This window comes from Megascapheus bottae, chromosome 16 (assembly GCF_031878675.1).
Source record: "Megascapheus bottae isolate mThoBot1 chromosome 16, mThoBot2.hap1, whole genome shotgun sequence".
In the NCBI taxonomy this organism is placed as follows: Eukaryota; Metazoa; Chordata; class Mammalia; order Rodentia; family Geomyidae; genus Megascapheus; species Megascapheus bottae.
The window spans coordinates 43596884-43657831 of record NC_143524.1 but is presented as its reverse complement, the minus strand read 5'-3'; the positions used below and the strand labels follow the sequence as shown (position 1 = coordinate 43657831).

At 50.2% G+C, this 60948-nt stretch overlaps 2 protein-coding genes and 1 long non-coding RNA gene across 5 annotated transcripts; 2 read left to right on the top strand and 1 right to left on the bottom strand.

The window, feature by feature from the left end:
* Window positions 1–281: 281 nt before the first annotated feature.
* Window positions 282–14044, bottom strand: Atg16l2 (autophagy related 16 like 2). Of its 3 annotated transcripts, XM_090348378.1 has the most exons (18): window positions 13908–14044; window positions 12087–12186; window positions 10521–10635; window positions 8067–8140; window positions 7547–7798; window positions 7320–7385; window positions 6956–7063; window positions 5667–5729; window positions 5020–5128; window positions 4525–4630; window positions 3775–3845; window positions 3430–3501; window positions 3215–3335; window positions 2948–3053; window positions 1571–1720; window positions 1358–1405; window positions 1161–1262; window positions 284–934 (listed from the first exon to the last, which is right to left on the bottom strand). In XM_090348378.1, the coding sequence occupies exons 1-18, from the start codon at window positions 14023–14025 to the stop codon at window positions 847–849; spliced, it is 1869 nt and encodes a 622-aa protein (XP_090204504.1). In that variant the 5' UTR covers window positions 14026–14044; the 3' UTR covers window positions 284–846. The 3 variants fall into 3 exon arrangements, with proteins under 3 accessions (XP_090204505.1, XP_090204504.1, XP_090204506.1); XM_090348379.1 differs by lacking the exon at window positions 5667–5729 and having other exon boundaries at window positions 282–934; XM_090348380.1 differs by lacking the exon at window positions 284–934 and having other exon boundaries at window positions 1223–1262; window positions 1612–1720.
* Window positions 14045–21335: 7291 nt separating this feature from the next.
* Window positions 21336–22744, top strand: LOC150053464 (uncharacterized). Its single transcript, XR_016538088.1, has 2 exons — window positions 21336–21419; window positions 22414–22744. It is a non-coding gene; the product is annotated as an uncharacterized LOC150053464 (long non-coding RNA).
* A 4586-nt stretch (window positions 22745–27330) lies between these two features.
* Window positions 27331–52929, top strand: Stard10 (StAR related lipid transfer domain containing 10). The gene is made up of 8 exons (XM_090348377.1): window positions 27331–27435; window positions 31240–31348; window positions 31733–32055; window positions 49081–49228; window positions 49750–49853; window positions 50442–50559; window positions 52246–52298; window positions 52506–52929. The coding sequence occupies exons 1-8, from the start codon at window positions 27433–27435 to the stop codon at window positions 52749–52751; spliced, it is 1104 nt and encodes a 367-aa protein (XP_090204503.1). The 5' UTR covers window positions 27331–27432; the 3' UTR covers window positions 52752–52929.
* The last annotated feature ends 8019 nt before the right edge of the window (window positions 52930–60948 follow it).

The window sequence follows — 60948 nt, the reverse complement described above, 5'->3', positions numbered from 1 at the left end:
GATAGTGGGGATGGAAAGGAACATCTGGCACAGCAGCCCCAAGAGTCTGATATCATGAAGGGCACAGACCACAGAGACATGACAGCCAGAGCTCAGGAGACTGCCGGACCTGGGAACCAACACTTACCTCCACAGGCTCGTGCCAGCTAGAGGAGTACTGAGCACCTGGCTCTTTTGGCTCTACCTCTTACCCAAAGGCTCATTGTGTGGATTAAATTTGATGCCGATGTGAAAGAAGCCACAGGCTCAGGCCTGGCCCTGCCTCTGGAGGAAGAATGGGCCCCAACCTCCAGGCAGGTCTGCTATAACAAGTCCTTGGATGTCCCTCTGGTTTGTTAGGGACCCTGCTCCCCACACACACCTGTCCCAGCTGCCTCTGCTCCCTCCTCAATCTCAGTGTATCCTGGCTGCCTCAGCAGGAGGGCCCACTGTGTTGGTTTGGTCTCAGGACCAAATTGGTCCAAGGGTACATTCCTGTGGCCCCAACAGCTGTTGACTTTTGTTGCCTCTGTGCCTTCATACTGGCCCATGGTTAGAATGGAACAGCTTTTCTCCCTGGTTAAAGGCTGCTGGGCCCCAGCTCTGTGTAGAAGGAAGGAACCAAGTCCCAGCCCAAAGGTCTCTCTATGCCTCCAAATGCTACAAAGAATCAACAGACACCCTTACAATACAACCTTTAACCAAACATGCCAGGACCTGCCAGGCCTAATTTCATTAAATCTGGAAGTTGTCCTCCCTGGCTCCTATCCCACCCCTTCTGGCTCTGGAGCCCTGCTGAGCAGAGAAAAATTGTTCCGTGTCTTCAGGCTTTGTACCAGAGCTCCAGTTCAAATGGAAGTCATGGCCCTAGTGCCAGAGCACAATCTTCCTGGCTTGGTCCACGCTCACCACGTGGCTCCCAGAGAAGCACCAGGCCACAGCATTAACAGCAGCGCTGAGGAGAGGGAGGGCAGGCTTCAGTAGGGCAGGCAGCAGAAGCGGGCTCCACTGTTGGCTGAGTCAGCCTCAGTGCCTCATCTTAAATGAGCCTCCCGGATTAGTTGGGGCAGATCTGAGTGTAAGTGGAAAGTCTGGAGACAAGTGCTGGGGACATGTCAGAACGGGCACATTAGCCGGGCTGGGGCATGGTAGGCAGGTAGATGGGTACTAGCCATACCCACCAATGAGGCCCCTGAAGGCTGCTCTCCAGTTTCCCTGTATCAACGTTCCAGATGTAGAGGGTGCCGTCCCAGGAACCGGCTAGTGCATAGCTTCTATCAGGACTGCAGTGGCCACAACAGCAAGAGAAAGGAGCTCAGATGCCAGAACACACACATGCCAGGGCCAGACTGGCAAAGGCATGGGCTCCAGAACACACCTGAACACAGCTTTGGTCCAGTCAGAACCACATTTGAAGCCATCAGCCCTGAGGACAGACAGGGCAGGAGTTAGAATGGAAGTCACTGCCAGTCCTGCCCCCGCCAGGAGGCTTTAAGAGCCTCCTAGCTCTGCCAGAGATTTGGGTCTAGAGAACCATCAAGGATGGGCCCAGTCTTGCCCAGGATTAGAGGCCAGCTGCCTCAGCTGATACCTGAACACCTGTCGGATATTGCTAACACGCAGGTCGATCACCTTGAGTGTATCATCTCGGGAACAGCTGAGCAGATGCATTTGGTCGTGGCTGAGGCTCAGGGAAGTGACTCGGCCCTGCACAGGGATGACCTGGGTACAGCTGGGTAACCTGAGGAGGAGTAGGGAAGGGACAGTAAGAAGCAGCTTGCCTGTATCCCAGGCCACCCCCTGACAAGAAGGAGCTGGGCATAGCTGCTCTCCTAGCTGACCAAGTCCAGAGGCACCCAGGGCCCTAGATTGCTAGGGTAGAGGCTGAAAATGTTCTCCCTTCACACTGCAGCCACGCCAGTCCTTGAGGAACTTCACAGACTGATAGGGAGCCCTGGAAACCCTTGGGTCACTAAAATAAGCACTGAAAAAGAAATAGGGAAGCTGGGCGCCAGTGACTCACACCTGTAATCCTAGCTACTCAGGAGGCTGAGATCTGAGGAAAGTGGTTCAAAGCCAGGTGAGGCAAGAAAGTCCATAAGACTTTTATATCTAGTTAACTGTCAAAAAACAAAGTGACACTGTGGCTCAAGTGGTAGAGTGTTAGGTAGCCTTGAGCTGAAGAGCTTAGGGACAATGCCCAGGCCCAGAGTTCAAGCCCCACAACCTACCTAAAAAGAGAGAGGGAGGAGGAGAGAGGGAGCATGGCCTAGTGGTAGTGTGCTCACCTAGCATGCACAAAGCCCACATACACAGAAAAAGCGGGAAGTGGCTCAAGTGGCAGAATGCTAGCCTTGAGCATATAGTGTCCAAGGACAGCCTGAGTTCAAGCCCCAGGACTGGCAAGCAAAAAAAAAAAAAAAGAATCTCAAGGGGACTTTTCTATCTGGGATGACTTCGAACCATGATCCTCAGATCTTAGCCTGCTGCATAGCTATGAGTATAAGCATAAGCCACTGGTACCCAGCTTGAGCTATGAGACTCTTACCTCCAATTAACTACCAAAAAAAAAAAAAAAGAACTGTCACTCAAGTGGTAGAATGCTACCCTTGAGCAAAAAAGCTCAGGAACAGCAACCAGGCCAAGTTCAAGTGCCATGACTGGTACGTGTGTGTGTATGTGCGCGCGCGCACACACACACACAGAGATCCTGAAATGGCAGCAGGTGCTTGTCCATCATGGCTTTAAGGGTCAGGCCAAGTCCAGAGCTGAATGAGAGCCACTAAGGAGGTGACACAGCTCCTCAGCAGTGCTGAGCTCTCAAGGGACTAGGCCCAGCAGAGGTCACAGCTGACACTGCCAGACCCTTCCCAAACCCTTCCCCATGATCTTTCCTGCCTCCACCAGAGAAAGGAAAAAGAGCTCCAGGGTCCTGACCCCCGGTTTCCACCCACAGCACGCCTGTCACCTGCTATCCCAGAACCGGATCTTCTGGTCATTGTGACCACTAATGATGATGTGGTCCCCGCATACCACGTCATTACAGTAGGAAATGACATTGATGGTTCTTGAACCTGGGGACCAAGGGGCAGTGTCAGCAATGAGACCACTGGACATATGGAGACACTGAGGCAAAACCCCTGGGCACCAGGAGACTGAGAAGAGCACCAGTGGGGAACAGAGAAAGAGTCTCAAAACGAGGGGTGGGGGGAGAGCAGGGCAGGCTGGGTCTCACAGTAGGCACGGCCAAGGTCCCACTCCTTCACTGTTCGGTCGCGGCTCCCAGTCACTGCCTGGTGCTTTGTGAGCTTGAATTTGGCAGCTGTCACCTTGTCCTTGTGTCCAGATAGTGTCTCCTGCCCCATCCCATCCCAAATCCGGATCAAGGGCAGGCCCCAAGCCTAAGGCATGACCCTTGACCCCTAGTGAGCCTCCCCAGTCAGTCCTCACCTTGGACTGTGCCTCTCCCACCTTCCAGAGCTGGGCAGCCTGGTTGTAAGTAGCTGCCAAAACCTGGGAGCCCTGGAGAGACAGGAGTAGTGATGGGAAAGGACCAGGGCCTGAGCCTTAACTGCTCTAGGCCTGCAATATGCAATGTCCCTAGACCAACAATCTGGGGTGCAGGCTGCCTCAGAGCGCCAAGGTAGACAGGGGAGCGTCAGGCCCAGGGAAGGGGAGGCAGCAACCCAAGGGCCAGTTCTAAGGTATTACAATGCCCGCTCAGGCCCCAGAGCCCTATCCAAGTATAGACATTGTGAAGGGTTATGCCATGCTACTGGGGCAAAGTCTCCTCACTGAGGGGTCGAAGTCCACACTGGTGATGCTGCCACCAGCTCCCTCAAGCGTCTGGTTGGCCTCTAGGCGACCTGGGGAGAACAGGAGAAGGAAAGGATGAAATGAAGTCACTAGCCTGACCAAACGAAAAAAAAAAAATAGAGCCAGAATGGGTAGGGAAGTCTCTCCTGAGTTAAAAGACAGAATGGCTGGATCTACCCCAGTGCCTGGGGGGAAGCAAAACCTCCCCTAGCTTTTAGCAGAGGAGGTACTGTCCCCAGATCACACAGGCAAGAGAGGCCAGCCTAGATGAGTATCTAACTTACCACCTACAAGGCAGAGCTGGGCCAAAGTACAACAGGACTGTGTGTGTGTGTGTGTGTGTGTGTGTGTTGTATGGACATGGCGGGGATGGGGAGTGGGGGGAGGGGTGGCCCACACACAGGCTAAAACAAGTGATCCAACACTAAGGCCACTCCCACGACCTCAACTCACTGAGCTCTGGGAGTTCAAGTGACACTAGAAAAGGAGGGGCCTGGTGGGCCCAGGGACATGCTCCTCAAAAGCCTGATACTACATTAACTCCTGCTACAGGGATTACGACAGCGACTATCCATGCAATCCTGACCCAGGAACTGAGAGACTCAATGTTCAATGCTTCTTTGGAGTCACAAGCCAAGTCTCAGTGCCCTTGCTCATTGCTCATCCATAGCAAGCTAAAGATGGGGTCTGCAGAGAACACAGCGGGTGGACCTATGGAAAAGGTCCTACCTGCCACAACATTCCAGAGGTGGATAAGACGGTCAGCCCCGCCAGTGGCCAGGAGGCCACGGTTGGGGCCAAACTGAACAGCATTGATCTCAGAGAGGTGGGCATCCTGTGGGGAAAGGCAGCATTAGTGTCCCTCGTTCTCTCCATGTTGGCCTCTTTTTCCCTTCTCACAGCCCAAGCCTTTGCTGGCTTGGATATCCCCACCCCAAGTCTCTGTCCTAACCTTGAATTTCAACCCTGGCCCCAGCAAGTCTCCTAGATCCCAGCAGCAGTTTCCTAATGAGCCAAATCCACGGCTAAGCAACTCTCCTCTCTCCTCCCAGCCGCACTGCAAACATTGTAAATGATGTGAGCAGTTCACAAGCTGTAAAGGCAAAGTCTTGCTCCCGCTGAGGCCCAGCCTTGCTTCCCTGGCCTGCCCCTGGCGTCTGGGTTCTTCTGTTAAAACCCCAAGTACTTGGCCCAGCTGTTCCCTTACCAGGACATCTCCCTTACCAGGACATCGTGCACCTGGGTAGGCAGTCGGGCAGCCACACACACAGGGATGCTTTGGTACAGCTGCTCAGGGGCACCTCCCACTGAGTGACCTCTCCTCTTCTTAAAGCTGTAGTGGTATGAAAGGGGGACTCAGAAAGGTATTCTGCAAGATCTTCTGCCACAGGGCTCCAAGCTACCCTGAGGTAGCAACAATGGGAAGCAGATATGGCAGCTGACAGAACTTTAGCCCTAGGGTACAATAAGTGTGACCCCTGCACTCATAGCCTGGCACAGGAGTAGGAAAGGGTTAGTGGAGGCACAGGAATCTCAAGGCTGGGGTTTTAGTCTTGGCCTCACCACTGGCTCTGTGATACAGAACAAATCTTAGCTATGCTGAGTACCAGTTTCCCAACTGAGTGACTATTTTCATTCAGCTCAAGTCTGGAGCTCTTAGTTCCCTGAGAGGACCTTGAATAAGGACAGAGCCTTGTGAGCTTAGAAAACACTGGGCAGGAGTTGGTCCTACCTAAAGGACCTAACAGAGACTTACACAGACAACAGGCACCAGCTGATGGACAGACAGAGGTACATACAGACCAAGCCTGGGCTCAGGAAGCCTGACATACCCAAACCCTTCACACACATGTGCACACACACACACTTACTCCAGCAGCCCCTTCACCACATCCACACAGCGGGAGAGTGTCAGGGAGGTGGCCGAGGCAGACCTGAGGCAGAATGAGAGGCTGCTAAGGGCCTGGCCAGTGGATACGCAAACAGCAGTCATTCATCCCTAGGCTTTGCTGGAGACCTGGAGGCTAAGACTTCTTGAGCCTGGAACAGAACTTGATCCCTTGAAAACCAGGAGAAGAGAGGTGAGACCTGGACCAACCCAACAAGGTAGAAGGACTTAGAAATGGGTAACTCCCCAAGTTTCCACCATGATGACAGGAAGTGCCTCACCCCAAATGAGAAATGAACACCAACAGAAACTCTTAAGTAGCTGCTTGCCAGTGGCTCACACCTATAATCCTAGCTACTCAGGAAGTTGACATGTGAAGATCCCAGACAAGTAGCCTGTGCAGGAAAGTCCTTGAAACTCGAATCTCCAATTAATCACAGAAAAAGGTCACAAGTAAGCCAGGTACTAGTGGCTCATGCCTGTAATCCTAGCTACTCAGAAGGCTGAGATCTGAGTTCAAAGCCAGCCCAGGCACTAAAGTCTATCAGACTCTTACCTCCAATTAACCATGACAAAAACCAGAAGTGGCACTGTGGCTTAAGGAGTACAGTGCAAAAATAAAAGCAAAAGTTGCTCAGGGATAGTGCCCAAACTCAGAGTTCAAGCCCCAGGACTAGGAAAAAAAAAAAAAAAAAACACCTCTTAAGAAACTGGGCAAACCACTAAGGCTGAGTCAATAGATAGCAGAAGCTCCAGTTTTTCAAGCAGCTCCAGAAATGCCCAAGTAAGGTTTTTGATGGCCAAAAGAGTTTGGAAACCATATCTCATGACCCTGTTGCCTAAGCTCCTTCAGCATCCTAGGCCTGGACACTGGAACCTAAAAGAGACTTCAGGTTGGGGAATGGGGCCAAAAAGAGCAACTTTAATGACAGACAAATCAGGACATGGGGGACTGAATGGTGGGGTATTAGGATTCAGAAGTGTGAGCACACAGCTACACATTCTCCTATGTTCATGCACACCTGTGCTTACACACACACATGTCTGGGACCCTGACAGCAATTCGCCAGCCTTATGCCCCACCTTAGAGCTCAGGTCCTGGGAAGAAAAAGGGGGAAGGCTCAATGACATTGACCCCAATTGGCTCCAGGCCCTGGAGGCCACACCAGTCAACCTCTCCCCACCACTTCCCCAACCCAATAGCGGGCCCCAAGCACCTAGAGGAAGATTGTGGCAGTTTCAGAGCTCGAGGACAGCCACGTGGGTCCTCACCTGAAGGGCCTCTTCCATTTTTCACAAGCCTCTCTCTCCAGGAACTCAGGCCCACCCACCTGAGTCTCAGTCTCCTCTCTGATCCCATGGTCTAGGGTGTCCGGGATCCTGAGAAAGGGAGTGAAGCTCAGAAGGACAACGCATCCAGCCAACTCTCCTCCTCATCCTGGCATGGATCAGGGAAGATGTGAATTTCCAATAAGGGGGTGCCCAGGCCAGGCAAGCACATCTCCGACAGTATCCTACAGGGACTGCAGGTGTGCACCCAGGTACACAGATAGCAAGGGCAAAGGGAGCAAGGGAATGGCGTTTGGATAGCATGGCTTCGCATACAAAGGCCAGATGGGCTCCTCCCCATTCATACTTGCTGATGCTCACAGCCCTCTTGGCAGCCTTCTTCAGCTCCTGGGACAGCCGAGCCTGGTGAGCCCTGGAAAGGAAAAAACCAACCCAAAGGCAGAAAGTGGCGCCTGGCAATGAAGTAGGCAAGAGATGCGCACGCCCCCGCCTCTTTTTGACCGGGAGAAGCTAGATTCTGCCCTCAGCGGGGCAGGCCCGCTGATATGAGGGCGCGGCCCCCAGCTCCCTCACCGCTCCCGGCTTTCCAGGCGCAGATTGCGCTCGGCGGCCGCGCGCGCCTTGCTCTGCACAAGCCTCTCCAGCAGGTCCCGCGCCTCCTCCTGGAGCCTGCGCAGTGCCGCCTCCTGGTGCTCCGAGTGCGCGCGCAGCGCCTCGTAGGCCGACCGCAGCGCCGCGTTCCGCGCTCGCTGACCCTCCACCTGCTGGGCGTGTTGCGCCCGCGCCTCCTGCAGCTGCGCCACGCGGGCCTCCAGAGCCGCCAGGCTGGGGACAGGGGGGGACAGGGGAGTGTCGAGAGAACAGCGATGAACCCCGACGGCCTCCTCCGTCCCGACCTGCACGTGGTCTCACGGCCAGCCACGCCTTCACCCACGAGGCCCGGCCCTGCCCGTTGGCCTCCTCTGACTTTACACACATGCCTGGGGAGGGTGGGCATTTGGGGATGAAGGGCAAGTCCTTGGGTACACACTGTACCCTCTCCCGGGGCAGAATGGCCCTGAGCCACCCCCAAAATGGGCTGGCCCTCCCTCACCTGTCCTGCTGCTCCTCCAGTTCTGACTGCACGGTGCCCAAGGCTGCGCTCTTCTGCACCACCTGGTAGGCCATCTGGTGAGGTGGAAGGGCCAGACCGGTGAGCACTGGCACCTCTGTAACAGTCACTCTAGCCCTTGGGGCCAAATAGATTGGTGGCACAGAGTCTCCACCACCACCCCCCATCCCCTTTCTGACAAGCAGATGGGTTTAGGATACTGCATAAGGTTTAGGAACCTACATCAGAAGTCAGCTTCTGCATTCTGAGTTGTAGTGGTGCCACTTGCTTTCTCTGTGACCATGGGGTAGTCATTTAACCTCTGAGCAAAAGGAACTCTAACCTGGAAACTTCCCAGAGCTACTATCTGATGTGTCAGATAATAGGAAGTGTTCACCTAGCACTTACAAGTGCCATACCTTGTTCTGAGCAATGTACACGTACGTATTAACTCTTTTAATACCCAAAATAGCACCAAAGGAAATCACTGCCATTCTTGTTTTTGCAGATAAAGACATGACACAGAGTCACAGCCCTGCTAAGTGGCAGGGCTGATATATAAGCCACCTGTGCTCTACATGGTGGGTTGGGACATGTAAGCTGTACTCCCTCCTTTCCAGCCACTAGCTTCCTCCACCAGCCCTGACCCTCTGCCGGCCTAAGCACAAATCTCACAAAGCAAGAGCACACAAGGCAAGAACAGGATGATCTTTTGCGGTACAAGGTCCAGCATGAATTCTGGAGCTACTCTAATAGCCTCAGGGTTGGGTAAGGGGAATCTCTGAACCCTGCTTTTCAGCTTCCTGCAACAGAGAGCCAAGAGCAGGGAAAGCCATAAGGAAGAATCCCACCTTCTTTCTCTCGGTATTGTGGCGTCAGTGGGGGAAATAGACTGTAAGCCAAAGCTATATCCATTAATGTGGAAAGAAAAACCAGAGAGCACAGAAAAAAACAGACTGAGCACCTCTAGCCCAGGAAATCACCAAGGCTGGGGGCTTTTGGTGCTAAATTGTTGTTGACTCTTTGTCATGAGAAGGCAGCTGCCCAACTGTCTGGATACAACTCCCTAGCAGGGAGGGGAGGCGGCACATGGGAGGGATCTGCCCCTACTGAGTGGACACCTACGTTGTAATTGCTCTAGTTACAACATGTAACATTCATTTCACCACAAACTAATCATTGCTTTCACTTCCTCACCTGACATTTACGCTATGTCATTCAATTTGACACTTTTCAAAATTCAAATGATACAGGTAGAAAACAGAGTTGAGGCCACAAGGAGCTAGGAATGTTGGAGGAGGGAGGGTTCATAACTGAAAACAGGTGGTAAGAAGGGATCCTGGGATGATGAAACAGTGATGTCTCTTGAGGGTGACACAAATCTATGTATGTGATAATGTCACACCACTGTCACATTACAGCTACAAAAAGAAGCTCTGGGGAAGAGGCTCTGAACTGAATTCATAACCCACTGTTATATCTGCATGGTGACTTGGACAGCTATACCTGGCCATGTATTTACTTGACCATTAGCCTCCTCCTGTGGAAATTCCCTCGTCCGTCTTGTTTAAGGCTGCATTTCCTGTTGTTGACAATATCAATTGTCATAAAATGTAATGAAAGAGTGAACAGAAATCATAGAAGGTGGATTGTAAGGGTGGAGGTTCAAATCTAGGCTTTCCCCATCTAGGCCTCAGTTTCCTTCTCTGCAACTATAAAACTGAGGATAATTAGCTAAGAGTATGCTTAGCCCCATGCCCACCATCACTTTTGGTGTGGTGCTGGCCATGTTTTGGGGGAGAAGGGGTTGTGACTTAGATGGTATGTTCAAGAAGTCCAGCAAGGGAGTCCAGAGGTCAGAAGAGAAGACTACACTGGAAATGGAAGTTAGCAAAAAGAATCCTCCAGGTCCTCAGAGCCACTGAGGTCACTCACACTCAAGAACGCCTACTTGTCAGGGATGGGGACAGACAGCAGGGGAAGAAAGCACCCAAGGAAGTTCAGAAGCAACAGCCACAGAAACGAAGGGGAAACTGAGAGACACAGAGGGGGGCTGTGGGGTGGAGGCCCTTGCCCATGTACCACATCAACAGTAGTCACTTAGGCTGCAAATGTCTGGAGCACCAGCTGGTTCTGGAACTAGAGTTGGCTTGGCAAGGGATGAGAAGGTGAATCAGGGAGTGAGTAGGGCAGGCTAAACTATCTGAAATGAGAAACAGGCTCTGGGCATTTCTACCCCTTACTCCCTCCAGCCATCCTTGGAGCCCACCTAATCTTGGGCCACAGGGGAACTCTGACCCTGCCCAGCTTCAAGCCAAGACTTGATACACGAGGAGATCACTCACTCAGTACCTGCAGCACTGGATGTGAGACACGTAACAAACTGTGTACCACTCATTTGCTAGCTTCCTTGGACCATATCTCCCCCGCCCCATTCTCAGACCGAGTACAGCTTACCTCACCACAAACCAGCCGGAGTTCCTCTTCTTCCTCCTGCCACTGCACCCTCAGAGTGGCGAGTGATGAGACTTGGTCTGATTCAGGGCTTGACTTCTCCTCCCTGCCAACCTCCCTGTTAATCAGAGCGTGGTCCTCATGACCCTCCACTCACCCCAGCACCCAAAGGCCCTCCTCGGGGTATCCCACTAAAAACCTGAAGAACCATTTACTAGTTTTCTGGACCATGAAGAGCCTGGAAGCCAAAGAAAAAGCAAGTCTCAGCAAGGAGCGTCCTATGACCTCTCTGCTCTCTAGGACTACCCTGTCTAAGTCCCTGGCCAAAGACCTGCCTCAAGAAGCACCGAGCAGCTGGGCACTGTGGCTCATACCTGTAATCTTGGCTACTGAGGAGGCTGATTTCTGAAAATTGAGGTCAAAGCCAGCCCAGGCAGAAAACTCCAAGAGATTCTTATTTCCAATAAACTACTCAGAAAAGGCCGTAAGTGGTGCTATAGCTCAAGTGGTAGCACACTAGCCTTGAGCAAAAAGAAGCTCAGGGACAGTACCCAGGTCCTGAGTTCAAGCCCCAGGACTGGCAGAAAACGAAGATGAAGAGGAAGAAGAGAAGGAGGAGGAGGAGGAGGAGGAGGAGGAGGAGGAGGAGGAGGAGGAGGAAGTGGAAGAGCTAGATGTGGTGGTACTGTAATCTCAGCACTCAGGAGGTAGAGGCAGGAAGATTGTGAGGCTGAGGCCAGCTTGGACTACATAGTGACACCCTATGTCAAAAAAAAATCCAATCCATTCTTGGTTCTTAATATCTTCACTCACTCTTGTTGTTGTTATTGTTGTTGTTGTTGTTGTTGTTGTTGTGAGGCTTGAACTCTGGGCTTGGATGCTGTCCCTGAGCAATTCAGCTCAAGACTAGCACGCTACCACTTTGAGCCATAGTGCCGCTACTGGTTTTCTGGTGGTTAATTGGAGGTAAGAGTCTCACAGACTGCCTATGAACTTCAGTCCTCAGATCTCAGCCTCCTGAGTTGCTAGGATTACAGATGTGAGCCACCAGCATCCAGCACTTCACTCACTGTTTAGAACAGATAGCAGGACCTTTTCTGTAGGCATCAGGACCAATACAAAAAGGTGGGAGAAGGGGCCGGGAGTTTGGCCTAGTGGTAGAGTGCTTGCCTAGCATACCTGAAGACCCAGGTTCGATTCCTCGGTACCACATACATAGAAAAAAGCCGGAAGTGGTGCTGAGGCTCAAGTGGTAGAGCTCTAGCCTTGAGAAAGTCCAAGGACAGTGCTCAGGCCCTGAGCTCAAGCCCAGGATTGGCAAAAAAAAAAAAAAAAAAAGGTGGGAGAAGAATGAGAAGGGAAAGAGGAGTGCAGGGTGGGGAGAGGAAGGAGAGGGACAGACACAGAGAAGGATGGGAGAAAGCAGATTCTAAGCAACTGGCTTAGGATGAGCTCAAGGGCTACCTCTCCTCACCCACTTCTGGCCAGTAGCCAAGAGCCAAAAATGAACACAGCAGAACTAGGACCAGGCACAAGTAGGCCATTGTGACCACTGATGTATACACTCACCAGGAGCCCTGGTGGGTGGCGGCAGTGGCATCATTTGGTTGTGGCTGCAGCTTCTCTGAGAACTTGGCTAGCAGCTCTGCCTTCTCAAGGAGATGACTGTCTGAGGGTACAAGAGGGAGGGCGTGAGCAGAACACACACTCTTCAGCAGATCCCTAGCATACCTTTGACTGCAGGGCTGCAGGGCCCAGAGATAGTGCGAATGGAAAAGCTAGTGGGGGATTGGCTCTTGCCCCTTGCCTAAAGGCTAAGTTGGCAGTTCTATAGGACCTTCAGCTCTGGTGCTGCCATTTCACAGCCCTGTCCCACCCCCTCCCCAGGCCCACTCAGGAGAAGAGGGCTTGCTATGCCAGGAACAGAAGACCCACTACTGCTAGGGACAGACACAAGGAACAGCCTGAAGGAAGCTGGGGGACAGAGATAACCTCAACTCTGCCAAGGCAGGGCCTGACTATGTTGAAACAAAAGGATCCACTTGCCCAGGGCCTTCAGTAAGTGACTTCCTCTCTGAGGGCCCCAACATTGCAATAAAGTAATCCTAACTTCCCCAAGGTAAAGTCTCCCCAAGTCAGAGTAGAAAGTCCTTGAGCAATATTCAACAGATCTTATGTTAGGTGGGTTAATCCCTGAACACCCTCACCCCCCCCCCCATTCACAATCACTTCCTCTTTACTGACAACTTCCACAGCAAGTTAAGGGGGTGGTAAGTGCAGACAGCTCATCAGTAATCTTCTGGCATGGGGGTGCCCTATCAGCTTGCTTAATATCTGCTTCCCTCACAGATCTTCCTCCTTAGCTACCAAGACAGTGCACTGCTTCCCCCCACCTTGCAAATCTAAACAAGCCCCATTATGCCTAATTGACAAGAAAGTTGAAGCTTGAGGCCATAAACAGTGCAGGCTCACAGTGATGCCTGGCCCTTTGGTAGGTCCAATTACAGCAGTTGGAGTCTCTCCATGCCCTCACACTTTCAGCTCCTAAAGACGGGCTGAGGGGGACTCCTCCCTCAAATTGGGTAGCTCTAGTTCAAACAGTGGAGAAAGAAGTTGCCTTGGAGGTGTGCGATTACAAATCCAAAAGAAAAGAATCAACTCCCGGAAGGCTGTAAAGAAATTTCTCAGGATAAGAGCACATTTGGTTGTGGGTAACATCAAAATTATTCCCCAGTGAAGAACAGCAAGGGTTAGGTTAGACTTTCAACTCCAAACATTCAACTTCAGGTGTCCAGAGGCTCCACACACAGCTGCATACCTGTTTATCCCATCTTGAACCAACATGTCCCTTCTTGACCAACTCCTCCACAAAGAACTATGAGTGTGAGAGACTGACTTCCCTCAAGCAAGCCAGCTCCCCAGCAAAGCCCAGACCCCCTCAGGCTAGGGTGTCCCTGTACAGAAGTGCAACGAGAACCTGAGCCAGCATCACCCACCAATAAGCAGTCCCTGAAGCTCGGGGGTTAGCACCTTTCATGAACAGGCCCGACAAGTGACTGCTCCAGACACCGCTGTCTGACTTCATCCCAGGCTCTACCCTGGGGCAGTCCAGCCCCTGCAAAGCCCACACTCCAGGTGCTCAGCTCTGCGGAGGAAGCACTGCACCTTGAGACTAAGTAGAAGAGGAATCTCTCCACCAACAGAGGTTCTAAGCGGCGCCTGGGTTGGAAGGGGCAGAAATCTAGTCCAGTAAGAAGTAGAGCCAAACAGATGTGTTCTAGGCCCAAGGCCCGGATCCAAGGCGCTGGAGCAGTTGGACGGCAAGTAGTGGGACAAACCCTCTCCCCCAGTCCAGGCCTCGTCTCCTCCAGGCCCCCAAGGAGCACTCACAGGCCGGCACCAGCTCCTGGAAGAGTGCCTTTTGCGTGCGGTCCCGCTGCCGCAGCTGCCGCACGATGTGGCGTTTCCAGCGGGCCACAGGGGCGCTGGGGGAGCTGGGCCCCGCCATGGCTGCTACCTCTCGCGCAAGCCTCGAGGCCGAGAAGGCGCGGCCGGCGCCCGGCCGGGGCGGGGCCGCCCGGGGACTCCGTGACGTCACGAGCCGCGGCGGGGAATCCCCGGGTGGTACCAGGAACGTGCCGGGGGAGAGAGGGGGTGGGAGGGGACAACGGATCTACACAAGGCGGGGAGCGGCTCTGGGCACCGCGCCGCTGTGATTCCACCAGAGGGATTTTACCGTGGAGGCCCCTGCCTCGTGTAACCATGATGGGTGCTAAGCGGAGACCAGAGCTGGAGCCCGGGAGCGGTCACCCCCTCGCCGATTGGTACGCGCTAGAGGCGGGGCCTTAGGGTCCGCCTCCCTCAACCCGGCCGAGCCGGCCGGGAAGCCGCCCGCACCGAGGCAAAAGAATCCGAAGAAGGGGCCGCGAGTTTGGCCTAGTGGTTAAGGTGCTTGCCTAGCATGCATGAAGAGCCGGGTTCGATTCCTCACTACCACATACATAGAAAAAAGCCGGAAGTGGTGCTGAGGCTCAAGTGGTAGAGCTCTAGCCTTGAGAAAGTCCAAGGACAGTGCTCAGGCCCTGAGCTCAAGCCCAGGACTGGCAAAAAAAAAAAAAAAAAAAAAAGAATCCAAAGAAATCCCATTTTCTCCATGACAGGCTAGAGGTCACTGTTCAAAGCTAGCCCAGGCAGACACCTCTGTGAGGCTCTGATCTCCAGTTAACCAGCAAAATGCCCGAATTTGAACTGTCTCAAGAGAGCACCAGCCTTGAGGGGGGGAAATGGAAGCAACAGTGTTAGCTCTGAATTCAAGACACAGTACCAGCACCAATAAGTAAACAAAGGAATCCCAATACTCCAGAAGAACATTCATGCATTGCTGCTGGGAATGTACGGTAGTAAAAGCAGCTCAAGCACCGTACCCAGGTCCTGAGTTCAAGCCCCTGGGTGGGCACAAAAAAGAAAAGAAAGAAAACAGGCTTGCACTGTTTATCACGGATTGAGAGAAAGCAGACACTATTGCAGGATGAAAGCTGAAGTGTCTCAGCCCAATTAGCCATCGATCACCAAGGACAAAAACATAGTTGAATGATATATATGCCTTACAATGACACAGAAGATCAGCAGAGGAACCCCTGAGGTTTCCCAACAAATACAAAGAAGAAAGTCATTATAGGTTCTGAAAGTGGGATGGAAAATAGGTAAATTTATGTTTTATTTTGTTGTTTTGCTTGGCTCTCATTATGTAGCCCAGACTAGCCTTAAACTTGTGATTCTTCAACCTCCCAAATGCTGGGATTACATGGGCTACTATGTCTTGCTCACTTTTTTTGTTTGTTTGTTTGTTTTTGCTAGTCCTGGGGCATGAACTCAGGACCTGAGCACTGCCCTTGGGCTTTTTCCTCAAGGCTAGCACTCTGCCACTTGAGCCACAGCAACACTTCTGGCTTGTCTACGTATCACATACATAGAAATCAAACCTGGGTCCTCGATAGGCAAGCAAGCGAGGCCAAACCACTACCTCTAGGCCAAACTCCTGGCCCCTGTGTGTGTGTGTGTGTGTGTGTGTGTGTGTGTGTGTGTGTGTGTTCTTTTTTTCCTCCATATATTTTTATTGTAATTAATAGAAGGATTACATTATATTCACCAGATAGAAGGTGCATTATTTCACAAACATTGATACCCTTTCTCATGTCTTGGTCCCCATTTCGCTCTCCCCCACCCCTGCCCCTCATCTTGTTTTCCCCCCTTCCCTATCCTATTTCAAATAACCAAATATGCTTATATGCAATATATCAGATAACAAGGTGAAATACTGTAACAATATGAGATAACCAAGGGATAGCAAAAGAGATGAGAGATAACATAGTACATTAAGGACAACAATCACTCAGTATATGCTTTTTGTTTTTATATCTTGGAGGTCCTTTTGTTTAGCATCATACTATCTGGCCTTATGTATCTAGGTTTTGTTCTATTATAAATCTCTGCTAGGAGAGATCAGTTTCTACTGATTTGACAAATGAGGGAAACCATTGAGCCTAAGTTCCTTGGAGTCTGGCTTACTTCACTTAATATGATTTTTTCTAAGTCTTTCAATTTCCTTACAAATGGGGCAATGTCATTCTTTCTGACAGCAGCATAGAATTCCATTGTGTATAAATACCACATCTTGTCGATCCACTTATCAACTGAGGGGCATCTGAGTTGGTTCCATATCTTTGCTATGGTAAATAGTGTTGCAATGAACACAATAGTGCTAGTGGATTTAGTATGTCCTTGTTTCTGGACAGTTGGGTAAATGCCAAGTAGTGGAATTGCTGGGTCATAAGGGAGTTCTATGTTTAGTCTTTTGAGGCACTGCCACACTGCTTTCCATAGTGGTTGAACGAGTTTGCACTCCCACCAACAATGTAGTAGTGATCCCTCCTGGCCACATCCCCTCCAGCATCAGTTGTTATTAGATTTCTTGATCCTGGCCATTCTAACTGGAGTGAGGTGGAATCTTAGAGTTGTTTTGATTTGCATTTCTTTTATGGAACAGAGATGTCAAGCATTTCTTCATGTGTCTATAGGCCATTAGTTCTTCTTCAGAGAAGACTCTCTTTAAGTCTTTGGCCCACCTTTTAATGGGATAGTTGTTTCTTTGGAGATTAGTCTCGGAGTGATTCAATTTTTTGAGCTGTTGATGTATTTTGGATATGAGGCCTTTGTCCATTGTATGGTTAGTGAAGATCTTCTCCCACTCTGTAGGCTTTCTAGATAATTTGCTAGCTATGTCCTTTGTCATACAGCGGCTCTTAAGTTTAATGCAGTCCCACTTATCCAGACTTTCTCTGATTGGTTGTGTTTCTTGGTCCTTATAAAGAAAGTTTCGACCTGTGCCAAGGAGACCTAGTGTATCTCCTATTCCTTCTTGTAAATTTTTTAGTGTATCTGCTTTTACCTCCAGGTCTTTGATCCATTAGGAGTTAATCCTGGTGCAGGGTGACATAGAAGGATCCAACTTTAGTTTTCTGCAGGTGCTTAACCAGTTCTGCCAGCACCACTTGTTGAAGAGGCTGTCTTTCTTCCATTCCATTTTTTTGGCTCCCTTGTCAAAGATTAGGTGTCCATAGGTCTGTGGTTTAATATCTTCATCCTCAGTTCTATTCCATTGGTTTTCAGGCCTGTTTTTGTGCCAGTACCAAGCAGTTTTGGTCACTATAGCTCTGTAATAGAGTTTAAAAGTTTGGTATTGAAATTCCTCCTGCGCTGTTCTTTCTGCTAAGAATTGTTTTTTCTAAATGGGGTCTTTTATTATTCCATATAAAATTTTGGATTGCCTCTTCTATTTCTTTAAAGAATGACATTGGGATATTGATAGGTATTGGGTTGAATTTGTAGATAGCACTTGGCAAGACTGCAGTTTTCACAATGTTAATTCTTCCAATCCAGAAGCATGGGAGGTTTTTTCCATTTCTTCAGTTCTGCTTTAATTTCCTTTTTCAGGTTTTTAATCCATCCGGGGGCTTGAACTCTGGGCTTGGGCTTCTTTTTTTCTTTCTTACATTTTCATTAATTTTTAAAGTTTTATTCTATGAGTTTTATGATTTTGCTATGCAATATCTTTATACATTGGAATCCCACAACTAGAACAAAAGTTAAACTTGTAAATAAAACTACCTAGCTCGAGACAGTTTTTGTAATCCTTAACCAGCTTCAGCTTCATATAAAAACAAGCAGCAGTAAGTGCTACTTTCTAGAGCTGACACTCTTGTTTAGGCTCTAGATGCCAGTACCTTTTGCCCAGCAATGAGTGCTATGACTTCTGCATCTTGCATGTCAGGATCCATAATGCTTGAAAATGTAGCCAGTGTTCCAGTTTGTTTGTTTTGTCAGTCATGGGTCTTGAACTCTGGGCCTGGGCCATCTCTCTGAGCTCTTCAGGTCAAGGTTATAGTTCCACCACTGTGCCACAGTGCCACTTTTGGTTTGTTGGTGGTTAATTGGAGATAAGGGTTTCACAGACTTCTCATACCTGGGCTGGCTTTGAACTTCAATCTTCAAATCTCAGTCTCTGAGTAGCTAGGATTATAGGTGTGAGCCACCGGTGCCTGGTTTAGTGTTCCAATTTCTTTTTCCCTGTAGCCCACAGACTTTCTTATTCCTGGCTTCTTATTCCTGACTGTCCATCACCATACTGTCAGCATAGTGGTTGTTGCCACTTCCATTTCCACCACTGTCCTTTATCAGGGTCTATGTCAGGGTTCTATTGCTACTGTTGCAGTAAGTGGCTGTGGTTGTCTGGTAGTTTCTTCAAGTAAGTCACAGAATATTCCAAACAGCCAGTTTTGTCACGAAGGCAGTCCTACACGATGCTTCACTGATACTCTTTCCAAAGCAGCCAGGGAACTCTCCAGGGAATGGTCTAACAACTATCAATTAGGAAGTCAAATCATACCAACCCCCAAGATCATAGCTTATTTAAGGGAAAATTACAGCTTACCATTCACATTAACAATGTTTTTTTAACAATGTTATGACAATGTTTGATTCTTGCTCCTGAGGTCCTAGGAGAGATGAGTCTCTACCATCTGTTTCAATTATGACATTTTATAACTGCAGTATGTCCTTGGGAAGAATACTATTTCCTGCTAATTTTACAACTGACTTTCTCTGTGTCTGTTATTCCAGACTAATGAACAGCAAGAAAGACGTTTGTGGTCCAAACTAATTTTTTAGGCTTCAGGGGACAAACAATGGAGGAAGAATCTTTAAAAACTGGTGAGTTGGAAGTAGACAGAAGAACCTGAATTGTGAATGCTATAAAATAAGGGGATGTTATGGTTAGTGTTGAAAATGGAAACAAGTCTAGTTTATTGAGCTGTCCAATATGGTAGCCCTATGCACAGGTGGCCATTTAAATTAATTTAAAATTCTTAAATTAAAATTAATTTAAGGGGCTGGCAGTTTAGTCTAGTGGTAGAGTACTTGCGTAGAATGCACGAAGCCCCAGGTTCAATTCCTCACTATCACACATATAGAAAAACTAGAAGTGGTGCTGTGGCTTAAGTGGTAGAGCACTGTCTTTGAAGAAAGCCTAAGGACAGTGCTCAGGCCCTGAGTTCAGTCCCTAGGACTGGCAAAATACTAATTTAAAATGTATCCAATTAAATGGATACATTGAGTTACATGTCTGCCTCCTACTTTTTTTTTAAATATATATATATGTCTTAATGCTGGGCCTTGAACTCAGGTCCTCAGCCCCTCAGTTGGCTTTTCCACCCAAGGCTGGTGCCTTAGCACTTGAGCCACATCTCCACATTTAGCTTTTTGGTGGTTATTTAGAGATGAACACTTTTCTGCTAGGACTGCTTCAAACTTTGATCCTTAGCCCTCAGTCTCCTAAGTAGCTAGGAGCCACTAATACCAGCAACCCCTAGGCTTTGTGTGTGTGTGTGTGTGTGTGTGTGTGTGTGTGTGTGTGTGTGTGTGTGTGTGTGTGTACTAGTCCTGAGGCTTGAACTCAGGGCTTTAGTAATATCCCTGAGCTCAAGGCTAACATTCCACATCTCACATCTCATAGACTTTCTTGCTGAGGCTGATTTCTTTCCTCTTCCTCCTCCTCCTCCTCCTCCTCCTCCTCCTCCTCCTCCTCCTCCTCCTCCTCCTCCTCCTCCTGCTGCCCACTGAGGCTGGTTTCTAACCTTGATACTCAGGTCTCTACCTCCTGAGTAGCAAGGATTACAGGTGTGAGTCACCTGTGCCTGGCAACTCTTGCTTTTGAACAGAGGTCTTGCATGTAGCCCAGGCTAGCCTTCCACTCTCCATCCTCCTATCTTCGCCTCCCTGCTAGGATTACAGGTGTAACAATGACATGCTCAGTTAGAAAAAATAAAATAAAGGGGTGAGGGGAGGGAAATGGGGACCAAGACATGAGAAAGTGTAAGGGTTGAGAAGCTCGCTGCACAAATGAAGGAAGACTCCAAGAGACGTTCTCTCATGCAAAAAGCAAGGGGATTTATTCACCAAGCATGCATGGGCTCACTGAACACACAGGAACAGAGAGCCCCAACACAAAGCAGGCAGGGTTTTATAGTACTTTACAAACAACAGAATTCATACAGAGTTCAGGGGCTGGAGCATTATCTACACATATCATCTACACACACAGTCGTTTCCTGGAGCTCTGAGTAAATTTCCTAATCGATCATTTCTCGAAACTCTGCCTGTTTTTCAGTTTGTAAAACTTTAACCTAAACTGCCTAATTTTCGGTTTGTAAGGCTTTAATCATTTTGTGGGTTTTCCTGAAACAGGCTAACATTTGCACAGACAAACTAATTCTCGAAGCCCATTCACACATAGTTAATAATTACAGGTTGGGCTGGCAGCTTTACCTCTGGCTGGCCCGCATTTTTCAGCTCCTGAAACTTCCTAGACCTTTTTAGCCCTTCAAAAGGGTATCAATGTTTGTGAAATAATGCACCTTCTATCTGGTGAATATAATGTAACCCTTCTATTAATTACAATAAAAATATATAGAAAAAAGAAAAGAAAAGAAACAAATCCACCCATAGGTTCAGTACGCTGGGTCCTTTGATTAGACACGTTGCCCAATCAACTCAAACACTCTCCCCCCCCCACCCCCAACTCCATCTCCCAATCTGCGCGGCAGGCCCTTCTGCCAATCTGACCCTTGGACTTCTGGGGAACGTAGTTTCTTTGCAACGTTTCAGCCCCAATGAGATCGTAGCCACGGACTACAAAACCCAAGCAGCATTGCGCCAGCCAGCCGTTCCAGTGGTGAAGGAGTGCAGGGCGAGCTCCCTAGGCTTCACGGAGCGATGGGAGCGTTTGAGGAGGTGGGTGGTGGCTGCGCTGGGCCTCCTGCTGCCTCGGATTGCTGCTGCTCCGGGGCTGCAGAGATGCCTCCAATGCACGGGGAGCCAATCCCAGCACTGAATAGCAGCGCCAAGAGGCTGGCAACAGCCTGTCGGGGACTTGTACAGGCCGACTGGTGCTCCGGCGCGCGCGTAGGTGGCTGGCAGCGAAGCGCGTGCGCAGACTCAGGCCTTGGGGGGGGTCTCCGTAAACACTGCAGAGCGCCTGCGCAGCCAGAGAGCCTAGGGATCCATGCGTGGGGACACCCAGAGAAGATAACAGCCTTTGTACCAACGGGCTGGTCGTTTTCCTGTGGGCCATTTTCTTTTCACTTATGGTTTGCAAAGCTCAGCCTTCCTTCATCATTTCCTCTCCTAATTCGGTCCGCATTCAGGTCTTTTACAGAACGGGACCAGAGGTCAGAGAAGGGTACAGAGATGGAATCGAAGCCTTTCCTGAGGGTAAAGGACCTAGACCCAGGAGGATTCCGGGACTGCAGCCCAGCCTCTGCTTCTCACTTGCTGTATATGACTTTGGTAATTCTGTTTCCTTGGGAACTTAAGCTTCCTTGTTTAGAGGTAGGATTGTTTATAGTTGGGAGGATCAAATGAGATCCCAGTCAGCCTGTAAAGGTTGCAGTCTGGTCACTGCAAACTGAGAGACTCATTTCCTCTTTCTGCAAATTGGAAACTTGAGGGCCTCTAAACGGGAAGGGACCAGCGCAAGGTCTAAGTAGTGTGGGAACAAGGGCTAGAGTCAAGATTTCCTGCCTTTGAGCCTGGAGACCTTCCTTGCGCCTCAAGGACCAGTATCTGCTGGATGTAGGCTTATAGAAGGACTGTACCTAGAGGCCCTGGGAGAGGCACTGTTGCAATGCTTTTCCCCTCCCACCTCAGCCCGATGGGGGAGGGCCTTGCTCCATGAGATCAACATGAGAGGCAAAAAACTGAGGAGATTCTGGGAAATTCTACAGAAAGAGAACAGAGCTGCTGGAGCTGTACAGATCCTACTTCTTAGGACAGGGTCCAGATATGACAGATAAGGGATCAGTAGTTAGGGGACAAATTTTGAATGGAAGGGGGTGGCATTGGACTTTTTTTGGAACCTAGGAGGCACAGGCGATCGGGTGACTCTAGATGGGGCTTTGACAATGGGAGGAAGTGATAGTTGGCCTGACCTGGGTAGTGAGGAAAGGAAGTGGTGTATGTTGACTGAGGCCTGAGAGCCACTGGAGCAAGTAGTGAGGTGGCACCATAATCACACCCTGCCCATCTGCAGGGCCATGTAGCTGCCCTCTTAGGAAGTGAACTCTTCTCTGTCCTTTGTAGTTGTGGGGCTAGACTGTAGGCAACTGTTTCTGGGTTGCTTTTAGAGGTTCTGGGAGCACTTAGAGGTAGGGAGCCGGGAGATTCTGAGGTCTGATTACAGATTGGGCCTTCTCAGAAATCTGGAAGAGTGTTTGTAGAACCTGAAGTCCCAGATCCTCCTCACCTCCAAATATCTTATTCTTCACGTATTTCTATTTTTCAGCCAGGGAAACTGAGGCTAAAGAAGGAAAAGGATTCTCTTAAGGACACACAGGAGCTGGGATAGAACTGAAATAAGATAGAGATCTTTCCATTACTTGGCAGTGATCAACCCTCTTCATCAAACATTTATTGAGTGTCGAATGTATACTTTCAGAAGTGCTTCCTTAGGGGTAGCAAATAGAAACCAGCATTGCCTGCCCTCAGACCTATTTTTTTCACCATTCATGGACCCTCTCCATCTTAGCCTTTCAATTGTCTGTGGGGGTGGCAGGACTTATCCTGGGCTGTCTTGAGGTGTAACTATAAATTAAATGAGTTATGACCTGTCTAAAGCATTAAACTGCACGGGGCATGTGGGAAGAACTAAATAAATGCTGGCCACGACTGCTTCTGGGGAAGACAGGTTGAGGCAGGTTGTATATGGGTTTCCGCTTATCTGTAATACCTCTTTGTCATGCCCCCATGCTCACATCTCTGGGTGATCCAGGACCCCATCTTCTCTGGCATGGGGAGCCTACCAGGGAAGAGATGTCTCACATGTTGACACCTCACATGCACACATAGTCAAAGTCAAGGTGACTCGCCTCCAGTGTCATAGCCCTGGGCAAACCAGAACCAGATTTTGGGCTCATTCCAGCCCCTTCAGAATGTGGAATTGTGTGTGACTCTTCATATGGGCCAGAAGTTCAAGAAGCCACAGCCTGTTTCCCTTGAATGGAGCAGGAGTCAGGATAGGAAGAGGGGTGTAACAATGGGGAAAACTGGACTTGTTAGGTATCAGATAATTCATCCTGCTCGAAGATGGAGACAAGCTTCCCAAGTAGAAGCCTGACTCATACCCTTTATTTTCAGAAGAAGAACCAACCAATAAGGGAACTCACATAAAAGATTGAGGGAATGTTGTCCAGAATCAAGACTTCCCACTTCATTGAGGGGGCCCCTGCTTGGCAGCCTAAGAAGAAGGAGCAGGCTTAGCTCTACCTGTCCTCCCCCCTCAACCATTACAGTCCTGCTGGAGCCGGTGCTATTGAGTTGCATGAGCTCTTGTTGAGGGGGGAAGGGAGGAATTGAGAGAGAAGTATGGGACCTGGGCTGGCTTGGGACACATGGGAGTGGAGACTCCGAGGCCTTACTAATCGGTTGGAGGCAGCAAAGGGTAAAAATACCATGGGAGCACACTCATGGAGGAGGGAGCAAAGCAGACTCAGGATGAGTCACAGAGCCAAGTCCTAAATTTAGAAGGTGCTGAAGGAGGCAGCATCCCCGAGGGAGGACTTGGAGATGCCTGCTGACCCAGGGTGCCAGGGACTGGGGTAGGAAGGAGTGGTTGGTAGGGGTCCCCAGAACAGCAGTGTCCCATGGCAACTAAATCAATTCCTGGAATGAAGTTTTGACCCTATAATAAACCTTAACCAAGGGAAGTCTTCAGCCCCCAGGGAAGCCCACCCAGAGCAGCTCTTCACAGTCCTGAGAAGCAGCCCCCTGGGGTGAGACAGCTCAGAGCTGGCTGCCTGTGGCTGAGCTTGGCTGAGTTCCATGTGCCCTGCTGCTTTTCCACCACCCTTCTGTCCCACACTGAGGAGGGGGTTATGTGGCATAAAGGGCGAATGTCATTAAGGCCTTCGACATAGGGGGACCCCCGGGTCTTTTGCAGCTTTTTCTGGAATTGAGGATGAGGGAGAGGGACAAGATGCTACCCTACCCACCTCGGTTTCACTCTCAGTTCTCCGACCTCCAGGTTAACTCGGGTCAGAAGCAGGAGGAACAAAGGAGGCCCTGCCTTGTGGACTGATGCCAGGCCTAGGGGTAAGAAAGGTCAGGAAACGGCAGCCATGGCATTTATTGGGCACTCATTATGGGCTAGGCACTGAGCTAAAGCACTCCACAAGCAGTAACTCATTCTGTCTCATTGTAATGATGTACACTCTATTAGGATACTCGAGTTAGAAGTGGGACAACGGAGACAGAAAGGTTAAATGAGTTGTTTGAGACAGAGAGGTTAAATGAGTTGTTTGAGATCACATACAGAATATGAAGTTCCAGCCCCCAGACAGCCTGGCTCCCTGGCCCCGGCTATTTTCCTGGACTGCTGAGTTGGGTACTTTACCTCATCTGCCTAGCCTCCTCTCCCATCCTTCCGATCCCCTCCTCCAGCCCCAGTAAACTGAACACTATGGGCTTTCCTCTAGGCTTTGCAGGGGTTTGCTGCCCAGGACACTCCCAGGCTTGGCCACAGGGGGAGGAGGGAAGTCTCATCTAATCACACAGGTATGTGCAGGACTTCACAACTGACAGATCCTTTTCCTGTGCCCTGCAGCCTCAGCCAACAAGAGAGCAGGCCTAGAAAAATATAGGTAGGCAGTACTTAAGCAGAACCCTGGGACTTCTCTTCAGTCAGAACCCCAAACTTTGATCCCACCCTATCCCTGCATGCTGAGACTCTTGCAGACATTGTCTCTTGAGCCCTGCTGCCTGCCAAAACTCAGTTCGATCCTAGGTTTCTTTGCTGAATCGATGCAGCCTTGCAGGAGCCCTGGGATTTCCGGTCAGAGACACAGATTCAACTGCTAGACCTAGGCTCTCTCCTGGGTTCTCCTGCTCAGGTTGGGTAGAAACCCCAAAGCCTTAGGCCCTGACTCATGGCAGTTTTTACTTCCTAGAACTAGGGAGAATCTATGGAGAAAGCCCAGATCACCCCCTGGTGGGGTAGAAGAGAGCGGGAGTCCATCCCCTGAAGCAAGAGGTTCTCAGAGTGTGTTTGCTGGCCTGAATGTTGAGGTTGTCCTTGGGAGTACCCAGGGACATAGCCTGGCCTGTCTATATCTGTCAAACAGAACTGATGGGCTCTGCTCAACCATCTGTCCAGTTGTGAAGATGAGACAGAGAAGATGAGAGACCCATCCTCATACTCAGGGCCACATACCCAGGACAGCTCATGCACCCCTGTGACAGGTGTGCCGTGTGCACATTCCTCTGCCACAGCAAGGGCCTAAAGCCTCTGTGGGAACTGGTGTGTCTCTATGCTTCAATATTTGGTGATGTGAATGTGGATATGATGTGCTAGATTCATCAGATATTTGAGATACAGTTGAAATGATTTGTATGTCAGGCATACAGGTGTAAATACCTGTAATCTTAATACTCGGGTGACTGAGGTGATAAGTTCAAAAGTTTGAAGCCAGCCTGGGTTACCTACAGAGGCTCTGTCTCAAAAAAAAAAAAGCCAAACAAGGAAATAAAAGAAAAAGTAACATTTACTACATTAAAAGTAACATTTACTACATGTCTGAAATTTAGATGTCACAAGGCATCCTGTACTTTTGTTTGTTTTTGGTTGGTCGTGGGTCTTGAACTGGAGGTCTAGGTGCTGTTCTTGATCTCTGTCTCTGTCTCTTTCTGTCTCTGTCTTCTCTCTGTCTCTGTCCCTGTCTCTCTCTGTCACTGTCTCTGTCTTGGTCTGTCTGTCTGACTGAGACAGGCACCCCCCCTCCCTCCCCTTTCTCTCTCTCTCTCTCTCTCTCTCTCTCTCTCTCTCTCTCTCTCTCTCTCTCTCTCTCTCTATCTCTATCTCTATCTCTCCCTCCCTCCCTCCCTCTCTCTCTCTCTCTCCCTTCTGGACAGTTGTGGAGTTTGAACTCTGGGCCTGTGCGCTATCCCTGAGCTCATCAGCTCAAGTCTAGCCCTCTACCACTTGAGCCACAGTGTCAGTTCCAGTTTTCTGGTGGTTAATTGGAGATAAGAGCCTTATGGGGGCCCGGGAGTTTGGCCTACCGGTTAAAGTGCTTGCCTAGCATGCACAAAGACCCGGGTTCGATTCCTCGGTATCCCACATACACAACCAAGCCGGAAGTGGCAGAGATGAGACACAACCAAACCGGAAAAGTGGCAGAGACAAGACTGCGACGGCGACAGAGAGCGAAAGAAGCGAGCTGAGCTGAAGTGAACAGAGCCCAACCGAGTGGTGGCCGGAGCGAGCGGGGCCCGGAGCGAGAGGGGCCGGAGCGAGCGGGGCCGGAGAGAGCGGGGCCAGAAAGAGAAGGGGGCCAAAAAAAAAAAAAAAAAAAGAGCCTTATGGACTTTAGTGCCTGGGCTGGCTTTGACCCTTGATCCTCAGATCTCAGCTTCCTGCGTAGCTAGGATTATAGGCCACAGGGGCCTGACATTGTCCCTGATCTCTTTTGCTCGACGCTAGAGCTCTACAACTTTGAGCCTCAGTGCCACTTTTGGGTTTTTTGGTGGTTAATCAGATATAAGAGTCTCATAGACTTTCCTACCCAAGCTGACTTTGAACCATGATCCTCAGTTCTCAGCCTCCTGAGTAGATAGGATTACAGGTATCAACCACCTACACCTGGCTTATCCTGTGTTTTTATCTGGCATCCTCACTTTGTGCTGTGTGACCATATACATACATACATACATACATGTGTACATACACACATACATGTGCACACACGTGTGTGTGCATGAACACAGTGAGCATCTGTCTGGGACTGTGACAAGACATCAGGGTATTAGTATGTGTCTTGACAGTGTCACCAGGAGGAGTGAGGAAATGGACCCTGACTGACTGAATTAGTGGCTGTGACTCTGAGGCTCCAGCAGGCAGGTTTGAGCTGTTTGCTCAGTGAGGCCAAGAGAACCATGAGACTCACCCTTGGTAAACAGTTAGATCCGGGCCCATGTGGGGCTGGGACCATAGGTCCTACTGTCACTATAAAGGACATGTCTCTCTTAAGACCAAGCCAGCCTTGGGGAAGTCGGGGTGCCCTGAGACTTCATGAGGGCTGTAGAACCCCCTCCCTATTCCCCTGCTTCCTGGTGACATCACACAAGTCACATCCTATCTTCTAGAACAGTGCCCTCAGGATACTGTTGAGTTGCCAGGGACAACCTGGGAATTGCTCCACCCAAGCTGGCAGGCAGGGTTGCCGCTGTGGAGGGGGCGGGGGAGAAGGGGCCAGTGTGGCGTCCTCTCATCTCCCAGAGGGGAGACTGAGTCAGCCATCCAGCTGGCTAGATGGTGAGTAGGTGACTTAAGAATCAGTCAAGAATTGTAGGCCCCCTCACTGGTCACTTGCCACAGTCCCCACAGCAAGTACAAGGGTGGTATATAATAGGAGGAGGAGGAGGAGCCTGGGGTTAGAAGTGGGGAGGTTTGGGTTTTCATCTCTGTTGTCTTTGCTAGCTGGCCTCCGTTTCTTTCCATTGCTAGCAGTAAAGTTAAAAGGCAATATTCTGAGGGTCTTTAGCTCTGGTACAGAGAGTTGAAGAGTGTTAGGGACCAGGCCAGTGCTCAGTGGCCGTTCCTCCAATTACTATTGGTGTCAAAGGTTATGTGAAATGCTAGATACCCGCTCAGGCTCCCCATTCCAGGAGTCATAAGAGGTCCCCCTTAAAGGCCCTGGCTTGCTTTGTGCTTCAGGGCCCTCCTATGGCCCTTAGCTCCACACATTGGGTAACAATTCCTCACACTCCTGTGAGCTTCTCAGCTTACTGAGCACCTTCCTGTCCTGTATGCACACTAACATTCACACACGGGCGGGCACGTGCGCGCGTGCACACACACACACACACACACACATACCACACCACACCCTGTGTCTACTCAGTGCTGCCCTTTCCAGCACTCTGGGTCTCTGCCCAGGGGCTCACAGAGGCATCTCATTCACCTTGTGTGGAGAGGCTAAGCTCTTGATCAGTGGGCAAAAAGGCAAAATGAGTATATAGCAGGTGTCTTTTTTTAGCCTTTTCTGTAATCTAATCTTTTTTTCCCCCTGATCCTAAAGCTTGAACTCTGGGTCTGAGCACTGTCCATGAGCCTTTGTGCTCAAGACTAGCTTTCTACTTGAGCCACATCTCTACTTCTGGCTTTTTGTGCTTAATTGGAGATAAGAATTGCACAGGCTTGGACTTGCCGAGTGTAGTGGCTCACACCTGTAATCCTAGCTATTCAGGAGGCTGAGATCTGAGGATCAAGGTTCAAAGCCAGCCTGGGCACAAAAGGACCTGTGACTCTTATCTCTAATTAACCTCTAGAAAATGGGAAGTGGGCTTGGCTCAAGGGTAGGATGGTAGCCTTGAGCTGAAGAGCTCAGGGACAACACTGAGGCCCAGGGGTAGGGTTGTATAGCCTTGGGTTGAAGAGCTCAGGGACAGCACCCAGGCCAAGTTCAAGCTCTGTGACCTCCCCCCCCCCCAAAAAAAAGAATTGCATGGACTTTTCTGCCTGGACTGACTTTGAACCATGATTCTCAGTAGCTAGGTTTACAGGTATCAGCAACTGGCACCTGACTCTGTGGTCTAGTCTTTTATGAAAATCTTACCGATCATATCAAGATGTTACCTTAATATTTTGTTTCTGAGCTATACTTTTCTGGATAATGTATTCCTCCCTGCCCCACCTCACTTCCAATTATAATTTGGAATACCTATCTGTTAAGTTTGGTAATCTGGAATATATGCAACTCTTCATTACAATAAATCTTAGGGTATAATATTATTCCAGATGTGTAAACAGGCTCAGAGATACTATATATCCCCCGCTTCATATAAGTAAGACGGGATAGAGCCAGGATTTGAACCCAAGTCCACAGCTAAGCTGTGACCACTTACACAGACTCTTCTATAAATTCTTTCCCTAGACCTGTCCCTGCTTCCTGACTTCACTCTGAGCTACAGGCCTTATCACTGCTGCTCAGGGAGTTTGGAAACAGGGATCTACTTTGTCTTGTTCAAGAGGCTGTCAAGAGCCTCAAAGCCAGGGACACCTAAATTCCTGGGGGAGGGAGGCTTGCCAGGGCAAAGTAATAAGAATAGAAAGATATCTCCTCTGCTTGTCTGCTGGCCAGGGATGAGCCTAAAGGCTTCATTCTTGGTTAATCTGTGTTCAGACATGAGTGATAGTTTGGTTCCTATTATCTGTACCTTCCTGGAGGTTTGTTGTTGTTTTTTTCCCTTAGATCAGTGCTCTGGAGTAGAGATAGATCCTTTTGTTAATTTGCCCTCTTAGCTACCCCCTTCTGTCACCTCTACCTTATCTCCCCCCCCCCATACTAGATGGTAAACAGAGGTTTAGTATCTCATTGCCTACTGTCTGTAAGATAAGTATTATGAACCTGGAAAAGGCAAGAGTGGCTAGTCAAGTGCTCTTGGCTTTTTTCCTTATGGCCTGTCTCAGAGGCTACAGTTTACCATGCAGGCTTTGGCTCTGCTAGGGGCCCCTTTAGTTCTCCTGGGAATGATGGTGTCATGTGGAACCACTGAGGCCTAGGGAAGGCACTGATGTGCAGTTAGTTAAACCAGTGGCAGAGGAAGCATATTAGAGAGTCAGAACTGAGGGCCGGCCCCTCTGCCACCTACTCATCCCCAGACACTTCTAAAAGAATGTGAGTTTAAAGGGTGTGTGTGTGATTATCTGGCTGTACCTCCCACACTGCAGATGGGAGACCTGGGGATCTAAGTCACTCAAGCCACATGGGAACCTGCACCCCCCATTTTGCAGAATACCTTTCAGAGAGAGGCACTGTTTTTTTTTTTGCTGCTATCATGGCTCTCTGCTTGCTCCTGTGCATTTTTAGATTGGTCTTGATTTACAAACCTACGAGAGCTCTAAGCACTTCAGGAAGAAACACCTCTATTTGTGAACCCACCATGCTGACTCCTCATTTTTTTTTCTTAGCACCTATAAGAAAGCCCTCTCCCTCCCTGCTCTTCCCCCCTTCCCCCTCCCCTGGGGCTGGATGGTGAAGCTAGGAAGTACATTCCTTCTGTAGATAGGCCCAGAGAGGAGAGGGCAGAAGAGTCAGCAAGGAGCCCTGGATAAGAAATCCTTGAAACCCTGGGCTCTGGTAAGGACAGCCATGGACTCTGACACTGAGTCAGTGTAGAGACATTACTAGACTCTGTTAGCTGCCCATCTAGAGGAGCTGGTTGTGACAGGGACAGGTTGCCACACTCATACTGGCCTGGCCTCAGAAAAGTTGAGCTCCTGGGCTCACAGTAGATGGACATAGAACTGGCACTAGGACCCAGAGGCCAGGGGCTCCCAGGCTGGAAGGGGTGATTGTAGTGCCTGGTGGACTTATCCCCCACCTCGGGTCAGCTCCTCTAGGGAAGGGCTGGGGAGCCCCAGAGCCTGGGATGTGAAGCCCTTGAGAATAGTATTCTAGTCCACGGGAGTCCAGGTGTGCTAAGGACAAGTAGCTGTGGACAAGGGCTAGAATCAGGGACCAAGACGTCCTTCGTGAGGCTCCCAGGTGGAGGTGAGACGGAAGATTTTCTTGTCCCAAGCCAGCGGCCTGCGAGCTTTGGAGAGTGGTGGGTTTTGCACACCCACTGGGAGGGGTAGGGGGCGTGTGGGCATCTCTGGGCTGAGGGTCGTGCTCGCGTGGGGATGCCCACCCCCGGCTCTCCGGGGTGTTGTGGGGACCGTGCGCTCCCATGTGTGAACATGGAAAAGTGAGTGCCTGGGAGGGTGGGAGAGCGGCGGGGAGCCGGGGCTCACGGTCAACTTCCACAGCCGTTCCCCCGGGTGCCGCTCGGCCGGGGCCCCCTGCGCACTCGGTCCCGGGCCCTGGCCTGAAGGCCACCCCTGCTCCACTGGGTCCCCTCCCCGGGGCGGGCGCTAGGACCCGGCGGGGTGGGGCGGGGCGGGGCCCGGCGCTCCGTCAGCTTCACCTCCGCAGGCTGGAAAACACCGAGCGGGGCGGCGGAGCCCCGGGGGGAGCCCAGCCCCGAGGGAGGCGTGCGGGCGGGAGGGGGCGCGCGGGGCGGGGGGCGCGGGGCGGGGCCGGGCGGCGGGACCCACTGCTCCTCCCCCCCCCAGGGCCCCCGCGCGGCCCCCGGTCGCCCGGGCAGCAGCGGCGGCGGCGGCGGCGGCGGCGGAGGCGCTCGCACCCCGGCCCCGGCGGGCCCCAGCGGATCAGCGGGCACAGGTGAGCAGCCCGGCGCGCCCCTTCCCCTCCCCGCCGCCCACCCGCACGCACCCCGCACGCGCCCCGCACTCGCGCCGCTGCCGAGTTAGTTGAGCCCGGTCCCGTCGCCACGTCGTCCATCACCTCGGGTTCCCCCAGTCCGGACGCGTCCCCGCGGGCCACCTGCACTCCCGACACGCAGCCCCCCCCCCGCCCGCGCGGGCCCCAGGGAAGTGTGGGGTCCCCCTTGAGGGGTGGCTCCAGGGGCGGTCCTGCCCCCGTCCGCCGCCGCCCGGGGAGTGGGGACGGCTCCTACCCTCTCGAGTTTTCCACTCGTCCGGACCCCGGGCGGCCCCACCCGCGCCCCCAAGCGCACTGACTCGCGTCTCCAAACCGGTCTTGCAGGTCCCAGGAAGGTGGCGTCAGCATCTGCAGCCCAGTCGACGTTGTCGTCGGAGCCTCGGCCGAGGACCCAAGAGAGCCGGACTGGGACCAGGGCCCCGGGCCTCACCGCGCTGCCCATGGAGAAGCCTGCAGCCTCCACAGAGTCCCACGGGCCTCGGCCGGTCCTGGGCCGAGAAAGTGTCCAAGTGCCGGACGACCAGGACTTCCAAAGCTTCCGGTCGGAGTGTGAGGCCGAGGTGGGCTGGAACCTGACCTACAGCAAGGCCGGCGTGGCTGTGTGGGTGCAGGCTGTGGAGATGGATCGGACTCTGCACAAGATCAAGGTAGGGTTGCCCTCCTGCACCTGCAGCCACCACTGAGCGTTCCTGCCTCCGGGGCTACTTCCACCCACAGACACCTGGGGGGGGGCTGCTGTGGGTCCAGAGAGGGCTGATGAGCAAAGCCCCCATCTCACAGATGGGCCCAGGGAGGCTGGGGTTGGTGGGGGGGATGCGAAAGGAAAGGCTCATTCACGCCCCTGGCTGTTTTGGGAGGTGGGCTGCCTCCAGAATCTTTGTACTTAAATCATCCACCTAGCCCCTTGACTTAACTCAGGCGGAGACTGACCCCCTTTACTCTCTAATTCTTCATTCTCTGCCTGAGCTGGATCTCCTACCTGACTCTTCAGTGCCAGAGAGCTGATTTCTTCTGCCAAGTCCCTTGTTCTTCCCTTCCCTCCCCAACAGTTCCCCCGTTTCCAAGCTTCCAGCATCTCCAAGTTTCCAGCAGGGGCTCAGTCATAACCTCAAATGGGGCCAGGCTTGGGCTGAGCAGGCAACCTGGGGTGAAGGAAAGCCAGCTTAAGGAGTAGTTGGAGATGATATCAGCCCCTCACAGTTATTTCCTCTCTTCAGGCATGACAGAGCAGGTATGGGGTTTGATGGTGCAAAGGCTGGGTGAAGCCTCTGGTCTAGGGACCTCAATAGCTAGCCAGGACACATCTGGCATTGCTGGGATTGCCACATTTCAAGGGTACAAGGTGCCTGAAGAAGTCTGTCTCCTTGCTACCCTCTCCTGCTTCTGCTGTCCTACTGGAGCACTGAGGGGGGAGGGCCTTTCTAGAGGCTTGGACACTGGATTTCTTGACTGTCCTGCCTGGGGATTTGTTTCTGACTTAATTTGGACAACCTGGCCTCACACCAGGATCCCGGGTCTCTGACCTTTCCCCTCTGAACCTATGCCTTTCTGTCTCATTTTGCCTTAATCATTTACAGCTTTGTCCATCTCACCCTAAATGGTCTGGCCTGCTCTTTCTGCCTTCCTCACCCCGCTCTGTGTCTCTTTGACTTCATCCCGGCTATCTGACTCTTCAGTTGACATGTACAACTCCCCCACTGGGTCTCTGCCCAGACTCAGCAGAGGCCTTTGGAGCCTGGGCTGCTGAGGCCTAACCTGTGTCTGAACCAGAACAGCCGAGAAGGGAAGCAGAGTTGATAATTCCAGCTTGAACCCAGCAGACAGGTCTCTTCCTCCTTATAACACCCAACACCTAAAGGGAAGGAATATTGTTGGAAGAAAAGGAACAAAGTGAATGGAAAAGGAACAAAGTGAATGGAAGGTGAGCAGTGTGAGCTTGGCTGTTGCTGGAAAAAAGTGTAAGGCTGGCAAGGGTTAGGAAATACAGTTTCTCCCCAGGCGAGGATAAGGGAACTTGCTCCCACCCTCTGTCAACAGGGCAGAGCTGCCTCCTCCATCTGGCTTGGTTAATGAATAAACCCAATCCAACCTAGGACTGGAGTTGGCAGACCTGGGGGTCAGGCTTCTACAATAGACCCCTCAAAAGGGGAATCTGACTTGGGATAAAGGGAACTTTATCCAATTGGGGTACGAGGACTTCTGAACAGGGTGTACATCCTCCCCAACAACCAAGACCACAACCTCCTTTTCTCTCAAGCGGAGAGGCTAGTGCCAGAGCATTCCACATAAAAGCCTGTTTACTACCTTCTCCCCTCACTTGGTTTACTGATGAGTATACATACTGAGGGGCAGGGCACAGCCCAGGGACACATCTAAATCCCACAAAAGCAGGCCCAGGGCCCAGATGAGTTAGCCTTCCAGTTTTCACCCTACCTTACTTTTATCCCCATGCCAGTCACAGTTCATATTTCCCACAGTGGAGGAGATGGGCAAATCCTGGGCACAGGAAGGAGTTGGGCTATAGACATCACTAAGAGCAAGATTCCTACACCTGGACCTTTCAACACAGTAGATAGATAGAACTCTGGGAGATGGGTAAAGACCTCTGAGCTTCCATCCTGTCCCAAGATTCCAAGACTCTCAGGTGCCTGGAAGCTAATCTTATTTCTGATAAGAGCACTAGCTCTGAGCCAAGCATTTTCTCCCTTTCATCTAATTCACCCTCCAGCCAGTCCTGGCCTACAGTAGGCTTGTCTCTCTTCACAGGCAAAGAAACTGAGGTAGAGAAAGGTGACAGTATTTGCTTAAGGTCACATAGCAGCTCAGGCAAGAGTGGAACCCAGGCTGGGGAGGCTCCTGGATCTGGAGTTCCTGTCCCTCTCTGCATGGCTTCACTTCCTTAGGCAACATTGTGGCCTTTAACCCCATCAATAATGCTTTGAAAGCTCAAAGGACTAGATGTTCTTATCATCCCGTTTTTGTTTGATGGATGACAAAACTGAAGCCCACAAGGGAATGTGACTTGCCAAGGTCATACACCATGTCAAAGGCTGAGTCCCAGATGTTTGTTGAATTTCTGCCTCCTCTCTCCCCTTCCCTCTTCTCTCTCTTGCTCCAGAAAATGCTCTGTGCTTGTGATTGGTGGTGGGGATGAGGTGGGGGGGGGGGAGAGGTAAATAAGTATTTTCCTTTTCCTCTTCTTACCCAGTCTCCAGAGGTCCTTGGAAGCCACCATGGTTCTGGACCTAGCAGACAGAACCAAGACAAAGCAAGGGGCTGTTGGCAGCCATCTCCAACCTTTTCCCTCCCTTCTGGCCTCCCGCCTGGCCTGGCCTCAGGCCTGCACAGTGCTCTGGACAGGAGATAAGATACTGCCTCCTAAGATTTAGTCTCCTGAGGCTAAATATGAATTCTGGGAACAAAGCAAAGGACAGCTTAGAACCTGAACCTAGGGCTCCTCAAATCCAGTGTCATTCCCCACAGTGCCATTAGTGATGTGACACATGGGAAATGTGTCCTTCAGCCAGAGCCAGTTGGAATACAGTCCTGCATGTGGTATCCTTTCTGTTGTGTGTGACCTTGAGCACATGCTGCCCCCTCTGGGTTGCCTATCCACCTGCCACTGGGCCCTCCTAATTCCAAAGACATCTGAGCTCAGTGCCTGTGCCAGAGCCCATGGGAAAGATGAGGAACAGGAGGATAGACACCAGATGACATGGCCTGCCCATCTCTGCCCTGGATGCCATATGCCTCCTGATCTGCTGCATACCCATTCCAAGGCTTGCCATGTGAGAGGCAAAGGAAAACACCTGCATCATTCCTCAATTTTCAGACTTTGGTGGAGATAGGATAGATAATTCCAGGTGACCCCTAACTATTGTATAGGACACAGGTTCTTTGGCAGGCCAAAGAGTAGGCTGGGATGGCAGAAGTCCTGAGGGGCTTGGGGTTAGAACAGGTGTAGGAGGTCTCTTAGGAGACTACAGTATGGCTGAAAACCAAGAGATCTCCTTGTTTCAGGAAGCTGAGTAGTGGGGATCTGTTTCCTCCAACTTCTCCTGCAGCCCCTCTTCTTCCCCTTCGGCAGAAGCTCTGGGGACTCTGTCCCAGCCCTGCTGCACTGTCCACTTGCCCTGCACCATAGGACCCCTGGATTTCAGGCTGTCAAGCCAATGCTTAGGACCCTGCTACCCCCTCAAAAGCTCATTCTCAGTAATGTCCAACGGCCCTTTCTCATTCATTTTTTTTTTTTTTGTACCAGTCCTGGGGCTTGAACTCAGGGCCTGGGCATTGTCCCTGCTTTTTTTTTTTTTTTTTTGCTCAAGGTTCATGCTCAACCACTTGAACCACAGCTCCATTTCCAGCTTTTTGGTGGTTATTTGAAGGTAAGGGTCTCATGGACTTTCCTGCCTCGGCTGGTCTTGAACCACAATCTCAGATGTCAGACTCCAGAGTAGCTAGGATTACAGGTATAAACCAACAGTGCCTGGCATCAGAGCCTATAGTCCTCCCATCTCCTCATATCCAAGTCTTCCCAACACCCCCGGTCACTTTTGTCCTTCTCCATGCCTGAGCTCTACAGTCTAGACTCTAACCATTAGAGGTGTGCTCAATTTCTGGGAGCCTGGTGCCTAAGACAGCTATGGAGCCCGTTCTTTTGGTTGTCTCCATTGTCAAGTCTGAGCTAGAGCCAAGGCAGGCATCTTTAGGTCTTCAAGTCCCCATCTAGGAGCCTCCTTGTTGGAACAGATTATTATGGCCTTAGTGAGGTGTCTTTATCCTGTACCAAACAGTGCAGTCCTCCTCTATTCTGGCTTAAGGTTAGGACAGTCTCTAGAAAACTATCTAGCACCTTCCTGTAGAAATAGGGAAACTGAGCTACAGAGGGTATGAAGGACAAGCCAGGAACTGAACTTAGTTCAAGGCTGTGAAAGTAGACTAACTCCCATCCCTGTCACCACAGATAAGAAAACAGACCCAGAAGGCTAGAATGACCCCCAAGGTCATATAGTGAGGACTGGGCTCTCACCCAGCTGGGTCCACTCCAGGGTGTCCTCCCACAATGACACAGCACAGGAAACAAGGACAGACAGCGAAACTCTATGGGGTCCTAAGTACAAAAGGGCCAAACTGAGCTAATAACCAAGCCAAAGCATGGAGAAAACAGCCCTGGTGGCCCAAGGTCCTGGGTTCTCATCCAGCTTTAGCTACTTCTAGCTATATACATTGCATGAGTGAACTCTTGCCTTGAGCCTCAGTTTCTGTGTTTGCTGAATGGGGCTAATGAGTTTCACCCTACAGGACAGTTGCAAAGAGTTCAGAAGATGCCCTGGCCCTGCTCCTGTCTCCCCAAAAGACTTTTAAGTCTGTTAGAGTGATAAGGGGGCCGGGAGTTTAGCCTAGCAGTGAAGTGCTTGCCTAGTATGCACCAAGACCCAGGTTTGATTTCTCAGTACCACATACATTGAAAAAGGCTCCAGGACCAGTGAAAAAATAAAGAAGAAAAAGAGCACAGAACCAGGTGTTGGTGGCTCACACCTATAATCTTAGCTACTTAGGAAGCTGAGATTCTGAAAGTCAAATTTAAAGCCAGCCTAGGCAGGAAAGTTTATGAGACTTTTATGTCTAATAAACTACCCAGAAAACCAGACATGGTGTTGTGGCTCAAGTGGTAGAGAGCTAGCCTTGAGCAAAAGACAGTGCCCAAGCCTGAGTTCAAGCCCCAAGGCTGGCACCAAAAAGAGATGGTAGGGGAAGGGAGAGGAAGAAAAGAGAAAGAAAAGCAAGCAAACAAGAAAGAAAGAAAAAAAGGGCGGGGGCTGGCAGTGGTAGAGTGCCTGCCTGGGTTTGATCCTTCAGTACCACATACACAGAAAAAGCCTGAAATGATACTGTGACTCAATTAGGAGAACACTAGCCTTGAGAAGGGTCAAGGACAGTGCTCAGACCCCGAGTTCAAGTCCCAGGACTGGCAAGAAAAAAAGCATAGGATTTGGATGCTACCCCATCTTAGACTCAGCTTCCTCATCTTTTAAACATGGGTAATAATTCTGGCAGGCCTGGCTTCTGGGACTTCATTTGTTCATCTAGTCACTGAGCATCTTGATAGCCTCTCTCTGCCTGGCTTTGTGCTCAAGGTGGGGGACAGCAGAGAATCAGACTCCTACCATCAAGGAGAGATCAAGCAGGTACTGGACCTCTCACAGGAGCTGTGGAAACCCACAAGGGGCAGCTGATCTTGCCAACCATGGGTGCCAAGGAAGGTTTCACTGAGGAGGAGACTCCAGGGCTTCCTCTGGAACTGGGTGGAGAATAAGGAGTACAAGTGTAACAACATCTAGTTCCAGAGTGTTCTGTACAGAGCAACTGCAGCGCGAAGGCCCTGAGGCAGAACATAGGGCAATGCGTTTGAGAGCTGTAGGTGGTTGAGTACTGGGACAAGAGGAGCTTAGAAGATTAGATCAGAGCCCCAGGCTTGGTTGAAGAGCTTGAAGGAAGGTCTTGGGGCACCAAGGTCTTAGATAAAGGTGGATGGAGAAGATGCCTTTGTGGATTCCACAGTAAAACAGAGGCTGTGGGGAATCGCGCTGAGGAAATTTTAGGTACAACAGTGAAGGGAACTAGCTGTGAGGTGTGGAGCTTGGACTGTAAAATTGTAGGGATAGACAGCTCCCCTGGGTCTACCTTGGGAATGGGAATACCCCAGTCCTGTGGGGAGCTCTCAGTCCCCAGTCTGGCGCTATTCCTTCCACACTCAACTCCACAGCCTGTGGCTTTTAAACTTTAACGAGCTTCAGCTCGATTTCCAGCTGAGAGTCTTTAAAGTTTCAAGAGATGAGAGAAAGGAGTGAGTACTGGAGACAGCTGGGTTTTCTTTCTTCTCCCGCGTCTCCATGCTGGACTGGACCACCTGGACAATGATCAGGCACAATGGCCCCAGAGGCTGACACTCAGTGGGGATCTGGGAGCCTTGGCTGGGCTGCTCCAGTTTGTTCCTGAAGGGACAGTGACTAGAAGCTTGGATGCCAGGTTGCATCAAGTATAGATGGGGATAAAAAACCCTTTTCCGGTCCTCACGATATCACACACCCGGGCCACTGACCTGGACAAATGATTGCTATGCTGGCAACAGGTGATTCAGCAAAGCAGAGCCAACCAGGAATCAGGCTGGAAGTGTCCCCACCCCTCTTGCTGCTTTTTGTGCCAATCTTCCTCTCCCTCCCCCCAACCCCCCCCTAATGCTCAGGCTGTCCTAGATGTTCTGGAGCCCTCAGATTCAGACATACAGTCACAGAGAGTTTCATGCCAAATACAGACTCTTATCTGTCATGACATGGAGCCCTGTGGCAGCTGGCATTCTTTTCTGGGGCTTTATTGCCCAGGAAATTGTACCACTGCCTTCCTGCCTCTCAGCCTGTGCTCCCTGAAGGGGTAGGTATGCTCTACCCTAGATATTTATGTAGAATTCTTATGTCCTAGAGCAAATGAACTAAGTCTGCATATACAGAATAGAGGGAGACTCATACCTCAGTGATGCCTACCTGCGGTGCCTTAAGCACTCAGTCTCATTTTTTAGCTTTCATGTCGCTATGCCCATCTGCCACTGGTTCCCTGAGACCCCCTTCCACAATCTCCTTGACAACTCAACTGAGTAGCTAGGATTACCAGCCTCATCTGTCTTTGGATCCTTCCATATCTCCTGGGACCTAGAAGTCTTGAAACAGAAGCCTGAAAGCCAAAGAGATGGAGCTATCTTTCATTTCTTCAACATTTACTCATTCATTTTGTCATTCATGTGCTCATGGATTCCACACATTAGTGGAAACATGCCATATGCCAAGCATTGTGTCATATCCAGGAATTTAGCATCAAACCCCACAGATCAGATACTGAGGGCCTTGGATTTACATCTGATGGGGAAGCCAAGCAAAACAGAAGCAAACAACTAAAGAAGCGACCAGATGGTGGTTATATGAATGTTATGAGGACAGGACTGTGTGATTGGAGCAGAGGATTCTAGGTCTGGATTTCTCTGTATGGAACTGGATCTGAGTGAATGTGTATGTGAAAGTGTGTGACATCCCTCTTTTTCTGCCTAGTGAGCAGTCCTGACAGGGCTCAGTCAGACTGTATTGAAGGCATCACATGTGCCTATGGTTGTGTCTATGCCTGAGTGTGAGACTGTTTCTGTGTTTAGCATTACTCTCTGTGTGTGAGTCACACCCCCTCACTGCAGGAGCAGAGTTGTTTCTGATCCAATTATGCCTCCTCAGCTGTCTTCTGGCAGCTCCAACCCTTAGGCTCAGCTCTGGCTCTGCCATGTTCTCCCCTCCCAGTCTCCTCTGTAGCCTACTGTCCTCACTTCTGGGCCTATTTCAGAGTTACAAGGCTTCCTTTTTGGGTGTCCTTTCTATCTCTGCCCTCACGTCTACACTCCCTCCTTTCCTTTGTGCCTTCTAACTACTGTGCCAGCTACTGCACTGGTCGTGGGACCTGGAGATGGATTAGACTTGGGCCTTGCTCCCAAGAGACATGAGCCTGGGGGAGAGATAAATGGAGACAGAGGCTGCCCCTTGAGAGAAGTACTGAGACAGGGATTTAGGTTGAAGGAGACCAGTGACCAGCCGCATGGTGGTAGGGAAAGGAGCTTTATCAGCAGATGCTAGGTGGGGCCAAGGGCCAGGCAGGAGACAGGAAACATGCTAGGTCTGTGAGTTCCTCAGTGAGATAGGCTGCCCAGGGGCAGAGGTGCAGGGCTGAGGCTGAAGGAAAAGGGATTCAGGGCAGAGGGAGAAGGAGGAGGGGGAGGGAACGTTTTAGGGTTTGAACTATATCTTGGGTGGGGGAGTAGCTTTTGAAGCTGCCAGTGTTATGGTTAGATCTAGGTTTTAGAAAGCTCCCTGGGAACTAATGGATATGATGAGTCCAGAGCCATACCCAGGTTCCAAGTATGGGAAAAGGCACTGGAGGAAGATAACACATGCACTGTGCAAGGTGAGCCTGAGGGCTGTCCAGAGTGATGCCCAAGAGGCTGCTGAAGATGAAGTCAGGGCCTTGCTTGATTGTTGGGGTACATCCCTCACCGTAGTCCCTGACGCCTTAGAAGGTGTTTATCTTCTGTTTATCTTGATATCCAGTGTCAGGCCTGCCTCTCTGTGGTCCGGCTGGTTCCCTTTCCCCCAGGTTTTCTTCTAGATTCCCCACTCTGCCTCTGTCAGCTCTCCTTCTTCTGAATCCCCACTCGTTCCCTAGGGGAGGTGGGAGATCAGCTTCTGTGGGCAGAGCTGGATGTTTATCATGGCTAGAACTGGGGCCTGCTGCCTGGTTCACAGAGACTCCAGGAGACTGGAGGGAGGGATCAAGGCAGAGCAGGAATGAGTCACTGAGCCCTGGATGGAGAGCAGCAAAAAGGCCCTGCTGGTTCCCTCTAGGAGCTCTGCTTGGAGAGACATGGCAGGATTTCCCCTCCAGATCCCCTTCCCTTCAGAAGAGAGGGCCATAGGGACTGTCTGGCCATTTTGTAGGTGGGAATACTGAGCCAAAGGATGAGGAAGGAGAAACTCACAGCATATGCACTCTGCCCTTCCGCTCTGGGAATCCCAGGCAGAGCCAATCCTAGCATCCCCTTCCCACTCTGCCCTGCCCTAAAAGCCTCTAGCATGGGCGCCTCGGGGTAGTTCTCATTTAGCCAGGGGCTGGCCCAGCCTCTTTGGTTCTAAGGGGAGTAGACTCCAGGGCAGACTTTGGGCAGACTACTGATTCCAGGCTGATTCAGAGCCACCAGGATGTGACCCTCCTTCTTCCTAGGTAATGGAATTTGATGAAGCTGTCAAACCCCTATCACAGCACAGAGCTTGGCACAGAGCTGGCACCCACTAACTTGCTGAATGGATGAATGAATGAATGGTTTGACATGCCCAAGGGACAGCTCTGTTTCTACCTTATTTGTGTTCTCTCAAGGTCACTCAGGTTACCTGTGTAGCTGCGTACGCTACCTCCTTCCCCTAACCAGTGTCCATTTCCAGCTCCTGGACATGTGCCAGCATCTCTTCCAGGGGCCTCTTACCCCTCTTCTATTTGGCTGCCACCTGCTCTCCTGGCCATCCTTCAGGACTCAGCCTCTTCCTGTACCTGCAGTCCCTGCTCTAACCTACAGGGTGCCATCACTCATGCACTTTTGGTTCACCTGAGTCCCCTCTGGTTCCCACTCCCAGCACAACGCTAACCATGGGCACAACTCAGTGGCACTCAAACCCAGCCATACTCTGCAGCAGGTATTTCTGTTATCTGGCTGACAGTTCAGGTAGCGTTGGGGTCCTACTCTGCAGAGCCTAGGCTTTTGGGTCTAGGAAACTCAAACTTGGGGATTTAAGAAAACATTTGTGTGTGTGTGTGTGTGTGTGTGTGTGTGTGTGTGTGTGTATGCTAGCTGAATTCAGAACTAGGCATTGTCCCTGAGCTTTTTTGCTCAAGGCTAGTGTTCTACCACTTGAGCTACAGCTTCACTTCCAGCTTTTTTGTAGTGGTTAATTGGAGATAAGAGTCTCAGGATTTCCTGCCCAGGCTGAGTTTGAACCTCAATCCTCAGAGCTCAACCTCCTGAGTGGCTAGGATTACTAGCCAGTGCCTGGCTTAAGAAAAATTGTGTGTATGTGTATGTAGACAGGGACTTCTTATGTGGCCCAAGGTGTCTTTAAACTCATACTCTTCAGCCCCCCCTTTTTTTTCCTGCCAGTCTTAGGGCTTGAACTCAGGGCCTGGTCACTATCTTTGGGCTTTCTCAAAGCTAGTGCTCTACCACTTGAGCCACAGCACTTCTCAGGCTTTTTCTGTGTATGTAGTATTCAGGAATTGAACCCAGGGCTTCATGCATGCTAGGAAAGCACACAACCACTAGGCCACGCTCTGGCCCAAGGCTCAGCCTTTTAAGTGCTAGGATAATAATGCTTTTCACTATGCCTGTTAAAAGTGTATTTTATTTTGGGCCGAGAGTTTGGCCTAGTGGTAGAGTGCTATGGCTCAAAGGGATAGAGCTCTAATCTTGAGGAAAAACGAAAACAAAAAAACAAAAAAACCCCAAACCCTCAGGGATGGTGCCTAGGCCTTGAGTTCAAGTCAATAATAAAACATTATACTGGGAATGAAGGCTAGTTAACATTCCTCCCTTCTGGATAATTCATACACAATTTATACCATAGCACAAATGTTAGCTTGTTCATTTAAATTTGAATCTGTAGATGTTTCTCAGATTGCTGGAGTACTATTTTGTAAACATTTCTGGAAGCTGCTCTATCATGAGTCGTGCCGTGTGTGTGTGTGTGTGTGTGTGTCTTTCGTAGGGCTTGAACTCTGGGATTGGGCACTGTCCCTGAACTCTTCAGCTCAAGGCTACTGCCCTACCCTTCAGCCAATCCCCACTTTCTAGAGGTTAATTGGAGATAAGAGTCTCAGGTCCTTTTGTGCCCAGGCTGGCTTTGAACCCTGATCTTCAGATCTTAGCCTCCTGAGTAGCTCAGATTACAGGCGTGAGCCACTATGCCTGCTTGAGACAGGTGCCTTTGTGAGGAGCCCGCCCCTTGATGGCCCAGGAACCTTCATTAGGTCTTGCTGACACTTCGGAGTCAGGAACACCTGTTAGCTTTATGGCCTTGGCCCATGATTATACCTCTCTCTGTGCCTTACTTTCAGCATCTGTAAAATGAGGGTGGTGATTCCCAACCGGGTGTTGGGATGATAAGAGGTGAGGTCTGCAAAGCAAGCACTGTGGTGCCTTTGAAATTTACTAAATTTCACCCCCGTGGGGTCCATGGTCCAGATGTTGTTGTCACCATTACAGGGTGATGAATTGATCAGTGACCCTATAGTCACTATAGTCATTGTTGTTATTGAGGGTTGATTTACTGATTGAGACTATGACTGATTTGATCCTTAGGGACAAATTCCCAGTTGGATAGCTTTCCTCTCATTTGGGTCTGATTCTGCTGGGAGAAAGTCATTGCTCTGCTGAAATACTTTGGGTTGAGAAGTTAGCACAGCCTGGAAAGTTTTTTTTTTTCTCCTCTGAGTCTCAGTTTCCCTAGCAGTGATCTGCAGAATGATCTGCAGGTATCAATTCCTGGAATCAGAAAACTGGGAGATAATCCATGGCTCTTAAATCCTATGGGCAAGGATAATGAAGACCCTGTGGGAAGTTTTAAGAGGTCAGACTTGGCTCCTGGGTTAGACCTGGGCCATGGCAGATAGGGTCACCCCTTCCCAGCTTTTCTAATACTGAGTGTGGGAACGGCCTCCCAGAAGAGCTCAGGGCAGAGTGGAGAAAAATGAGGGTAGACTGAGATGCAGCCTGAGCTCTGGGGCTGCTCTGTACTTCTTTGTTTAAGCCTCTGGCCTCCTTCTGCCTGAAAAACTCTTTTCTGCTCTTTCATTGGTTCGGTTACTTTGGTGCTTTGTATCTGTGACACTAGCCTTGAGCTAAGAAGCTCAGGGACAGTGCACAGGCCCTGAGTTCAAGCCCCAGGATTGGCATAAAAATGATGGAGGAGGGAGAGAGAGGGGAGGGGGAGGGGCACCAGGACCACAATATAAGGAGAATAATTCAACCTAGTTCTTGCTTGGTTTCCTATGGAAGCCTGCTTTTCCTTTTTCTTTTTCTCTTCTCCTCCTTCTCCTTCTCCTCCTCCTCCTTCTCCTCCTTCTTCTTCTCCTCCTCCTCTTCCTCCTCCTCCTCTTCTTTTTCTTCTCCTTCCCCTCCCCCCCCCTCCTCCTCCTCTTCCTTCTTCTTTTGCCAATCCTGGGTTTTGGACTCAGGGCCTGAACATTATCTTTGAGCTTCTTTTGCTCAAGGCTGGCACTCTACCACTTTGAGCCACAGTGCCACTTCTGGCCTTTTCTGTTTATGTGGTACCGAAGAATCAAACTCAGGACTTCGTGCATGCTAGGCAAGCACTCTACCACTAAGCTGCATTCCCAGCCCTGTAATGGCTATATTTTAAGCATTCACTATGTACTAGGCATATTGCATACCTTATCTCATCCAATCAAAGTATCTTCAGAAGATGGGTACTGTTTTCATTGACAAATTATTTTTGTTTTTATTTACTGAGTTAAATCTCATTTCCAAGGCAAGAGATGGGCTTGGTTAGTAGCACTGCCTGCATTAAAGACTGTATGAGTCTCTCCTGACTGTCTTCCATGCTTGTCCAATCTCTTGTGCCTGTGGCTTTGTGACCTTAGGCTGCTGGGGAACTAATACCCAGAGGTTTTGGACAACCCCATGCCAATAGGAATCTGCATGTCATGGAGGTTTGGAGAGAATGGGGTGCTAGAGATACATCCTATAATTTCTTTGCTGCCCTTGGGGCCCTAGTTTTTTTCAGCTATAAAATGTCTGTAGCTAGACTGCCATAATAGGACTTTCATGCTTTCTAGGCTTATGGAGCAACTGCCTTCAGTGCCAGTTTCCAGCAGCAAGTCCTAGAATCCAGACTGATGAACTGCCTAGCCCAAGGGCCGAGTTGCTGTGGGTTCCCATCACAGTCTGCTGTGATTCAGCCTAACTTCCTTACCTGCCCTTCCAAAACCTCTTAGAGTACACACCTCTTAGAGGTGTGGCTACCAGCCCCAGAGCAGGAACAAAGCACAAAGCAGGATGTAATTTCCTCCTCTTACTTGGCCTCCTCAGGGCTGTGGAAAGAGCCTGGCCAGGAGCCAGAGCCTACCCACTAGCTGAGGATGCCCTCTAACACTTTCCTGAGTGAAGTGACCACTCACTTAGGCCTGCCTCAGTTTCCTGGGCTGCAGCAGCTAGGATTCTTACCCAGGGGCCTACTTCTAGCCTTCCTCCTTGAGAATCTATTCCTAACTTGGGAAAACTGAAGTTTCCCTTTTTATCTTTAAAGATGAAAAGCTAAGCAGTGTTTATGCCCCAGGGGCCTCTCTGGCTTGTGACAGTTGCCTACTGTCTGCTGCCATACAGCCTTTACGGCTCTTATCCTAGAGTCTAGGACTGAGGAATGGGGTGGGATAGGCAAGTTCTCTTCTTTCCTGGTAAATTCAGTGGGAAATTCTGGGGAAGAGGGGGAGGTAAGTTTAGCCTGAGGGCCAAGCACAGTTCTAGGTTGGAGGAAATTAGTTTGGAACAATGTAAATGCCCCATTCCCAATCAAACATTTTTATATCTAGTTGAATTTCCTTTGGTTCCTGAAAATAGCATTATTTTAATAAACTTGTTCCAAATTTAGTCCATGGAAAAATGACCCAACTGTACAAGTTTGCCGAGCACTGAGGTTTCTTAGGACTTGAGTTACACAGAAAATTGGCTGTCCTTGATAAACCCAGTTGTTTGCTCATCAATAGGAAACTCTCGTGTCTTCTGGACAGGATGATTGGTCTTTTTTTTTTTTTTTTTTTTTTTGCCAGTCCTGGGCTTGAGCTCAGGGCCTGAGCACTGTCCTTGGACTTTCTCAAAGCTAGAGCTCTTCCACTTGAGCCTCAGCAGCACTCCGGCTTTTTTCTATGTATGTGGTACGGAGGAATCGAACCCGAGCCTTTGTGCACGCTAGGCAAGCACTCTACCACTAGGCCAAACTCCCGGCCCCTCATTGGCCTTCTTGAAGTACTTTTTTTACTTCTGGGCAGAGTAAGATGTTCCAAGCTCATCCTACACATTCTCTGTCCCATGAATTCTCTATCTTATGCATTCCCTGTCCTAGCACTGGAATGAATCCCTCCTCCAAGAAGACTGAGGCTCAGGGGACCTTTTGATTCCAAGGCAACACCACACCATGAAAACTTCAGCACATGAACTCATTCAGCCTCCCTGCTTGCTGTACTCATGCTGCACCTGGGCCTTGGCACTGGCTGCTGTTTCTGCCAGTGCTCTTGGGACATACCTCCCTCTTAGATGACGATTTTCTACTGAACCTGAACCCCACCCATCCCAAGGAGCTAATTTCCTCTGAGCCCCACTGGACTTTATAAGGCATTTTCTTATGTCCAATCAGGTTTCCTCCTTTACCTGGAAGCCCAGGGCAGGCCTCAGATTCTTCTATTCATTTATTTTTATTTTTTGATGCTGGGCTTGACCCAGGGTCGGGGCATTGCCCCTGATCTTTTTTTGCTCAAGGTTAATGCTCTACTACTTGTGGGACTTGAACTCTGGGCCTGGGCATTGTCCCTGAGCTCTTTAGCTCAAGACTACTGCCCTACCCCTTGAGCCACAGTGCCACTTCCGTCTTTCTGGAGGTTAAGTGGAGATGAGAGTCTCACCGACTTTAGTGTCCGGGCTGGCTTTGAACTGCAATCCTCAGGTCTCAGACTCCTAAGTAGCTAGGATTACAGGAATGAGCAACTGCACCCAGCTAATGGTTATAATTGGAAGAATTTCCTGAGGGCTGGCTTAGAACATCAATCCTCAGCCTCCAGATAGCTAGGATTACAGGCATGAACCACCAATACCTAGTTAAATCACAGTTTTATTATCTTGAAGTAGTTGTACAAAGAAATTACCACTGAACAAATCGGTTTATAAGTACAGTGAATCTTGATTGACGTTACCCTTTTTATCATTCTTCCCCATCCCTTCTAACCCACCCTTCCCCTTAATTTCTTCATTTTATAAGATATATATTGAATATTAGGACTGAATTCCCCCCTACCTTTATTTATCCACCTCTTCACCTTGACTTTTTTTTTAAAGAATTTATTAACGTTGATTTTTACATCATATTTTAAGTGACACGTTTACCATACAAGTGTTCAAGGAGGGAATCTCTATTTACAATCACTGGGACTTAGTATTTAGAACTTAATCACAATTAGGCTAAGGGTTTGTATGTCATAGAAACATATTAATTTAAGAAATAAAACATTATGTCTATAGAGTCATAGATTTTTATGTCTATATAGTTATGTTTATATTTCCATTACAATGTCCATAGCTTTGGGTATGCAGTTATTGAGTCCTCGCTCTTGTACACTTTGGATTTAATAGCCACATATTAAGGATGCCATGCGCCTTTGATCCTTAGGTCTTGACTTGTCTCACTCAACATGATTCGCTCTAGATTCATCCACCTTGACTTTTTTCCTTCCTTTTTTTCTCTTTTGCTCTTCTCTCCTCCCCACCCCCACCTTCTTCTTTTGATGCTGGAGACTGAACTCAGGGCTTCGCACACACTGAGTGCACATTCTTCCATTGAGCCACACCCCTACTCTGAACTTTATAGTGGGTTTTGTTTTTTTTTTCATTCAGTTGTAGGGCTTGAACTCAGAACCTGGGCACTGTCACTGTTCCTAGGCACTTGCCATGTTCCTTTGTTAGGACCTTGACCTGTCAATGTGAAACTGTCCTATGAAGAGACTGGGCCAGGGGCCAGGAGTTTGGCCTAGTGGTTGACTACTTGCCTAGCATGCATGAAGACCTGGGTTCAATTCCTCAGTACCACATACATAGAAAAAAGCCAGAAGTGGTGCCGAGGCTCAAGTGGTAGAGCTCTGGCCTTGAGAAAGTCCAAGGACAGTGCTCAGGCCCTGAGCTCAAGCCCAGGACTGGCAAAAAAAAAAAAAAAAAAAAGAGACTGGGCCAGTAGCTCTGCAGAATGTCCCCATCTGGCATTGTCTTGTTATAGTCTTGTAATGTCATGTAGCTGGTTGCTTTTTATTTTTTGTAGTCTGAAGTTTGGGCAGGGTCGGATGGGTTTCATGGTATTTAGAATCCTCAACAGCTGTGGCATGCCCTTGCTGTGGGAGCCTGTCCCCACCAGTGAGACTGAAATGGGAGGCAGTGCAGCTCCCCTTATGTGGTTGTATGTTTCCCCTGTGATTAGAAAGTAATGTATGTGGTTTCCCTGCCCAGTCTGTATGCTCTTTGAGATATCTTTATAGAAATCTCATCCATTTGCTGAGGGCAACTTGATCTTGGGGGTTGGGCTCTTGAATAAAAAAAAAAAATCACAGAACAACATTGAGTTTCATCTTTCGGAGTGCAAGTCTAGAGAAACCTGGTCCTGTTTTTACTTACATTCCAGACATATGAGCTGGGTTAAATCCCAGCCCTACTACTTACCAGCCTGAAGGCTGTGGGCAACTTAACCTCTGTTAGCCTCAAGTTCCTCCTTGGGTTTCTCTTTGGTAGAGTTGTTGGGAGGGAATATTATGGTAAGTGATGTTAATGAGCATGGCTTATTAAGTAGGAAGACATCTAAAGATGGTTTTTGAATTTTACACACACATACACATGCATATACACACTCAGAGGGCAAGCAGAATAGTCAGGTGATTAATACCAGGAGAGCAAAGAAGCCATATATTAGAGCATTTGTTTCATTTCTTCTTTCATTTAGCATGTATCAGTCCCAGGGTCCATTTGAATCAACTGGGAACCTCTTCTTGGGAGGAGCCACAAGGGTCTGGGAGAACATCTACATAGAGATTGTGTGGGAGCTGGCAAAGTCTCCTAGGGAAGGTTTTGGAGGAGGGGATGGCTTTATAGGGATGGCTTGGCACATGGCTTCTGGGGGACCTGGACCAGGCTTGTGGTTAAGAAGTGAGTCCATGTTGCCTTCGTAGCTCTTGTTCCTCCCTCTTCTCCCTATGCTTGTATAAGGACCCTCTGGTCCCCTGGCCAGGTTTCTGAGTCATTTGAGATCCTAGCAGTTGTCATCTCTCTGCAGTGCCGGATGGAGTGCCGTGAAGTGCCAGCTGAGACACTCTATGACGTCCTACATGACATTGAATACCGAAAGAAGTGGGATAGCAACGTCATCGAGACTTTCGACATCGCCCGCCTGACAGTCAATGCTGATGTGGGCTATTATTCTTGTGAGCAGACACAAGTATCCCCCTCCCCACTTCCCGCCCTGAAGTCATTCCCATGGCAGGCAATCAGCCAGAGACCAAGGCTGTCCTTTCCTTGGGCACATCCATGGGTGCACTTACCAATATGCACACACTCACATGTTCACAAAGACGAATCTTGCACAAATACAAGCACACACCATCATGTCCATAACCACAGCCACATGGTCATACACATTCACACACGGTCCCAATCAATTTGTTCTCTTAAACACTAGCATTCATATATACAAACAGGCCAGATCAGGTGTAGGCTATGTGAAGCTGTGAGGAGACATTAAAGGCAGGACTTCTCTTTGTCTCTGCTCTGGTACCAGCTGTGGGACTCTGGTGGTGGATGCATCTGTTTGGATTAGGAGTAGCTGACAGTTAACTAGACATCTCCAAATCTTTGGTCTCTGCCATGTGTCTCCCCCCCCCCGACCCCCGAACCTTGTAAGCAGGTGGGCCTGTGGTCTGACTGAACTGTCCCTTGCCCTCCACAGGGAGGTGTCCCAAGCCTCTGAAGAACCGTGATGTCATCACCCTCCGCTCCTGGCTCCCCATGGGCGCTGATTACATCATTATGAACTACTCAGTCAAACATCCTGTGAGTAGACTGGCCTTGCTTGCTGGGTGAGCAGAGGAAGGAGCCAGGCAGGCCTGGCCATGGCTATCACAATGACTTCTTATAGCTTTGGAACAGGCACATTCCCTCTGGCCTTCCTTCTACAGTAAGGATAATGGCTTCTCCCTACTGGGGCTCTCAAGCAGGTCAGGAGGGAAGGTGTAGACATTTCAGGCTAGAGGGTGGGAATGAACTGATTGGTTGGCTGATCTCTGGGATGAAACTAGCCAGGAAATTGGTGGGAGATAGCTGGGTCTTGTGGCCCTGCTTGAGGAGGGGGCTATGTGGGGAGGCTAGGCAAGTATAGCTGGTCTGGATAAGGGTTATATGTGTCTGAATGCTCTTGAGCCTTGACCCCAGATTGGACCTTTTCTGAGAGAGCAGGGTGGGGCTAAGATGACCTGGTCCTCCTCTTTTCCCCTTTCTCCCCAAGTGACCTACCTCAGGCCTGGCCAAAGGATGTGAACTAGCGCGCACGCGCGCGCGCGTGCGCGCGCGCGTGTGTGTGTGTGTGTGTGTGTGTGTGTCTGCTTGTACTTGAGCTCATTTCCCTGTGCCTTCCATCCCCAGAAATATCCACCTCGGAAAGACTTGGTCCGAGCTGTGTCCATCCAGACGGGCTACCTCATCCAGAGCACGGGGCCCAAGAGCTGCGTCATCACCTACCTGGCCCAGGTGGACCCCAAAGGTGAGGCCTTGGCCCTAGCAGCCAGTCATGGGATCCTTCCTTAAACCATAGAGGATGGGTCTGATCTACTAGAGCTCTAGAAGGCCATCTGTTAGGAGCTGTGTTGCATTGGGAATGTCCCCATCCAAAGTCAATGACTTGAAAAGAATGGGCAGAGGTGGCAGCCTGCTTCTCTGTACAGGCTTACAGCTGTCTTCCTGGGCTCTGACACCCCTTACTCAGATCTTCTCCTGCTCACTGGCTGCTCCTGATTGCTCTGTCTTTTCTGCTGTCCTCTCTTCCCATCCTGGAAATCCCAGGCCTGTTGTCTCTTTTAGGAGGGCTCATCCATTCCCATAACTGCTCTGCAGCTGACCACCAGTGTCTGCTGAGACCAGATTCTGGTGGCCATCATATCCTAGATATATGTCTACCACAGGATGTCTGTGAGGCACTTGTGATGTACTATCTCCAACGGTGAACTCACCACTGCCTGCTCTTTCTTCTGAGTCTCGGCCTTCCGGTCACCATCACCAAGCACCTGTGGTTCAGCACGCTATGCTTCTATGACACTTCCTTGTCATTGGAGTCTAGTCTGAGCCTCTGCTCAAATCTTTCAGCCCCACCATATCCTATTCCTCAGCTGGCCACCTACACCTCTGCTCCCTCATCAGACCTCTGCTCTGCTCTGTCCCTGATGCCCAGGGGAATAAGTCCTGCTTCATTTTCGTTTTGTTTTTCTTTTCTTTCTTTTTTTTTTTTGCCAGTCCTGGGGCTTGAACTCAGGGTCTGAGCACAGTCCTTGAGCTTTCTCAAAGCTAGTGCTCTACCACTTGAGCCACAGCACCACTTCTGGCTCTTTCTATGTATGTGGTACCAAGGAATTGAACCAGGTCTTCATACATGTTAGGCAAGCACTCTACCACTAGACCAAACTCCTGGCCCAAGTCCTGCTTCTTACACTGTGGGATTATTCCCTGTGCAGAACACCCAGCACAGGCTGGACCCCGACAATGAGTTCATTTTTGAATTCCCAAGCTTGGCCCAGGGTGGGTGTTACAGTGAATATGGATTGAATGAATTGATTGAGTGAATGGCTAGAGGCTGGTTAAGTCTTGAACATCTTTGCTGATCACACCCAGAGTCCTGTGGGCACAGTGACCCAAGGCTGGAGCAACCTGGGCCCTCATTGAGTGAGTGCATTGGGTCTAAGAGCCAGAGAAGACACTGTGGAAGGAGACAGGTAGAGAGCTGGACTGTGAGTTTCAGGTCAGGCAGGCCCGGTACTCAGCTTAGGGGGGCCTGTGTAGCTGGGAGGGGGTCTAGAAGGACAGTCAAAGGAAAGGCTGAGCCAGTCCTGATGGAGGAGTTAGGAATGGGAGTGGATATCAAAGTGAGGGAGGAGAAGCAGCAGGGAAGAGTTGGTTGGATCAGAATTATAGCCTGTACGTAGCCTGGGATCACCAGGACCCCATGATTTTCTTCTAGCAAGCACTGCATGCAGCTCAGCAGAGGGACAGTGGGGACAGAGTTGAGGCTGAGGACCTCAGGTAGGAAGGAGTAAGGAAGGCAGTTCTTGTCTTGAGGACTACCTCACCCCTTCCTTGGAGAAGACTGTAGCCCAGGCAGAGGGAGTAGTGGGGAGGGATAGGGCTGGATACCTGAAGCCACCTCTTTTCTCACACCCTGCCTTTCCCTGCCCCACAGGCTCCTTACCCAAGTGGGTGGTGAATAAATCTTCTCAGTTCCTGGCCCCTAAGGTGAGTTGAGTTGCCTTGGGACTTTGAGATCTTAGGGTTGGGAAGAGGTTGGGGCCAAGGGTGGGGACCAGTCAGAGGTGGAGCTAGAGTATCAGAGTGGAGACTCGTGGGCCTGAGCTGCCCTGGGGATGGAAGTGTGTGTGGGAAAATGTCCCCAGCAGCGCGGGTCCTCCTGGCTGTCCCTGACACTGTGGGCTGGGTCTGCAGGCCATGAAGAAGATGTACAAGGCGTGTGTCAAGTACCCCGAGTGGAAGCAGAAGCACCAGCCGCACTTTAAACCCTGGCTACACCCGGAGCAGAGCCCCTTGCCCAGCCTGGCTTTGTCAGAGCTGTCGGTGCAGCATGCAGACTCCCTCGAGAATATCGACGAGAGCTCCGTGGCAGAGAGTCGGGAGGAGCGAGTGGGTGGCGCCGGCGGCGAAGGCAGTGATGATGACACCTCTCTCACCTGAGCACTGCCCCACTGCTCCTGCTGCACTGAGGGAGACTGGACTGGGGCTGAACCTGGGCAGCAGAGCCTCCAGCACTTCATCTCCTCCCCCTCCCCGCTTCCTGGGGGCTCTGGGCTCAGGCCCAGGTGGCACTGCGGCCTGGCTGGACATAGTCCCAATAAACGATCCCACAGCCTCAGCCAGCTCATCCCTGTGCCTGCTTCCCACCTGCCCTGCACCGCGCTGCCCTGGTTCAAGGTTCTGGAGTTATTGCCTTAATGTTATTCGTCTCCTGGCTTTCTATCCTTAAAGCGCCGTCCTGTGTAGCACCATCCCAGAAAGCCACGCAGACACAAGTTACATAGAAGAAACCAAGATTTAATGTCCACCAAAGCAGACAGGCTGATCTGCAGGAAATCTTTATAATTGCAACTGGACACTGGAGCTATCAGCCAGCCAGGGCCAAATATTTTATAGCTGGCAGGTAGTTGAGACAATACCTTCTATAAAGCTAGCTGTATTCTCTACTGGGGCACATAGTCAAGTCCAGGCACCTTGCATCTGGACACTAGACATAGCATGTGACTGAGAATGGGCACCTGGACGATGGTGACAGCATGTCGCTGACACAATCAGGGCTAGGGATATGTGCAGTTATGGGTGGGAATGGGCTGGAGGTGTGTGCAATTTGGGTAGAAATGGGTGATTGTGGCCAGGCCTGGCCTGTGATGTCCCAAGATGAAGTCAACCTATAATGGAGCCTACATTCCCCACCAAGTCGGAGCACGGGTCAGGAGCAAGAGCCGCAGTCATTTCCTCTGGAGCTACTTCCTGCTGGAAGAGGCAAGGTAGTCAATAGGGGTCCCTAAATGGTTGCTCAGCCAGATACCTACTGTTCAGGAGCATCTGGTAGACAATCTGATTAGTAATGGCACTTATCCTCTCTGTGAGAATACTGTGTAGATATCTAAACAGGCAAGCCACAATTAGTAAAAAGAAAAATAATTGCTGCTAGTGGACACAGAAGAGGCAAGTGCCAGAGAGTAATTGACCCCCAAAAGGGGCTATCAAAGAACTGAAATTCCTGGGTTCAGGCTTGCAGCTGTCTTTTATTTTTTTTTAATGACCTTTATTCTTTGTTCTACTTCACCAGACATGTTAATATTCTTCTCCCAGGTAAAGGCCATTAACAAGTCTAGTGCCCTTCAGTTTTGGAGGGATGTGTCTGCCAGAGCAGCTGAGTCCGGAGCAGATTGAGGGCCACTGTGGTCTCCTTAGCATTAGCCTGTAGCACTGTACGTATCTGGTTGTTGGAAGATATTGAGTGATATAGCCCTCCTGAGGCTATTTTGTACAGAGGCTACTGAAGTTACCAGGCTTGTTCCCACTTAGGAAGTAAGATGGCTAAGTTTTGTTGACTAGGGATCCTAAGGAGGTCTTTGTTAAGTCCAGACCTGAAATTCAGTAAAGATGTACAGCGTATATTGGAGAACTGGGGTTAGCACAATACAAGGGGAGAGGGTGCTAGATCCCATGCAGAATGATGAGGACTCACATCAAAATAGTGTTCTGTTAGAGGCTGTGATAACTGATTCAACCAAGATCCCGGTTGAGCACTGGAAAGAGAGAGAAGCCTTGGAAACATAGCAGGCTACTTGGTTTCCATTCTCCTGAAGGGGGAAGTATGACTTTTCCAGCTTTGTTTTGGATCTAGGGAGCCTGAAAAGGGCATGGTGGTGGTGGTGGTGGTGGGGAAATCAAGTAACAGAGATAGTTAAAGGTACCATAGCCAATGGGCAATGCAGCACATAGGAAACAATTATTGGTGGAAATATTAAGCACTTGAAACATTAATAGAGATGGATTAAGTAAACTGGTCCAGGTCAAAGGTTGGAGTTGGTTTGTGGACTCCTTCATGGAGGAGTGGCCCACGCTGCAGTGGGTCATGGGCCATTCTGGTCCAGTAAGTTTCAATGACTGCTCGGGTACCATTATTTGCTTGTACATTTATACTTCCCCTGTTCCCTTCTGCAGAATCAGTGATGGTGAAAGCCTGGTCACAACAATTTGGTAATAGTGAGAAAGGAGCCATCTGGTGGGATGTTGCTAAAAAAACAAGGATCCACACCAGTTTCATCATTTTGTACATACTGGATGTACTGGTTACTAAAGATTTTCACATTTCTATTACCAAGGCTATAGATTGCTTTAGGCCTTTGTGGATTGTAGTAATAATTGCAGTTCCAGGAGGGACATCCATATTTACACTTGATCACAGGACATTTCTGTTTGGTCCTGTAGTAAGCACATGGAAGCACTGTGATGCCCTTATGTTGTGACAGTTGCTGGGGCAAGCCTTTGGAAAGTCAAAGTTGAGAGGAACTGGATCAGTGCAGTTTAGTTGGGTACCAGGCAGATGCTAGAACCTGATTAGATGGAATAGAAACCATGTAAAAATGGTTGATATGGGGCTGGGAGTTTGGCCTAGTGGTAGAATACTTGCCTAGCATGCACAAAGATCTGGGTTTGATTCCTCGGTACCACATACATAGAAAAGGCCAGAAGTGGTGCTGTGGCGCCAGTGGTAGAGGAGGCCTTGAGGAAAGCCCAAGGACAGTGCTCAGGCCCTGAGTTCTGGCATATATATATATATATATATATATATATATATATATATATATATATATGTATGTATATGTATGAGTAGGCATGCTCAAGGGATTCTGAAGCCTGTAAAGGGTTAACTAGCAAGAGGAGGAAAAGGAGTTTTATGACTCTTAGAGAAAGACCAGGAGGAAATAAAACAGAGAACAGTGGGCTTAGTAGCCTGGGCTCAGCAGAATCCAGTGATTTGGGGACCATTCTGTTGGGGTTGTAACTCCTAGTCTTACACCCAGGGGAAAGCAAAAGGTTCTATTAATCATGTAAAGGAAAACAATCAGAACTGTAGCTACTTATCAAAAACAGGGCTCTCTGGCTATTCAATGACTTGAGGAAGGGTAGGTAGGTTGGAGCTCTTTTATCTGTAAAGACAGGGATCCAGTTGGTTCAGTGTGTAAAAAGGCTTACCAGGCATTTGACTTGATGGAGGTGAATCCGGTAGGGCAGCCTCCAACCTTGTATAGCCAGGGAAGTAGAAAGAGTACCAAGTCTCTTGCTAATGTGAATGGGACGAGGTAATAAATCCTCCGAGTCTCCACACTTGAGTGTGTGTGAGAGGCTTCTACATTTGGACCAGGTGATATGGTGGATGGGTTTAGTGGAGGACAAGGTTGGAAAGTTAAGGTAGGATCTATCATCAGTGACACCTGAGAGGATACAAGAGGAAGGCGGGGTATGTTGCCCTTTGTATGTTAGCAACTCAGAAAGAGGATGGTGAGAGAAAATGGTGAATGCACAGAAAGTTAGTTTTTTGTTTGTTTGTTAGCGGTTGCTAGAGCACAGAAGCAAGGGGCCCATCCTCCATCCCCTAATGGTAGGATCTAGACACTTTGACAAATAAACAACTGGTATGCATGAGGGTCTGACTGTTGAGCCAGGACCCCTGATTTTCAGAGACATATAAGGAGAGCAGAGGGGAAAGAGTTTTCAGTTTATTTTTGTAAATCTCCTGCTAATGCATGGCCAAAGAGCCGAGGACTATCTGTAAATCCTGTGGCAGCACAGTTCAAGTGAGCTGCATTGAGCTTTGGGTGGTGAGATCTGTCCAAGTAAAGGGGAAGGTCCAGGGTGGGACAGGACAGGACAAAAGAATAGTAAAGAAGGCATCCTTCGAATCTAAAGGCAACTGTTGCAGGAATGGTGAGAGCAAAGCATAAGAATAATGACTAGAAATGTGGAGATCCTGGACCAGCTGGAATGAGCCATTGGGCTTGGATATTGCCAGAATGGGAGTATTACAGGGAGCGTTAGCAGGGCATAGCAGCCCTTTTCTCAGTAGGTCCTGAATAATTGGTTGTAACTCTAAAAGACTGTGGCAGCAGGGACGGGAAAGAGGGTACTGAGGCTGTGAGGTAAAATGTTGGGGGTCCCACAGTGAAATGTAAATAGGAGGGTGATGTTTAGCAATAGAGGGATTGCAGGTGGCCTAGGCTAGTAGGAAGGGAAAGTCAGAAGAGGGGCTGCGCTGTTGTACCAGAGCCATCAACACAGAGAGTGCAGGGGAAATCTAATGAGAACCATGCTATAGTTGGGAGGGGCATTAAACTTAGCCAAAAGGTCTCTGTCCTGCAGTGGGATGGGGCAGCAGGGAATAGAGGACAAGAGAGAACAAGAGAGAGGTGGAAAAAAAAACCACTATGCATTTTAAAAGGCAATTAACAGGGGGTGTTTGTTGAGGCCTGTATGGCTTTCCTTCCATCCCGACTATGGAGGTCTCAGTTAGGTAGGTCTGGCTTCAGAACTCAGTACCAAAATTCACCAGGGGAGCCCAGGCCCCACATTGGGCGTCAGCCGTAAGCACCATCCCAGAAAACCACATAGACACAAGTCACATAGAAGAAATCAAAATTTAATTTCCACCAAAGCAGACAGGCTGATCTCCAGCAGGATAGAAAAGAGCAACTTGCTCTCAGTCGGGGAGCAGTAATAAGGTTTAGGGAGTTGAAGACCAGAGAAGGGGTTGGGAGCAGGGCATCTTTGTAATTGCAGCTGAACACTGGAGATATCAGCCGGCCAGGGCCAATTGCCAGGAAAACATCCTATATCTGGCACATAGCCAAGACAATACATTCTATAGCTAGACGGTAGCCAGGGAAAACATTCTATATCGAGGCACATAGTCAAGTCTTGGCACTAGACATAGCATGTGAACAGGAATGGGTACCTGGACTATGGCAACAGCTTGTTGCTGACATAGTTGGGGCTGGGGGCATGTGCAGGTTGGGTAGAAATAGGCTAGAGGTATGTGCAATTTGGGTAGGAATGGGTGAGTGTGGCTGGGCCTGGCCTATGGATGACCCAAGATGAAGGCTGTCAACCTACATCCCTACATCCTCTTCCTGGCCTTTGTCCCTTCCTCCCTGTCCAGTAACTTAACTTATTATTATTATTATTATTTGCCAGTCCTGGGAACTGAACTCAGGGCCTGAGCACTATCCCTGGGCTTTCTCAGGGCTAGCATTCTACCACTTGAATCACAGCATCATTTCTGACTTTTTCTATGTATGTGGTATGGAGGATTCAGACCTGGTCTTCATGCATACTAGGCAAGCACTCTACCACTAGGCCAAGCTCCTGGTCCTATCAGTAGCTTACTTTTATCACCCACTTGTTATTGTTATGTGTTTATTTTCTGCTTCAGGTCAGGCCCTTTGGTTGCCTTATTCTGCCTTGTTGGAAGGTGGGGTTCTACGGTGGAATCTCTGGCTCAAGGACCCTTGCTTCCCAGCCATGCATTAGGCATCAGACCCTCTCTCCATCCTGGAGGAGGGAGGTGGAAACCCCTCATGACTGCAGTGCAGTGGAGGGGCCAGGCTCTAAGATTTGCATCCTTCCCAGGTTATCTCGAATGCCTCAGACCACTAACAGAAACAGTGAGCCCTGGACAGATGCCAACCTTGTTTCCCCAACCTATCCTCTAGGAGGTCTTGGCCTCTCCTGGTCTTTGTGGCCCTTCTGCTTCCCCAAACCTGCTGCCAGATCCAGAGTTTGGCCTTGTGCTCTGCTCCTTTTCAGTGTCTTGGACTCACTTGGGGCCAAGAATTTCTCCCCAAGTCTGGCCCTGTTCTCCCCTCATGGCAAACTTCTGGCTTTAGCCCAGCCAGCACAAGACTTGTCTACTCAAAGTCAAGTCTTTCCCAAAGAACAGGCAGGTGGCCAGGAGATTCTCTCACTGTGATGGGTTTCTAGTCTTCCTTCGCCCAGTGTTCTGCTCTGTCACCTTGGGTAAACCTGGAAACCTCTCAGAGCTTCATTTTCTCATCTATAAACTTGGGGTGATAATTTTTGCAAGTGTGAGAATTGTGAGCAAAGGAATAAATTGCCCAGCACTAAGCCTGGCATGTATTGGATGCTCCAATTAATGACACTTTCCTCTTCTCAGGGGAAACCCTTAATCCAACCTGGTGAGAGCTATTTTAGCAAATACCCACTGTGCATTTGAAAAAGTAGAAGCCCAGAAACGGGCTGTTTCCAAAAAGTGGCTTGGACACAAGAAGATCCGGAGGGGCCACTGAGTCTGGGGCCCTCAGCTCTCTGTGTGCTGGGAGAGAAGTGATAATCTTCTGTTCCTGGAAGGATGCTTCCTCAGCACACAAAGGATGTAGACTCAGGGAGAGAAATGGGGTACCCTCCAAGAATGTGGTTCAGCAGGTCTCCTGGGGGAGGGGCCACAAGCCACGCTATCCCACTTTGACTACCCTCTCCCCACCTCCCTCATTCACCCTGGGATGACTGGGGCTCACCTCTTGGGGCAGACTCACCGGGAACAGGGGTGGCAAGGAAGGGAAGAGACTCGTAGACAGCAGGAGACTCAGCAAGAGGGCTGTGTGTTGGGAATGTGTGTGACCTAGGTCTCTGGAGATGGGAGGACAGGGGCCAGGCGGAGACTCATGGACCAATCGGGTAGTCAGGGAAGAGGAATCCGGAGCGTGACTAGGCCGGGGCTGGGGGCGGGGCCGGGGCCGGGGACTGGGCGGGGCCAGATGAGGCCCCGCCCCCGTCCTCCTCTGGACGTCACGTGGGGCGGGCGAGCGGAAGCGTCCCGCGAAGTGGGCGCGCCCCGTCCGCTGCCGCGGGTTGGTACGGACGGTGTGCGTCAATTAGCGGGCCCGGAGCCCCCCGCGTGGAATCTTCACTCGAAACAGGTCAGTGCGCCTGCCGGGGACCACCACGTCCATAGCCATCCTGGTCAGGTGTGTCCCCAAGTGTCCCCATTCCGCAGAAAGGAAAGCCGAGGCTGCGCGGCGACCCCGCGCCTGGCGCCCATTGCCCGGGGTCAGGGTGGAGGTGCGCCCTGAGGCTGAGCTGCCCGGCCAGACCTGAGGCGGGGGAGGGGGGCGAGAGGGGCGGGGCGAACTGGCTAGGAGGTCTGAGCCCCACTGCTGTTGGGCAAGAGGGCTCCCAGGCTCCGGAGCCAGTCCACCTAGAGCGCCTGGGTTTCCTCACCGGTGACACGGACCTTCCACCCCACTGGCCCCTGACACCCTTAGGGTTCTGCAGATCCCTTGACCCTATGCCCTGGACCTAGGGCTCCGGTGACCTTGGACAAGCTACTTCCGGTCTCTGCACCTCAATTCCACATCAGTAAATGGGGGCATAGCTTCCCAAGAGCCTGTGTGGCCCAATTGCTGCGGAAACGTGGAGGTGTGTTCGCTGAATGGGGTCAAGATGGAGTGGGTGATTGGGTCTGAAGTGAGTGGGCTTGGAGTATTGTGTATGTGTATATATATATACATATATATACACATATATATGTTTTGTGTGTGTGTGTGTTGATCACATATTTCCCAAAGTGGGTTTGGGGGCTCAGAAACAGATCTCAAACTTTCACGGTGGGGCCTCTGCCTTATGCCTTTCCCCCAAATGTGGTGTTCCAGGGAGCTTTCCCTTATCTAGAGACTGAGGTGTTATGTGGGGAGTGGATTCCGGTGAACTTGGTACTCAGGGAGAGACTGAGACGTTTGTGATGTCTGTCCTTGGAGAGCCAAGAACTCTCAGCTGTGGAGACCTCCCAACAGGATCATTACAGGGTAGAAGGAATCCAGCAGAGTGTCAAAGACAAGTGTGGACCTGTGGGGGCCCGGGGAGGAGGAGATGCCTTGGTAGTTAAGTGGCAGTTTACCAAGGTGGGGGGCCTCCAGGTGAGAGTGTACTTGGTTATAGAGGCAGGGACTTGGATGGTGGGTTGGAGGGATGGCAAAGAGATGGGTGTGGCTGTAAGGACTGGCTGGGGAGGGGTGTGTGGAGAACTCCTCCTGTGATCCTTGCTGGTTGGGGGATTGTGTAGATCATGCCAGTGCTGTGCCTCCCCTTTGGCCACTTGTTTACTGAAATGGGAGGGGGGTGTCCCAGGCAGACTACTGGTGACTGTTGAGAAGGAGGTGGCCTGGTTGCCTAGACTGCATCTGGGCATTCAGGCCTCCTCATTCTGCCCCAGCCTCATTCCCAGCCTCATCCCCACAACCTGGGCTCCAGCTATGGCATGTCTGCACATCAAACAGCCTTTGGTGTAGGTTGAATGTACCTCTACCTTCAAATGTGTTCCCCATCCAAATCC

Coding starts and splice junctions, on each gene's coding strand:
- Atg16l2 (XM_090348378.1), bottom strand. CDS start 14,025: ATGGCGGGGCCCAGCTCCCCCAGCGCCCCTGTGGCCCGCTGGAAACGC. Junction 3,336..3,429: donor TGGGAGAGGCACAGTCCAAG/GTGAGGACTGAC, acceptor GGGATGGGGCAG/GAGACACTATCTGGACACAA. Junction 1,721..2,947: donor ATCCGGTTCTGGGATAGCAG/GTGACAGGCGTG, acceptor ACTCCTCCTCAG/GTTACCCAGCTGTACCCAGG.
- Stard10 (XM_090348377.1), top strand. Junction 49,854..50,441: donor ACTACTCAGTCAAACATCCT/GTGAGTAGACTG, acceptor TTCCATCCCCAG/AAATATCCACCTCGGAAAGA. Junction 50,560..52,245: donor GGCCCAGGTGGACCCCAAAG/GTGAGGCCTTGG, acceptor CCTGCCCCACAG/GCTCCTTACCCAAGTGGGTG.